The following is a 65495-nucleotide window of genomic DNA, read 5'->3' on the forward strand; positions in this document are numbered from 1 at the left end:
GCTTCCTCTGCACATCCACAGTTCCTACAAACTGTATCAAACCTAACTTTGAAATTGCTGGCTTGCCCAACAAAGGTGATATTAAGTTATCTATAAAATATACAGTCTCTCGTATATGTCTGGTTCCCTTAGATGATTTCACTATTGCTTGGCCTGCTACTTTTAACTCATGATCGCAAGCGCCTTGTAATTTTTCTTGTGAGTGTTGGGCTTTGTCGACACTCTTCATTAATCTAGACGAAATTGCAGTGACTGCTGCTTCGGTGTCTACTTTGAATGTTATAGTGTGCGAATTGACTTCCAAGTTAACCATCCACGCTTTTGATGTTTCAGTGATCGATTCAGTCACACCGTCTAGTCAATCTGACTCTGAGGAACCTAGAAACAAACCTTAAAGGTATTCTTCACAGGCCACCTCATCAGTTCTTGATCTATTTCCTGGCTTACGTGTTTTGCTTTTGGCCCAATGCCCCCGTTCTTTGCACATATAACAAGTTGAGTTTCTCGCTGGTCATCTATCTTTGGGATGGAATGGCTTATTACAGAAACCACATTTCTGACCATCCCTCATCGCGCTAGGTCCTTGCCTTCTCATGCTTCTAAAGCTGTCTTGTTTTTGTTCGTCATTTAACCTATAGTAGGTATTTCTTGCTCGCTGCTGTCTCAGCACATTTAAATTTTCACTACCAGTATCATGATTAGCTAATTTTGATGCCTGAGCATGACGACTGACATATTGCTTCGCTTTTGCTATGCATCTGGCTAGATCTAGGTCCTCAACATTTATGAGATATTCTCTTAACTTGTCATCACTGATTCCCACCACTATCCTGTCACGAATCAATTCGTCATGCATATTTCCATAGTCACAACTATCAGCTTGTGATTGTAACTGAGTAGTGAATTGATGTATTGACTGTGACCCTTGTCTCATACTATTAAATTTTACCAGTTCGAATATCACATTCCTGACCGGCTCGAAATGTCTATCAAACATTGCTATAACATTTTCAAAAGTCTTAGTTTGACCAGCCTCTGTATTATGAAAGGTGAACTGATCAAAAATTGGAACACTATCTGATTCCATCAGTAATAATAGATTTGCGATGTGTTCATCTTCTCCCATATCGGAATATTTCACAATTGAGAACTGAGACTTGAAGGTTTTCAACGTAGAGCCAAGCTTTCACTCTTAAAGTCTAGTCTCTGTACAAAGCGGTCATCTTTACCATTCGCCATTTCTTTTAATTATTATTACTTAGAGTTCCTACAAACTCCCTATAACTATCACGAATTCTTGCAAATTCACTATGACAATACAGTTCAAACTTTCTTCTGACACCATGTAGTATACTCTCAACGTAGATCTATACCTGTGTGTTAATAAGCTTAGAAATCTCCCGAAGAACCTTTTGATCAACTGGCATCCAGTATAAGAATGAACTCTAATCTTCCATAGCTATTCCGATATCCTTTGCAGGTCAAGGTCACCGAAACGTCAAGGCCATTCTTTTACAGAGTCGTTTAAAGGTTGACTTGCAAAAAAATTCCCATTGCAGTTATTTGGTATCAAAAGATTCACCGTGTCTTACTCTGTTGTGTTGTAAGGGCCAAAAATGTGGAAATGTGATTACAAGCTCTTAAAAGCTCAAAAACGAAAAGCCGCCGTAGATTGGAATCTTTTTGATTCGATGACGTAACCACAAAATTTGGTTATCGTCTTGTCACGTATGTTCTCACGTGAATTGAAAGGCCAATAAAAAGCTCAATATAAAACTTATCGTAGTACTAGTTTATGACAAACACTTCAGGTTTTACCGAATACCTCGTATCAAATATAGATGCTCGCAACTTTACAGTTCTGTTTCGGCCTGGTCTAATCTGCAAGTCGTAATCTGATCATGTGACCCAATAGTTCGCAAATAATTTCTGCAGCACTTTTCGATTATCACAAGTGACCAACAGGCTCGTCAAGATTATCAGACAATGATATGTACTCCTTCAAGCTAAGGCTAAAAAATTAAACAAGTTTTTATGGTAAGTTATAAGATATCACTGCCAAAAGTGACAGCATTACGATGACGATAAAACAGACACGTAGGAACAATAGACATAGTTTTATTGAATGCGTGAAATATATTTGTAAAAATATTTCGACAAATAAGGTTGCAAGAAAGTGTAAACAGAAACCATCTCTCACAACTACATCACATTTGAGCCGTTTTGGAAAGGGAATCCAAACTGCGACAGTCTCGTGTGGCTGCGATTTTCTGTTCGTTTTTGAGCTTTTAAGAGCTTGTAATCACCTTTTCACATATTTTGCACCTACAACACAACAGAGTAAGACATGGTGAATTTTTTGTTATCAAATAACGGTAATGTGAATTTTGTTGCAAGTCAACCTTTAAGTATAATAATGATACAAAACACATATAAACATATTTAAATATGTTACCAAGTCTTTGAAAAGTTTCTGCAATATCCTAAAACTAACCCATCTGATCGGATTATACATAAATAGACAGATTCATTTGGCCTAAAATCGAGATAAAAACTTGATAAGCTTTTTTAATCAAAATTAAGACCGGCCAATGAAACGCCAATAAGGCCGTGCGACAAAGAGTAGAACTATTAAGTCGTGCTCATTTCACGAGAAAAAACGTGCACATTCCACCAGTCTATGCCATTGTCCAATTGCCGAAGGTTTCTGTAATTAACTTAGAAGTATTGAAAAGTAATCGTTTCTTTTTTGCCGATTCCACTGAACTCTGACATTTTGGACACTTATAATGAGTACTTTGGTATTCCAACTGATGTCCAAAGGACAGAAAAGTAAAGGAAATGACGATGGTATTTTTTTAACGATTCTAACGATATTTAATTATAAGAATAACTATTCGGTTTTATAGGATTACTGTAAGATTTAATTATAAGAAAATTCACTCAAATTTACAAGATCAAAGTATATAGTAACCGATGGTGTGCAATATGTTGCTGTTATTATTATTCTAAAGATTTTGTTGAAGATACTGGGGCTGTGCCCAATATTGAGGTACTGCCAAGCCAAGTTTTTAATATCTGCAAAATTAAGTAATAGGCCTACATTTTCTTATAGATATACATCTATTTCTATGGCGACCAGCTAAAATATGTTTAGATTTTTAAATGCAGCAGAATTTTTTAGATATAGATACAGAAATTTTGATAAATATCACAACTTCTTGATATTGGTTGCTATGACCAATAATATACAGCCCCCCTCACAGCCTGTGTATACTACACAGCAGCTTGCCATTTTACTTCTAATATTGCATTTCTCCTATTGCAGGGGAGAGATATAAACATATAATGTTTTCCTTTCATTATTGCTATTTGTTGTATATAATAACACCCACACCCAGTACATTGCAGCTACCATTGCAGTTCTCCTATTGCACTGCAGTGCCATTTGACTGCTAATATTGCATTTCTCAACCGGCAGTACCCTTTCTTTTTTCCATTATCACTTTGGTCGTCAGCTGTAGGACAGGGAAATTTCTAGTCTATAATAAAATGAACAATTATCTATGCAACACAAAAGATCTGAATCGGATTATTTTTCAATAAGAATCATTATATCGGACCAGTATTTCAATCAGCTGGTAAATTTAGAATTAGGGCATCTTTAGGCTGTATCATTGAAAGGTACAGCTCTTTTGGTGTTAGCAGGGAAAAAGAATTACCTCCAGCTTTTTTCTGTTAGGTGCAACAGGTTGTATCGCGAGAAAGTGTTGGGTTGTGAAATCCTGTACTGTATTAAACTGAGTTATTTGCTGATCGCTAGTCAATTTATTGCAGATTTAGTACATTATTTGAATATTATATTGTTGTCTGCTGCTGTGCATGTAGTTTAGTTAGATGCAATAAAGTGATAAACTAAAACTGGCCTCTTTTTCTCCTTCTTTCTCTTCTCCTTCGTCGCCTCCTTCTCCTCTTCCTTCTTTTTCTTCTTCTTCTCCTCCTTCCTCTCCTCTTTCTTCTTTTCCTGTTCTCCTCCTCTCCTTCTCTTCCTGTTCTCCTCCTCTCCTTCTCTTCCCTTTCCTCCTCCTTCTCTTTTTTCTTCTTCTTCCTGATATGTTCCATTGATTTCAGTACAATATTGTAATAGTATGTGTATGTGAGTCATTGGCAAACAATTTGGCCGCGCTACTGTCAAGGAAGAAAATTTACTATTTAATAATTTAAATTTATACTATTTAATATCTGAAGTTTTTTTTGTTATAATAATTATTATAATAATTATTTGATACTTGAATAATAATATAAAATGTATTGTTTTTGTGTTTCCTTTGAGTGAAATACTACAATGGTTCTATGTGCAATAGTTAGCTTCTGGACCTTGAGTTCAATTTCTTCCAAGACAGATTTGGACCGCAGACAAAGTGGCACTTCTGTCCCACAAAATCAGACAGTTGCTATAAGGCAAAATTCAGCCAATAAATCAATCAATGGAGATGGGCACTACTATAACTTTCCTTGAAATTGTTTTGACAGTATCGCACTGTCGCCAATCATGAGTCCAAATATGCTCACTGTCCAATGCTCACAGCAAGTAGTGTTAGGATTGTGAGGTCTGCAACTGTCTGAAGGTAATTATCTTATAATCGACAATAACAGGCCAGTGGTTTGTTTTCAAGTGTCTATGAACTCTACTTTCTTCCAAAGGTCAAACTAACAATTATTCTGTCAAGACTCACTAGCTCAAGCAAAAATAACAATATGCTTGTATACTTAGCCCTATTTGTTATGGTCTTACTATGTTCAATGATTATGTATCTATTAGGCGTGCAGCGGTAGCTCTGTCTGTTGGCAGGGTGCTGAATAAACTCTCTTCTCAGGGCTTTATGGCTTCCTGGTTTGCCACCTCTTTGGGTGAATCGTATCTGCAGTGTATTCCCTCGGCATGAGGTTTGCTGCTGGCTCCTTGGCTATCTTGGGCTTCTGTTAGTCTTCTCCTGTTTTGACTCCTTTCTTGTGCTGCTTCTCTGCTGTCTGGCTTGCTGCGAGTTCCTCCCTTTTTTTGCCGTCTGGCTTGCTGCCAGCTTTTCGCTTCTGGCTGTGCTATATTCGTGTTATCTTACACTGCATTGTATAATACTAGGAGTTGTGTACCTCCGGTTTTTGTATTAAAGGACGTCATGAAAATACAGACAGTTGCGCTCATTACAACGGCAATGGCTACTTCTTTATTATCAGTGTTCACGTGCAGAATAAATAATCTCCTACCATCTAACTAGTAACAACTACACATGGTGGCAGCGGTGTTTGTATCATGTCTGATGAAGAGGGGGAAGCCGGTGATGCTGATGAACAAACGGTGGAGCCATTAAGAGTGCATTATTCTGCACCCAAGCTGTACCCACCTGACAAATTTGACTTTGCCGAACCTGCCGGTTGGACGAGATGGTATAGTAGATGGAGGGGGTATAGAGAAGCGAGCGGTTTGGATACTAGACCTCAGTGTGAACAGATTAACACTCTTATTTATACGTTAGGGGAGCAAGCAGAGGATGTAGTGCTTAGCCGTGGAATAGAAGAAACTGACTACGATTCTGTGATCAATGCACTCATAGAATACTTCGTAGTTAGGAGAAATCTCATTGTTGAGAGAGCTAAGTTCAACAAACTGACACAAGGTAGTAATTCTATAGATGTGTTTATTCACAATCTATATCGCCAAGTCGAGTTTTGTAACTATAGAGATCTACGAGAAGAGCTAATACGTGACAGATTAGTAGTGGGCGTTACTGAAGACAAGTTGAGTGAAAAACTACTAGCCGATGCAGATCTGATGCTAGATGACGCAGTGATGATAGCTAGACGCTTTGAATCAGCTAAACAAGCACAGTCAGTAGTCAGTGGATCAGCTGTAGATGTACATGCCAACAGATTCAGTTCATGACAGCCACAACATAGCCGAAAGAATGACACATCTAGCTCAAACCGAAACTTACTTAAAAGGACACAAATCATCAAATACTGGTAATGTTAGACACAGGCCAACAACCCAAGGACGGGCCAATAGCTTTGACAACACTTCTGCAAAAAATAGGGTTGCCTCATCTATCTCTAAAGATCGATGTCAACACTGTGGAAAAGCCCCACATTCCAGAGACTCCTGCCCAGCATTGAGATCTACTTGTACTGCATGTGGCAAGAGAGGCCATTGGAAGCAAATGTGCTTCTCTGGAAAATCTGTGACTAAAGTCGAGCTGTTTACTGGAGAAATCAAGAACAACGATGGAAATGTCAGTAAACCATGGATGGCCAAACTAGCCATTGACATACAGGGACATACCAATACAGCAACATTTAAACTAGATTCTGGTGCTGCAGCAACTGTGTGTGGACCAAATGCTATATCCACTCCATTGCAGCCCAATACTAAGAGACTAAGAGGTCCTGGTAACTTAGAAATACCTTGTATTGGTCAAATTGATGCAATTCTTACACATGGTAATAAATCTATATCAGAAACAATTTACGTTGTGCATAATCAAGATGTGAACCTATTGAGCAAATTTGCATGTCAAAGTCTTGGTTTGCTTGCCTGTAATGTTGATAATGTTGATGATTTTGCAAATGGTGTTGATAATTTTGTTGATAAAAGACTTTTTCAGAGTCTAGGAGCTGTATAGACTGAATGTGAAATCAGACTGACTGACGATGCCAAGCCGTACAGTATATTCGTGCCACGAGCCGTACCCTTTCCATTACTTGACAAAACTAAGTTAGAGCGTATGGAATCTTTAGGCGTTATTGTAGAAGCAAAACAGCCTACGGAATGATGTGCACCGATGGTCGTTGTACCTAAACAGGACAGTGTTCGTATCTGTACAGACTTTACACAGCTCAATAAGTACTTACGACGTGAAGTTTTTCCCAAGGCAACCGTCGAGGCCAGTCTGTTGTAACTTAATGGTGGTCACATATTTTCAAAACTAGATGCCAACTGCGAGTTTTGGCAAATACCATCGTCTGCCAAATCCCAACATCTCACCACTTTTTTGACACCATTTGGACGTTTCTACTACCGTAAATTGCCATTTGGACTAAAATCAGCTCAGGAGATATTCTGCATAGAAATGACAAAAATATTACAAGGTATCGCAGGTGTCGTAGTACATATGGATGATGTATTAGTGATGGGTAATGATGAGAGAGAGCATAACTCTCGTTTATCGCAAGTGCTACGTCACATGAATGACGCTGGTCTAACGTTAAATCATGCCCAGTGTGCTCTAAAAAAAACGTCAGTAGAGTATTTAGGGTATCGCATTGACGCTAGTGGTATTCACGCAGGTGAAAGAATATCTGCATTGCTTGATTTTCCGACACCAACGTGTGTACATGATGTTAGGAGCTTCCTAGGCATAGTCAACCAATATGGCAAGTTTAGTTCTGCTGTAGCCCATATCAGCCAACCGCTCCGAGAGCTCTTGTGCAAAAAGAGTTGTTGGATATAGAATGGTTGACAGCAAAAAGCGTTTGATCGTCTCAAAGAGGAATTTAAATCTAAACCAATTCTTGCCCCGTATGACCCAAATAAAGAGACATATTTGTCAACGGATGTGTCCGACTACGGGTTAGGAGCTGTCTTGAGTCAGAAACAGTCAGATGGCACCCGTCGACTAGTAGCTGCTGCAAGCCGATCTCTGTCCAAAACTGAACGTAAATATGCCGTAATAGAGAAGGAGGCATTGGGAGTTACTTGGGCCGCAGAGAGGTTTGCTCGATATATCATTGGTATACGTGACCTTACTATAGAGGCCGACCACAAACCTTTAGTGGTACTGCCTGGAGATCAGGAAAACAGTAAACTGCCAGCTTGAATACAACGATTCAGGCTAAGACTAATACGTTTCAAATACCAGATAAAGCATATTCCTGGTAAGGAGAATGTTTCTGCTGATGCAGTGTCAAGATACCCATGCGCCATTCCCACAGAGAATGATACTCTATTTGTAGAAGAAGTAGACATGTATTCTCGTCAAGCTATGCTCATGCCAAGCACAGATATGCATGTTGAAAAGCTTAGGCTGTCTCAAGAAGCGGACGAAGTGATGTGCCAGGTCAAGAAGTATGTAAACTCTGGGTGGCCACACTATTTGTTCAGTATCAATTCCATAATCAAACCATACTTTGAAAGCAGAAGGTATATTACGCTGTGCAATGATTTGTTGACTTATCAAAACCGCATAATTATTCCACAAACAGAACGTCTGGAAACTTTAGCCAACCTGCATGAAGGGCATTTAGGATTAAATAAGTGTACCGAGAGTGCACGTCAATGCGTCTGGTGGCCAAACATGGCACGAGAGATAGAGGAAATGATTAAAAACTGTGGGGTATGTAAAGAGACCGCTCCTGTCACTAAAGAACCTTTACTACCTACAGCCACTCCTAGCCGTCCATGGCAGATAGTAGGCACCGACTTATTTTATCACAGTAGAAAGCCTTATCTACTCGTGACTGACTGCTACTCTCGATACCCAGAGGTAGCCCTACTACCCAATGAAAGCAGCAAAAGTGTAATCAACCAGATGAAAAGCATTTTTGCCAGGCACGGATTACCCGAAATGGTTCTGTCTGATAATGGACCACAATACTCTTCACAAGATTTTAGAGACTTTGCAAAAACCTACAAGTTTCAAAGTGTGACTTCATCGCCTATGTATCCCAGAGCCAACGGTGCTGCAGAACGAATGGTTAAGACTATAAAGTCCATACTTCAGAAATCTGGAGATTTGTACCTAGGACTTCTAGCTTATCGTACATCGCCGATACATGGAGGAAGATCGCCCGCTGAGTTGCTAATGAACCGTAGTCTTCGTACACAGGTTGCTCAAATTCACTATCACACAACCAGCCAGGTAGATCACAAAGCATTCCAGTCTGTCAATGAGGAATACAAGGTGAAAATGAAAAAGCGACATGACCGATCACAACAGGTTAAAGAGTTGCCTACCCTACGAAAAGGTAGCCCCGTATTTGTACGTGATTTACAACGATATGGACAAGTGAAGGAGGTGTTACCTAACCGCACGTACATAGTATCTGCAGGTAGCGAGATTCGCCGAAACCGAACAGCACTTATTGACTCTCCGCCCAATACAGACAATTCAATACCTGACAATCCGGATTCACACAGTTCTCTGTCAAGTTGTGCCCAAAGTATGGATAGCACGCCTACGACTTCGAGACCCCGTCGTACAATCAGACCGCCACGTCGACTGATTGAAAAATCCTAGGCATCGCCAGTCAGTCAGATTATAGATTTTATATGTTATTCATTCTGTAGCTAGTTGCTTACAGTACTCAGTGCATTCCCTTTGCTAGTCATGTTAGTTATATCACTTTGTTACTCATGTTTGGTTTTACTCATTTCAAAGGCATTTTTGTTTTACTCATTGCTTCAAACATACTTAGGAAAGGAGATGTGCTATATTCGTGTTATGTTACACTGCATTGTATAATACTAGGAGTCGTGTACCTCCGGTTTTTGTGTTAAAGGACATCATGAAAATACAGACAGTTGCGCTCGTTACAACGGCAATGGCTACTTCTTTATTATCAGTGTTCACATGCAGAATAAATAATCTCCTACCATCTAACTAGTAACAACTACACACTGGCTCCCTCTGCTTTCTTGTCGATTTTGCCCCTCTTTTATACTTGTCCTTGAAACATTGCTAAAGGTTATTGGCTGGTTGTGTTTTGCTTGTGGTTCTTGCATCATTTCTTGCATCATTTCTGTTTCAGATTTGCTGCGGTGAGCTAAAATTGATCATGGAATCCCATGACGACAAGCGAAAAATATTCCAAGTCCGGCAACAAATTGTACCAAACTGGCCATAACTCAAAAACTAATAGTAGTAGCATTGTGAAATTAATTTTGCAGTAATCCTCATCCTAAGACGCTACTAGCTAGCTAATTTATATGAAGCAAAAAAAATATTATCAATTTATGTCATTCTTGTCACATCCATTTTGGAAATCTTTTTGCATAAAATACAATATCTTGGTTAATGAAAAATTATGCTGTATTTTTCTACTGCTACGCAATACAACATTTTCTAGACTAAAATGCTGTTATAAGCTATATCTAAGTGTACTAAATAAAGTGTTGTAAATAATTGTCTCGTATATGGCTGGTTGCTGATCTGGTGTATGCTGACTGCTACTTCGCTCTAACAGCTCCAACAGCTCTAACAAGTCGTAAATCTAGCTGGCTCCCGTAATATCGGTGATATACCTTTCCTTGTGCTTGACACCCTGTATAGTTGTTTGCTTCACTGAATAGCCATTAGTAATTGTTTTAGCCAGTTAGTATCTTTCATATTAAAAGGTGTTAGTCAATAGCAATCATAATTTAGTTGCAATTTTGCGCTGTTTTTCATTCATAAGCTTTTCATTATATTGATCAGACAACTTGTAATCCAACTGATGTTCCATATAATCACATTGCATCAGCTGTTATGGTTGGACAACTCCCATGCTTGATATTTCTAGCGGCATGACAATTGCCCTAGATTTTCATGTTTGCTTGTTGATGTATTGCAGTGCTTGCTGCAATGTTTTCCAGCAGTTGTGGTATTCCGTTATCCCACAATTTATTATTTCTTTTGACTTATTGGTCGTCTATTGTTTCAAACCCTGACACTACTTCTCAGCCATTAAATATTGTGTAATGCTATGTCTTACAACCTTTTTAGGTTCCACAATATTTCTTGATTGCTATTTCATAAGTCTTTGACTATTATTTTTATACAAGCTGCGTGTAGTTGTTTGTTAGGTTATCATATTACGTCTCAATGATTGCTGGCATTCGACACACTATGTGTGTTTCAGAGAAGTCCAGAAGTTGTCATTGATAGACGATGCAGCCTGCTAGTATAGTCTCACTCTGCTATCATATAAAAAACGCTCGTAATACAGATAAGATAGCCAACAGCCATAACAGAAGAAGACAACTCCGAACATGTACGGTAACAGGATATACAAGTAGACGCGAGCAAGCTCTGGCGGATTCATTCGAAGCCGTCCTTCGATGACGATTAGTTTATGGGCAGCTCACCACATGCTCTCGCTAACACTCGTTCACCGATTTAGTTATTCCGATATCTTTTTAAGTAGGCCGCGACATCTCATGAAATATTTAGTAGTAAAAACTATAATCTGAGACCATAATGGCTTACGGTCATGATGAGAAGCCAAATTCTACATTACGTTTTATTTGGAACAGCGATGAGCTAAAATTTTTAGGCCGATCTATAGATAGTTGGGGTAAATATTATTTTTCCTTCCTCTGGATTGTCAACACTGCAGCATAACCAGTTTTTGCGCCAGAATTTTTTCAACAATCGAGTAGCTCAATGAAAAATACACTAATTTCAAATAAGTGGTCGTAACACTTAGGATAGTCAATGCAATATTGGCTAGGGCAGTAATTTTACTACACACATCTTTGCTGAAGTCAAAAAATTGCTAAATTACAAATGGCTGATCATAGATGCGTTAGCCTAAAAAGGTAAAAGTTCTCTGTAGATTTGCTGATTAGTATACCCTAAATAGACTTATTATAAGGTTTACATGTTTATTGACTATCCACCGTCATGCCCCTAAGACCGTCTACGTGATGTGGACATCTTATGTATGTAAATTAGGAATATGTTTCATATTAGTTAATAAAGTTTTTCAATAGCTGTTAGCAAATTTGAATATTGAGCAAATACGTTCTATAGTAAACCCAGCGTGTGTGTGAAGCATCTGACGACTTTTTATTTCCTGCCTAACATGGTAATTAAGCCTAAAATGCTTGTCAACAGACATCCAAAACTGACAATCTTCACAAATGCCTAGATCATAGATAGTTGAGTCTCTAAAATTTAGTTGCTCAAAGTGTGCATTTGTGTATTCAGCTTTGCTGTTCACTCTATTAACAATAATATATCTGAAATACATCAAAATGGGATTCTTTTTTGGGATTTAAATCACGTTCAATGAAAATTAATTAAAAACAGCTATCTCTTAATGCTACTCGGCTTATTGTATTTGTGGATGTTACTGTTTCATGAATCCGATGAGTCATGCATTTATATTCAATATATTCAATTTTTTGCAGCTCTCATTACTGTCTACTTAATCGGACTTTATCTCTTCCTCGCTGCCTTTGTTGTGGCTTGTATCGCTGTGTTCTATGAGACTCTTGACAACACTGTGCCCAAATGGTATGGTGAGGATTCCTTGACCATGAATAATCCAGGTTAGTCGAATTATTTCACATGTACACTTATAGTAAGTTTCATCTGGTAAACTAGGACGATCCTGACTTTATTCTTTATTAAGCCCCTTGAATATTAGTTGTGAAGAAATATCTCTTGCTCAAGGTATATTTATTTTAGTGAAACCCTTCAAACTGACCGTTTCATTTTGGTTTCGACTAATCCTACTTGAGTTGTTTCCCAAATGGTGTGATAAGATTTGTTTCTATATTTACGTAATGCCGCGCGTATAATCCATGAATATGGAAAATATGGCCAAATGTGGACAAAACCTAAAGTAGTGGAATCTGTCACCATAAATATTTTGTTATATCACCAAACTTCTGATTTGAGAAAGCAGCTTTGAGAGTTAAAATGGACTTTACGTTAGATTTGTTTAATTTTTCCTTTGTCATAGAATTTGTGACTCAGCATACTTATGAAATACTCAGATCAAGTGAAAGTGTGATTACGATGTCTATAGTTGCAAAGAGATTGACACAATAGGGACGAGTGACGCTGAAAATTGCATGCAATAGTCGGTATCAACTATTGCAATGATAACAACTAGTGATGTCATTTTGCAAGTATTTTTCTTTTAAGCGGTTTAAACGAGATGGAGTTTTATTGATTTTAATTTAGAAACATCTTGGTGGTCAGATCACCACAAGCATCAAAAACAACCACAAATGATAGAAAAATACTGATATTTTTTTTATAAATTTCACTAAGATTTTGTGTGAGTTCATCTTCAATGATGACATGTCTTCAGGCAAATTATTATTTCCGGTTAATATAATGCTTTTTTGTTAATCAGGATATTGCAAAAGTACTTTAAGGTTGTGATGCAGTGGTCTATAATGCCTGCCCGTCAAACAACAGGTCGGGTTTCCTTTCCCTAAAAACCTCCAGTGGTGAGAAGAACAATCTTGGATTAGTCTCTGCAGCTACGCAGGTCAACAGTCGTGAAGTTTACTTCGCCAATGAGCTCAGCCTTGTCAAGCTAAGATCACAGAGCCAATTTTTGTGCAGCAGTCCTTTTGAAAACACGCTCAGCGTCTGCTTGCAATAAGCTAACCAGACATCTCACTCAATCTGTCAGAAGTTGCTCATACACAGTTTCACCTATAAATTCAATAGTGTATTTTATAGTTTATGCAGTTCACGAAGGAATATTGCTGTAGAATAATGCCTGTTGTAGTGTGATAAATAATTTTTGTACTTTCTCATCGCCACATGAAACATATAGTTGACTTTTCACCAAACCACCACCTCCAGTGACTTGTTAACTTCAAGACAGCGGTCAGAACACTCACTTTAAAACATAAAATACGTATCCTTAGAATAAAACAAGTTTCATTTTAAAGATGAACTTCCAAAAAATTTTACGTTTTTCCAGAAAATATTAGTATTTATTTTTTTGGAATTGTTTTTTGTGTTTGAGGTGACCTGATGCCAGGACGTTTTATAATTACAATCGACAAAACTTGATTGTTGTTCAAAGGTTCAGATCAAGCGACAGTGCGATCATGACATCTATAGCAGCAAAGAGACCGACATAATAGAGACGCATAACGCTGCAACTTATTATAGTAAAAAAATTTTATTGAGGCATGACTCGTTGATGGTTGTCACTGATTCTTACACAGGGCTCGGCATCAGACCACTTCCTCAGTTTGACACGACCCTCATTAGATTCCAGCAAGGCAAGCCGAGCAGTTACAAACCTTATACTGATCATCTGGAGTCCTACCTCATGCGTAAGTAACCGTAGGAGTTGTTTGACCTACGATGTAAAATTGTATCAACTGTTTGTCTTCACATATGAAGTTTTTGCAACAAATACCATCTCGAAGTTTCATTCCAGTTTTGTAAATATGCGTGTGTACATTTCCCTTTCGCATAGTGGAATTCTGTGCTGCCCGAATACTGTTAAACTACTAATATTACATATTTTAGTTTTAACAAACTAAACTATCAGAAGGATAGTGTGAGCCGTAATAGTGATGGAAAAAAGGAAATTATTTCTTAGAATTAAAACATACGAAAATATGAGTATAAATTTTTAATTCCGTTTTCTCAAAATCTAAGTCATTTAGTAGTATAAATTAGATGATTATTAGTATTTTTTTTGATAATTTAATTATTTAGAAAAATGCTTGCCGGCCTTGCCAACTCATGCTTATGTTTGGTGATTTGAATTAAACGAAGATTTCAAGCCAATGGAAAACAATAGCCGATAGATTCATACATACTTGATAATGAATATGAGCCAGAAACATAGAGTCTCTCGCTATTGTTAGAACTACGGAATCATTTAGTCTGTAATTTTGATTGGTTGATAGAGTACGAAGCATCTCGGGACATCTCAGGGCATGTACAAAAGTTTGATTAACTTATCAGTCAGTTTTTTAAGGATGAACTTGCACGAAATTTCAGTAGATTTTATCAAAAATTATCAGTATTTTTCTATCATTTGCTGATGTTTTTGATGTTTGAGGTGATCTGATTGCCAGGATGTTTCAAGATTAAATTCGACAAAACTTGACCGCGGTTAAAACTCTCACAAGAAAAAGACTTGTCCAGACTTCTTTAAAAATGATGGCAGCAGTCGTGCATATTGTTTATAAACTTGTGATAAACATACGATCTCATAGTTATAAAGTACTTATATGTTTACACAGCATTTAGAGGCAAAAGTCAGACAATTTCTAACCAACCTAACCTATTTTTAAATTATCTGAAACATCTGCGGAAATATATGGGGAGCTATATTGGCTCAAGTTTTATTTTCGTAATCAAGAGCGAATACAAAATCAAATTTATGCACTAGAGACCTGTAACGCTGCAACCGGAACGCAATGGCCGCTGTCTAACGAGAGGGCCAAACTGGAAACACGGCGGCTGTTGTCATTTTAGGAGACCTAGTTTGCTTCTGAACGTTGCCACCGCAATCAAGTTTTCTCATTTTTAAGCTTGACACTCCTGGCAGTCAGATCACTTTGAACTTGAACAACAATCGTAAATGATATAAAAGTATCGATACTTTCTGATAAAATCTACCAGAAGGTTTGTGTAAGTTGATCTTTAAACACTTGTCAACAAGTGAGTTGACAGTTTAATTATCCAAGTTATTTTTCGAAATTATTTACGAAAATTTTACCATATATCATAAGCCATTAATTTTGCTGAAGAAAAAACAATATGATTTGTTTGCTTTGAGCATGTATTAATAGTCATGTAATATTTGTGTACGAGGATGATGTGATGCTATGAGAATTATCAATGGTAATTATGGTGCCATTACGATTATGGTCATCCGCTTTGTCATATTCAATGAAATATGGCAAGATTGGATCAAATATGGCAATTGCCATTGAATATGGCAATTGGTCGATCTGTCTTGCCATTAATTGCTTGCACGCGTGTACAGCTCTCCGTCACGACGCAAAGTCATTAGAATGGGTAGTTTTTATTAGTAAGCTTACTCAAATTTTCCATTGGCAATGTGCTAGGCTAATAACAAGTGGCAGGCAACTCTCATTACTTCTCATTGTATATAAGCTGATTTTAAATACCCGGACAACGCTGGGTAGCGCATCTAGTATATATGTATTTCAAAAATACTAGATTATTCCAGATGTCTCCTTACTTTTGAACCATGAATGTGCATTTTAGCAATGTTTGTTACACAAGATGTCTACAGTAGTTGTTTTAGCTCGACAGGTTTTGATTCTTCAAGCGTTCTATTTCAGAGTATGAGAACAACTTATACCAAGGTCGAAAACTAGTCGAGTGCTCAGTGAGCCCTCTGGCTGTGAGGCCTCTAGAGAGCACATGTCGGGTTGATATTGATGAGATGATAGGCAAATCAGAATGCACTAAAGAGAAGGACTTTGGCTATGAAGATGGCCAACCATGTGTTTTGCTAAAGATGAACAGGGTAAGGATATGGTTCACGTGTTTTTGGCAAGACCTAAGTTGAATCCAGATTCTTTTTGCATACTCCACCAGAGCAGTGGTTGTTAACCTGGGTTCGATCAAACCCTTGGGTCTGGTGAGTCAGTTCCTGGGCTTTGGATGTCTCTCAAAGGCAACAACAAAATCACATTGATTTTTAAGGTCATGTCTTCTTTATAAAAAAGATACAGATTTTTTTAGTGAGTTAATTAAATTCTTATTAAATTCCCTACACTTAAGGGGATGCAACGTGGCAAACCAATACAATGCATTGTGTAAGCCTTCAACTCCAATTTACAGCCGTAGGTGAAATCGGTTGTATGTGTGGGTGTGTGTGTGCGCGTGTGTTTAAGTGTATCTGTGTCTATGCATGTGTTTATATATTTGCTTGTGCAGATGTGTTTAGGTATTTTTGTGGACAGACATCTCCAAGAACATTTTTCGCGATTTAGTAGTTGCGTTATATTTCACCAAAGTTGAACGATGGTCTTCACAAACGCTTTGGTCTCTGCAGGTATTTGGTTTCAGCCCGCAGCCATATGCATCCATTGATGAACTGGTGCAGGACAATAAACTGAAGACACAACCACGATTCTTAGCATTCACTCCAAACCTGACAATTGCTATCGGGTGTGAGGGAGAAAACCCAGCTGATCGTGAAAATATCTTGGACGGCGGAATTGTCTTCTATCCGAATGAACAGGACAATGGCTATGCAGGACTCCCAAAGGTAAGGATGAGTTGATCTAGTAAACTGCAGTCGATCTAGTATAATGTTCCCAGTTGTTGTTGCAGCTACTAAATTGAATATGTTTGACTTTCAGTAGACTTCTATGGATTAATGTACAAATAGGGATTTGCTGTCTGAATATGTCAATTAGGTGGAGCCATCTTTTGTGACTAATTTATATGCTAAGGTAATATGTAAGATGTGATATAAATGCTGTTTGATTGTCCAGCACTAACCGAGGTCATGTGTTGGTGTATATGTAGAATGTAGGCTGTTGATGTTTGGAGTAGTTGAAGCAGAGAGCCAGGGCTATGCGCTATCATTCATATAGACTGTTGAAATAGGAAGCAATGACCTCTAAATGTGTTTGAAAAAAGATAACACCGTGTTTTATCTTTTGAGCAGTTTCTCTAGTCTTCCAATTCTACCCTCTTGTTTTATGCGTTCCTTGTGTGTACTGCTAATGACTAAATAGACAACCTTGACCTCTGAGTCTAGATCTGGTGTGGCAATGAGAGTGTAAGGACCTCATTGCTAAAAACAAGGGTGGGTAAATCCACATTCACCCTAGCCAGCTTCTTCACCGGTCATTTAGATCTTTGTCACAGGTACACAGGAGGAAGGCCAAGTTTGTGGATGCAGAGGTGCATCTACCTCCCAAGTTAAATCTCAACCGAGCTTCTGTTTGCACTCCAACAATAACAAGCAAATATCCTACTCCATTGTTAGGAGTAGTTGTTATGTTATGTCTGTTCTCTTGTCACTTTTTGCATTCAACATATTTATCTTAGATTGTCACCTTTCATGTGCATCTCATGCTGTCTATCATGTTTTCTAATATCAATTGTTGCCAAGGTCGTAAACGGTGTGCAGATAAAGACCAAATGTAATTTTAGTTCTGTCGAGTTTTAGTAGTGCACTGCATAGAGTATGTGATGTTTGAACAAAATGTTAGATATCATTCCATGGAATGCATAATAATTTTGTCTTTTGTAGATAAACTATCCATTTCTAAACCAGGAAGGGTTTCTTTCTCCATTTATCATGATGAAGTTTAAGAATTTCAACCGACGAGTTGTTATACAGGTAATATCTGTAAACGACCATTATTATTATTATTTTAAATTACCATTATTAATTTATTATTATAAATGGCAATTATTCTGATATTACGTGTTTCCTTCAGAAGCAAATATCTGCTTATATGGTATTTCCTATTTTCATTTTGGTGTAGTTGTTATACACAATTGTACTAGTGTTATAATATTTCTTTACTTTCAAACTTCTGCTATTCTAATATTATATTCACCCGTCAACAGCAAAGAGCTCATGTACTGACTCAATATTTACCCTTCAACACCAAAGAGCTCATGTATTGACTCAATATTCACCCTTCAACAGCAAAGAGCTCATGTATTGACTCAATAATCACCCTTCAACAGCAAAAAGCTTATGTATTGACCCAATATTTACCTTTCAACACCAAAGAGCTAACGTACAGACTCAATATTTACCTTTCAACAGCAAAGAGCTCATGTACTGACTCAATATTTACCCTTCAACACCAAAGAGCTCATGTATTGCATCAATATTCACCCTTCAACAGCAAAGAGCTCATGTACTGACTCAATATTCACCCTTCAACAGCAAGGAGCTCATGTACTGACTCAATATTCACCTTTCAACACCAAAGAGCTCATGTACTGACTCAATATTCACCCTTCAACACTAAAGAGCTCATGTACTGACTCAATATTTACCCTTTAACAGCAAAGAGCTCATGTACTGACTCAATATTCATTCTTCAACACCAAAGAGCTCATGTATTGGCTCAATATTTACCATTCAACAGCAAAGTGCTTATGTACAGACTTAATATTCACCCTTCAATAGCAAAGAGCCCTGATAGCCAAGTGTTTATAAACTAGGGCTGTATCATCCCTTCCACATCTAAAAGTTTCTATGCTGAAACTGTATTTTCCCCCAAACATGCAAATTGCTTCTCTGGTTTTTTCTAGAGATGCCCCGATTCTAATTTCACCAGCCGATTCAGATACCGATTCGATATACCGATTCTTATTGAAAAATAATCCGATTCAGATACCGATTCAGATTCTTTTGTGTTGCATAGATTATTGGTAATTGTATTATGCAAATATAATGCAAAATAATATAAATATTAATGTATTTATTTGTTTGTATTTATGAAAAAAGATATACATGTATATATATTCACATACTGACATACCGTGCATCTAATAACAAAACAGTCCATGTTTCTTGAAATATGTCATTAATAATGGTAATTACTGTTAGTGGTAAAGCTCTCTCTGTGATAATGAAGTCTCTCTTCTACTGCTGAACAAAATGCTGCGCCTGTACAAGTCTAGAGCAAATAAATGCGTCTTTTAATTACCGTTAGTGATTCAATTATCTCAGTGAGACGTCTTTTTCTTCTATCACTATCGATGTAGCCAGTCGTACTGAAGAAGGACTCGCTTGCCACAGACTATGGAGAACAGGCTAAACACCGATAAGCCACTGAGGTTATTTTATGCGATACAAACGATACATCATATCGTCATGATCAAGAGAGAGATAACTTTATGCATCGATTGCTCAAATTATTTTCGCAATGCTAGTAAATAGAAAAATTACACCGCATTCTTGTTTCTCATTATGGTTCTATTGTTTGTGATTGGCTGCAATAAATCATATCGCTGTAATTGGGAAATACCGCACTTTGTGATTACATCCTGACTAAAGCCAAAAATATTGCTCAGCTGTGTGGATGTTTATTAGGCTATAGACATGAAATAGATTGTGTGACAGGTCCGGAATTCATTAGGTAAAAGCAAGGAACTCGCAGCTGATGATTTTTTATTAAAGTAGCAGGCTAAAATACAGGTTTCTGCTAAATAGCTGATATGTAAAAAGTATCTGAAGTTTCCGATTTTTTAAGAAAAGATCGGCCGATACCGATTCAGATACTTAACATCCATATTGGCACCGATTCCGATATCAAAATCGGGGCAATTCTAGTTTTTTCCTTCAACAGCAAAGAGTTCCTGAACTGATTTTATTTAGCCCCAGCTGTAGAGAGAATTATGCCCATAATACGCGCCCACTTTCTCTCTTCATTCACAAAGAACTGTTGTGTTAGTATTGTATCTACATCATTGAACTCATACAGTAAATCTAAGCTGCCTCCAGCCACAAAGTACCACCGCTTTAATCATAGCTAGAGATTCTATTTTTGGCAAATCTCAGTTCTATCTTTATATCTATGCAGTAGGGCCTGTACGTGGGTAGCTCAGTTATTCCTAAGTCATACGTTGAAACCACTGTATGTATATTGGAGCAAATTATTTTTAACAATGCATTGTTTTTAGTTTAATTTGTTCCACTGCTCAAAATCTATGCAGAAGTTAAGCTAAGGCTTATGCGAAATATGTAAAAAGAAAAATAAAAAAATTGAAATAAACTGAATTGGTGCCACGAGCTGTATTTAAATTAAGATTCCTAGACTCAACAGTGTGTAGGTGAAGAGCTAGAAGTGGCTGGTCACGGAGTCACATCACACATCTACTCTCATTTACACTGATGAATTTTAAATATGTTTAGATTTTTTCTCACTATTTGTGAAGCCGTAAGGTGACCAAGTGGTGTAGCATGTGATTTTTAATCTTACACTCCCGGTTTGATTCCTATGTGGTGCAATTCGTTTTCCTAAAGCTCTCTGTATAGATTCGGACCGATAAACAGGCAGACACGCTCTTATTATGGTAAAGATGTGTTTTGCCTAAGTTCCATGTGTACATAAGGTGGAACTTATATATGTATAAGTTTGTACAAGGTCACATTCACTCATGAAACTGCAATGTTTCAAGAAACTTTGAATAGCCGCATAAGGAGATGTTTGACTGTGTCAATTGATGTTAATTTTAATAAAATCAGAAATGACAAGTTTTACATACATCAAGTTGCTGAGTGCTAAACATATTTTTTAGATTGTCTGCACAATGTATGCCAGAAACATCGTTAATAGTGGCAAAGCGCAAAAGCATGGAATTGTGAAGTTTGAGCTACTCAAGGACTAGGAAAGACTGAGAGGTCGCATGTTTCTTATTGTGAATGTATACATCTATGGTTTGCTTCATGAGTAATTACCATTTGCTTCATCAATATATCTCTAAAAATTTTATTGATATATCTGTAGATCGTGCGTTTATACATCTATGATTACATTGACAAATAACATTCCTGATTTTACTTTTACTAGTTCTTGTCATATAACTGCCGAGTGCTCTTGGCCTTTGGATATGCCTTGATACAAGTCTCTTATAACATTCCACAGTTTACGTTTGTTCAGCAACAGATTCTTATGTGCAAATCTTCATTTGTAAAGATGCTTTTATGGGTCATATTTCTCTCATGTAAAAGATTAAGGGCACTTTTATTTAGAGTGTTTAGAAGTATTAAGTTTTAACTATTGCAGAGCCATTTATATACTTATAGTTGATAATCGAAAGAGAATGTGATGAAACTGCAAACATTTTTTATGCCGTCTTTTATACATTATAATAAAATATTTTAACTTGTGCACAATAATTGACATTGATCTTGGATTTCTCAATTATCTAACCTAGGAATCTAGAAATTGAGTATATAGAACAATATCAACTATATCCATTGCTGAAAATTCCAAATCTTGATATAAAAAATTGTTTCACTGAAGTTTTCCATATTAAAAACCACATAATTATATTACAACAAAGTACATAGAACGACCTCTCCATCCTTTAGATATGCGTATCTCTTAATTCCCAAACCGAGCCATTTAGAGTTGTACGTCTATGAGAAATATGAAGACGCAGCAACATTGTTTTATCGGAGTTGTCTAGTCATGGACATATTAACCAGTCAATCCTACAACATCGTTTTCAATCGTTGCGCGAGACGACAGAAAACCCCCCATTCGACTAGACCAAACCGTTTAGTTGGACTTTGGACAAACCCTGAGTTTGTTACCAAGATTTTTCATTGCGTCTTCCTGTTGAGAATCGTTTACTTTCATTCGTACCGTATACTTTGGTTCAATTATAAACCAAAAGACGTCAAACATGTATCGGTTTGCAAGGAATACTCTAAGCCACTCTAGTCAAGCGCAGAAGACCTTAGTTTTTCGAGGAAAATATCCACGGTAAATAACATTCATTTGTAGCGTAAACATGTTCATGTAGCTAGTCACGTACGATACACTACCCAATCCTAAATTGTTGCACAATGAGACCATATGTTTTTGTACATATGTGGAAGCAAAATGACGCATCTCATTGTACCTGAAGGTTGAAATGGGTCCCACTATTATTAAAAGAAACATTAAGGCCCAACAACCAGTTTCCCCATGCTTCGTTCTTAGATAAATTTCAACATGAAATTAAAATGACCAATATTGTTTGGAGAAACTTTTAGTTTGACATACTTTTGCCTTGTTTTACTTGTTCATTCGACTTGAAGAGAATGCAAAAATGATATATATACCGTATATAATATACGGTATATATATAATATATCATTACAACCTCTTATTCAGATACTCTGCGGTTCTGTCCACGACTAGACTGCAGAAAAGAGATTATGCTGCTGAGACAAGCGAGGTAAATATGACGTGCTATTGTTCCACATACTAACTTTTTTTAGTGAACTTTTAGGTAATAAATCTCAACTGGCGATATATATAAAAAGGTTTATTGGTAATTTTAACAAACAGTTGAATATGAAATCTGGCCCCTACAATGACTATTTTTAATTAACCCAATTTATTCTGTGTGAAGTTGAGTTTAATGGATTTGTCGCATTCGTACAATCTTATTCTAGTTTTGGTGACATATTTGCAACTTGACTAACTCGTTCTTTGGCAAATATGGGTATCGTCATCCTTTTTAATGTTAAAGAACTTGTGCAGAGTATATCCTTATTTTTGCTTTTCACCTTTTTAAAATAAATACTTGTGTTTAGATTATTACATATATATTAAAGAAGATAGTATTTCAAAATCACACATTGCTGAAAGTCCTCCCTAATCTATGAACCTGCATTTGAATGATTTAAGGGGTCTTGAATCAATCAGAGTGTTGGTGCTATGACTGAAGTAGTTTTTTACTAGTGCAGTTGTTTGTTGCAGTCCTTCTGTATGAATATGTTCCGAGGTCAAGCTGTTACTAGGCAAGTCTTCCCCTATCCAGCCACCGATGGTAAGTATTAATTTGGTTGTTTATAGCATGCATGCTAACTGCAATGCCAGCTGGTGATCTTATTTTAATACAATTGCTGTGGTTGCAGTCCTTGATGAGGACCGGAAAGAAACCTTGGATGCCCTTGTTGATCCAGTGAGCAAATTCTTCGAGGTAAGCTCTGACATACTCATGCCGGGTCACTTTTATCTGGTGTATACACTCTCAGTTAGTAAACGGAGAGTCAGGTTTGTATACTTCATTTAAGGCTAGCGCTCAAAGTTTCGCGTAACTCATGTCAAATTTGTGTACTCTGTGTCAGATTAGTCTACATCTATATCAGGTTTGTACATATTGTGTTAGGTATGCTGTACACCTCACAAATAGTCAGTATACCTTACAGCAGGTTAGTGTACCTCACAGCAGGTTAGTATACCTCATGGCAGGTTATTATACCTCATAGCAGGTTAGTTTACCTCATGGCAGGTTAGTGTACCTCATGACAGGTTAGTATACCTCATAGCAGGTTAGTATACCTCATGGCAGGTTAGTGTACCTCATTGCAGGTTAATTTATCTCATGGCAGGTTAGTGTACCTCGTAGCAGATGATTATACGTCATCGCAGGTTAGTATACCTCATGGCAGGTTAATATACCTCATGGCAGGTTAGTGTACCTCATAGCCGGTTAGTATACCTCATGGCAGGTTAGTTTACCTCATGGCAGGTTAGTATACCTCATAGCAGGTTAGTATACCTCACAGCAGGTTAGTATAGTCATGGCAGGTTAGTATACCTCATGGCAGGTTAGTATACCTCATAGCAGGTTAGTATACCTCATAGCAGGTTAGTGTACCTCATAGCCGGTTAGTATACCTCATGGCAGGTTAATATACCTAATGGCAGGTTAGTGTACCTCATAGCAGGTTAGTATACGTCATGGTAGGTTAGTATGCCTCATCGCAGGTTAGTATGCAGGTTGTTTCAGGCTATTACAGTGATCGCGCACTGTCTGTCCAATTGGTTGCTGTAACACTACAAAAACTTTGATAAGATCATGTGAATATAATACAGGAAGTGAATGATCCAGCCAAGAATGACGAGCTGGAGAGGATTGAAGATCACACCTTGCAGGGACTCAAAGAACTCGGCGCATTCGGTCTACAGGTGCCAGTTGACCACGGTGGAATTGGGCTTTCTAACACTCAGTATGCGCGTCTCGTTGAAATCGTCGGCAGTCATGATCTGGGTAACTGATCAGCCATATTGGCATTCTATATTTGTTAGATGTGAACCAGTGCTATGTATTTGTGAGTTCGAAGTGGTATGATTGGTTTGAACAATCGAACCAAACAACCAACCTCAGCTTTTGGTAGTTCCTCAAATTTTGTTCTAGTCTGTCTTGATTTTTAGCAAGGTTTGTAGCTATGAAAAACAACGCAAACATCCTTTTGCCATCATAGCATTGGTATGGGTCATGGGAATCAGTGATCAGTATTGCTATGTTACTCGAACTGCAGGATTTCAGTTTTCTTAAGATCTGGTTGCTGGTGGATCACAGGTCACTACAGTTTTTCATAGAATACACCACAGTATTTCTGGTTCTATTGGTAAGGGAATTTAATTTTTAAAATAATCAGGGTAAGTTAAAGGAGATGAGTAGCAGCATTACAGCATTATCATGCTGGGAATAATATACCTTTCTAGCACAGCCTTCTCTTCACTCACTTAATAGCTAGGTGTCTGCTTGTTTTTAAACACAATGAAATTTGAATAATATTTCAAATATATTCTCTGATATGAAAATGAATTAAGTTTGAAATGAACTGTTTATTGTAGATTTTGAGTCTTAGAAGTTTCGTGAAAGAAAATAACCAACTTTGAATGCGTGATTATGAACTAGTTGCTTTAAGTAACTAAACACTACTGCAGATTGTTTGCGGCTCATATACTTTGTATATCTATGAGTGTGGCCGGTTCACTTAAGTTTCAGGTTTAGATTATGTAATGTCACATGCCTCTGCCTTTCATAAGACAATTCTGTTGAATGATAGGCGAAGGAGTAGTCAAGGAGTTAAGCTGTTGCTATGTTACAGCACTTGTAGCATGTTTTAAGATGACCTTGACCGAACTAAATAGAATAGCTCTGATACAACATTGACTATCACTCACACTAAATTTTAATAATTATTTTGTTTTGTTCTTGGTTTTAAAATCATTTATAAATAATTGGACAACAGTAAAATTATGGTTAAGTATCAGTCCTTAGACTGTGAACTTGAGGATTGACATTTTATCATTCTCAATTTCTTAGTCTTAACAGTGCCTTTTCATAAACTAGGGCTAGTTGGATATTCCTGATACATGTGTTTCCTGCACATGTATCAGGAATATTCCACTAGCCCGGACATGTTCAAAGTTCGGCCCGCAGGCCAAATGCGGCCCATGGTCAATTTTCATCCGGCCCGCAGCCTCTGGCATAAAATCAGTAACGTCTGGCCCGCCTGTAGAATTAACCCTTTGAACCCTAACGCCGATTTTCTAGCATTGCTTAGGGTGTGTCAAAATCCCTAATGGCCGGAATTCTGGCATTCACATGGCTTTGTTTCCAAAAGCAGTTTCCAAGTAACAGCGTAAGCCAATCAGATTAATTCTTGCACAGGATGCTTGACCAGAAATGCCTCAACCATTTGTAACAGTTCTCAAATATCTTTACTTCCTTCGATTTAATAACAAATTTTATTAGAACGGTATCGCGAAAAAACTGATACGACTCGTTTGTTAATAGGTCATAAATGATTGTGATGCAAATAAAGAGTTTTATGATACTAACTATAATTTTCCAATATATTTTTGGAATCATGAAATGATGATGAACATGCGCTCACTGGATTTGATGCTACTGTAAATGCTTTTACGAGTTTTTTTAAATCGTACAAATTTTTATAGTTTTGGCCCGAATAATGGTGACACACTGTTTTTTTCTTCTGTTTGATGACATTTGCTGTGGGCTGCTCGACCTTTTTACTAATGTTCTCACCAAATATCATTGTATTATAAGCATGTTTAGTTATATTTAATCAAAGTTTAAAAACTTAAGATCGTTGGACAGATTGCTTCGGTTACTGACACGCACTGACAAAAAATGACCAAGGTTCAAAGGGTTAAGAAATTAGGTAGAGGCGCTGTTACCTGCGTGTTAAACATTTGAAAATCTAATCAACATTTATAGTTACTGCCATTTTTTAAATGAGCTCTCCACTTGTTGATATGCCTATTATTTGTTAATTTGTCTGTAATTTTGTTTAAAAATTCTATAAATATTAAATTGCCATGGTGAGTTATTTTTTTGTTTCAAGTATAATTTTTACCAAAGAGTACAATTACTTCTGTGCAACTGTTAAAAAAGTTAGTGTTAAAAAAGTGAAGTTGAGTGATTATTAATTTTCAATTATATTGTCAATGCAGTTTTGATATGCTTGTTTCAAACGAACCAAAACACATGCTTAAGATAGCTGAAATTAAAATAAAAAAGTAAATGTGAAACACAGATTGGCTCGGTTAAATTTATTTTATTTAATTGCAGTTATATGTAAAAAAATGTCCGCCAAGGTTGGCCCCCAAATTTTTAAACACACCAAATCTGGTTCCTTTTGCAAAAAGTTTTGACACCTCTGCTGACTAGCCTATTATTTGTCAGCAAGGAAAATAGTTTACCATTGACTAGTACCCTGCCCCGTGTGAGATCCTTATTTGTAATAATTATCTGCAGTTATATTGGATGTGGCAATGCGATTGATTGGTGCGGCTGATGAAGTGCCGGTCTGCCTTGTCGAAGGTTGTGAGTTCGAATCCCGTATGAAACATTATTTTTTTCAACACCAATCATGGCTACAGACGAACGGACATGACTCTTATAGTAAACAGTTTCAACTCTCACGAATATTTCCTTTGCAACTTAACATGGAATGGGTACACAGGCTAGCGAACCTCTTCATCAAACACTAATTAGTATAATCAAGCACGGCCAAAACACTTGAATTTCCTGTAAGACGAGTAAATGACATACCGTAGATATTCTTATGATAACCGTCTGGTCATCACAGGTTAATACATTTTAGCTTTTTTCCTGTTTTAAATAAAGCGGAGCCATTACCTCAATCATGTCTTACAACGACTGGAAATTTCTGATGTTAGTCGGGATTACCAACTAAGTTCTCCAGACCTGGCTTTGAATAAACTGCCTCATAGGCTAAAGAGTAAAAAAATAGGCCTACATACAACTTTTCCTTTTCACATGGGATGAGCCAGATGGCTAGAGAGCACCAAAACTTCTTTTTTCTTTTGTGGCATGACACTGAGCATTTCATATAGCTGTGTTTTAATGCTCAATGTTTGCTCTCCTTGTAGGTGTTGGTATAGCCCTAGGGGCTCACCAGTCCATAGGCTTCAAGGGTATAACACTGTTTGGAAATGAGGAGCAAAAGGCTAAGTACCTTCCAAAGCTTGCTTCTGGGGAGGTGTTTGCTGCTTACTCTCTCACAGAACCTTCCAGTGGATCTGATGCTAATGTAGGTGCTACTAAGGCTACTCTGTGTGATTAAAGTGGCATATCGATAATAGAGATTTTTTTTTTCAATTTCGGAGCTATGCTACTCTGTAATATATAAGATAGCCATATTTATTATAGCTCCATAGTAGATCCCTCAACTTGAAATGAGAGAGTTTTGATCAGAGCTATATGTTACTATCACTAGCAGAGCAACCTGTTACTATCACTAGAAGAGCTACATGTTACTATCACTAGCAGAGCTACATGCTACTATCACTAGCAGAGCTACATGTTACTATCACTAGCAGAGCTACATGTTACTATCACTAGCAGAGCTACATGTTACTATCACTAGCAGAGCTACATGTTACTATCACTAGCAGAGCTACATGTTACTATCACTAGCAGAGCTACATGTTACTATCACTAGCAGAGCTACATGCTACTATCACTAGCAGAGCTACATATTACTATCGCTAGCAGAGTTACATGTTACTATCACTAGCAGAGCTACATGTTACTATCACTAGCAGAGCTACATGTTACTATCACTAGAAGAGCTACATGTTACTATCACTAGCAGAGCTACATGTTACTATCTTGGATTAATAATTTATTCATTAGTTTATTAAAAAGAGGTACGACAAGAGTAATATTGTTTTCATAATTGGAACTGTTGAGACCAACGTTAAGTTTGCCCTCTTTGGTCAGCCCTCTACGTTGCTATCCGCTCATCTTTCTCTCTCGCTCATACCACATGCCACATTGTATAAAAGTGTGCATAGCAAATACTTGAAAAAATGATATGTTTTCGTATTTCCGTGCAGATAAAAGTAGGTATTTGCGTATTCACTTTACACTAAACAAGTTTGATTAATTTAATAAAGTTCGCTAACTAACAAGTCATTACAGTTATGGGCAGGTTTTGTTAATAATGATGGACAGCTTCACACGACAGATTTGCGTTTCTTAGGTACAGGAAAATCAGGTGCAATAAAAAGTCTACTAATGGTAGGATTTGATTTTGTGACGAATATTAGGATAGTTTAAACAGAGCTCTACAAAGTCTCTTAGAAGACAGAATATGGGATCATATTCAGTTAGCCTGGAGGGTTGTCAGCTTTATAATCCTAATGATTATATAACAATTGTCCTTGGCCTGTGCCAGTGCTCCTGCGCATGTCAATGAATTTATTAATAGTCTGTTGTGAAATTATTCCTGGTGAATATGAAGTTGTCTGTCCATGTCGTTTTTGCAAATTGTGTAGTCTTTGCCGTTGTCAAACCCCTTTCAAGTTTTATATTGTAAACAATATAAATATTATTAGCATTGCAAAACCATGTAATACAGTCATACCTCAACATACAAGCTTAATGCGTTATAAGACTGAGTTCGTATGTCAATTTTGTCGTACCTCAAAGCAATATTTGTTATATAAAATAACTAACTACGAATTAATCCATTACTATCCTCTGAAAACATCGCCTAAAAACAGGATATTATAATGGAAACGTGTGTTTTATTATTCTAATTCACCAACTACGCTCAAAAAGTAAAAAAATATCTATCTAGTGTTTATGATCTGCAATAAAATGTAACAATGTTATGTATAGTACTGTATTGAGTTCTTACCTTCGAGGCAGATGGTAGTGGCTTACAGCGGTGTGAGAGAGACTTCACGGCAACACGTTTGGTACGCTACACTTTTCTAATACTTTGTAACATAACAGAAACCTTAAATTTAACCTAAATGAATTTAGTTTACTAAACAGACACTTGAAAATAAGTTTTAATTTTACACTAATCTTAATTCTAATTTGGTTTTCGTTTTTATTTTTTTGTCATTTTGCAGCTTGAGCTTTCTTACCTCACTTTGACTATTACTTTAGCCAGCTTTTTAATAATTTTTTGAATCAGTCTGGCTATAAAGACTACGCAATGCTGTTCTCCAAAGCACCCTCTTGCATACTTGGTTACTTAGCGGGTGCATTGAAAACAGTCTTGTATCTCAAATCGTCTTGTATCTCAATCTCAAATGTCTCAAAGACCGTATCTCCAATTTGTTTCGTATCTCAAGGCAAAAACTTGCTCAAAATTGTCGCATTTCTAATTTCTTATATGTTGGGGCACTTGAATGTCGAGGTATGACTAGAGGTATAGTTAGATATATTATATATGTTAATAATATATATATACATGTATATATTATTAGCATTGCAGAGTTATGTAATATTGTATCGTTATAGTGTTAGAGAAAACTGTAGGATAGTATTTGATGGCTGCTTTAGTAACCATAGAAGTTTTAGCTGCCATGCAGCAGGTCAGCAGCACGTCAAATGCACAAGTTTTCAGAGACCTTCACATTGTTTAGCGATATTCCATACTCTGTTGAGTTTCCTAACTAATCCGTAGTTACTCTTCTGTTCACAGTCTATAAGGACCAAGGCGGAGTTGTCTGCAGATGGCAAACATTACATAATGAATGGAAGCAAGATATGGATATCTAACGGAGGGATTGCTGACATATTTACGGTGTTTGCTAAAGTGAGTGCGTTTCAGTGTTGGGCTTGCTCTCCCTTGAGTGAGTCCAAAGTCAGTCTTAGATCAGTGGTACAGAAGTCTAGTGTCAATAAGTATTGTCTAGCTGTTTTGACAATGTTATGATTCGAATAAATTTTTATGCTTTTTGTATTTAACAACACTTTCACCCCTTCTGAGCTATGTTGTTCAGTGATGGTGTGGGCCAAACCTGAAATAAGGCAGCTTTTGAACAGTTATTTTTTTCTAAATTTAAAAAAGTCTTGTCTTAGCAGAACTTCCTTCAATTACAGGAAATCCTTCGTTTTTTCGTGACGTCATTCTATTGTTGTCTGCCATCTTTATGGACAACTTTTATTGTTAAAAACACGAAGCTTTTGCAATTAATTATTGCAAACAATGCTTTTGTTTGCAAACAATGCTTTTGTTTGCAAATTTTTTATTTTAGTATCAAAACAACACTGAAAAATACTATTAATCAAGAGAATGATGATCATTTTCTACAAAGATGGAGGCTTTTTCGTGGACGAGCGCATGTGCAAACAGGGTGATGACGTCAAAAAAAAACGAAGGATACCAGAGAATATAGCCAATCTCAAGAGAGTTAGAGTAATAGTAGATAGTAGCTGGTAGTAGATTCTTTTAGCCTAATTGTGGAAGTTGTCTATCCTCGTGTTTAAGAGTGTTGCCTCGTATGTTCAGTTTATAAGAATCTGTATGTTGTCATTAGTACCGTGTCTGTCCGTCCAATGCCACGATTGAAGGTTAGTTAAAATACTTGCATTAATAAAGGGTTTGAACCCATGACAATGGCTGTCACTAGTCAGTACGCTACTACCTGTGTCAATCATTCCCTTTCCATGTGTTGGAATTACTGCGCACGTACTTATATTTTGATGGCCGCTCCCAGCGCACCGAGCTGATACGGTACTAGCAATAATAATATCACTAGTTGTTTGCCAAACTCGTTCTTTAAAATTTACATAAGCTTGCTGCAAGACCACACTTTGAGGCCATCTCAACTTAATCAGCTATTGGGTATCCTAAATGTAATTATTTGATTACTTGTCTACCAATTCTTTTGTTGGGAGTCTTTGGCTATGTCAAGGTCGTTGGTTACAGACTCCAGTGAAAGATGAAAGAACGGGAGATATCAAAGAGAAAGTAACAGCATTTATTGTGGAGAGATCATTTGGGGGTGTGTCTAGGTAAGTTATAGTATTCTTTGCACGGGTCTAGTAAAACGCGTGATATCTCAACATATATCTCAACATAACTCAATATCTCAACAAACCAGGGATTTTCTTTCCAAGTTTAAATTATTTTCAAGCTAATACATGTGTGAGTTTTTTAAGCATGTTAGAATATGACTCCTGATAATTTTAGCTAGTTTTAATAAATTTTGGACCAATTATGACGCTCACGCATTTTTCTAGTATGAGAAAAATCTCAACAAACTAGAAAAATGCATGAAAGTCAAAATTGCTCAAAAATGTATTAAAACTAGCTAAAAGCACCTTGAAATCTATTAGAAATTATCAGGAGTCATATTCACACTTGCTTAAAAAAACTTCGACCTGTATTAGCTTAAAAATAATTTAGGCCAGGAAAGAAAATCACTAGTTTGTTGAGATATTACTTGAAATGCATATGATAAGCCATTGGAAGTAATTTTATGAGGATCTGGCAACTCATCACGCATCACGCGTTTTACTAAACCCGTTCTTTGCATCCTCATTCATTTAATGAATGGTATCTTTCAACTTACAGTTAGTGTGATAAAAACTTTATCACCGCATTAAACCATTCCTGTTTGAGGTCGTAACATAACAATTTGAGCTAGAAGTGTATGAGATTTATTAAATGGTTTCATGGTCAAGGCTGGTTCACACTATATCACCGTATCTTGGCGTTGATGCCACAATACTTTGGTGATCGTCGATGATAATAATGTTCACACTATCACAAACCCATCCGCGTTTGCAGCAGCGAATACTCCGTGATTTAGTGTTCTCTTTTTATTTTTTCGTGAAGAAATCTTTTGGTTTTGGCTGGCTCAAATCGAATTCTAGTCTCGCAGCAATTATCATTAACGGAAATACAGTAAATCACGCTATTCGCGACCACAACTTACTATCGCCGAAATGGTGCAGATTGTACAGGCTGTCGTTGATGTTCGGCGAAATATCGGGAAAGTGGGACAGTTGCGAACTTTCTCATTTTATCAACGTTGCTTCGTCGATGCTATTGGTGCACGTAGTCAATGATGCACTTACAATCTGATGCATTAATTAAAAGTTTCTCATAAGAGGACATCTTAAAGCTGTGCTCTGCACTCTTGCACAACAGCCTTAAGTCAGGTAATAAAATAACTAAGTTAAATTGTTTTAGGTCAAAGAAAGCTGAAGATATCAATTGTTATATTTTCCTAATATGGAAACATTTCTAAGAACTTATTAAAAACTATGCAATAATACATAGTGACAAATTTGTAAATGTTTAAATAGAGTGACGCAAAGGATCGTCTGCTTCCTCTCGGTAACCAGTAACTAATGAATCGGTTGGCCATTGTCTCGATCAGTAATCAGCATTATGTAGGATATAAGGTTGGCTAAGGTGAGTTATGAGATAATCAGACATAATCAACTGTCGAGCTTCTAGAACCGTCTTCAAGCTCTGACACTCACCGAAGAGATGTACGCGTCTAATGAGCTTTTACATCTGATAAAGATATCTCAATAAGCAAATTATACAAAATATAATACAAGTATGAATATACAGGTATACAAAAATAGATTACAAATCATTTTTCAAAAGGCAACTGTTAAAAGTAGTTTTGCTTGATTTTTTTGTTCCTGAGTCGTATCAGAGAGTTTAGAATCTAGACAGAATTTCTATTGATGGATCGTGAGGTTACTAGAAAACCCAGTAGTTGTTCGTGATTGTGAACTGCATTTAAGCGCCTAATATGGTTAGTCGTTGCCTACTTGTCACAGCGGTCCACCAGAGAAGAAGATGGGCATTAAGTGCAGCAACACGGCTGAAGTGTATTTTGAGGACACAAAGGTCCCGGTTGAGAATGTGCTGGGAGGTGTTGGCGAGGGCTTCAAGGTCGCCATGATGATTCTAAACAATGGCAGGTTTGGAATGGCTGCCGCTCTCTCTGGTACCATGAAAGCCTGCATTGCCAAAGCGGTGAGTGTGATACATGTAATCTTTTGTCGTGAAAAACTGTCAAAGCTTAATTTATTTACCGTTGAAGAGGGGAGAAGCTGGTTGAGTTGCTTTTCGCTGATCAAGACAGACTCTTTAGTTCTTGTTCGTTATTTGTAGTAACTGACCATTGATCTTACTAGACATCAAGTATTTAGGGACAGAGTTGAAGGAGATTTGTGTGCCGATGAATTGTAACTAAAAATAGACAAAGCTATTAGTAATTTATAATGTTTATAAGTCATTATTAGTAAAATTAAAAATACCGCTCTCAGAAGTCAGACTAAAAACTAATAGAATGTCTTTTTTTAATTTGTAATTTGTCTGATTAATCCAAATTTTTGTTTAAATATTACTGAGAAAGGTATTCCAAGTTCTATTGGCTAAAGCCGGGTTCCCATATACGTCGCAAAGCACCGGCGACACACCGCAGGCTATTAGCGATGAAATGGGAACGTGTGCGCCGAGGATCGCCGGTAGTTGCCGGCGGCATCGCAATAGTTTAGCGCTGTTCAAATTTCGCAAACGGCCGCAGGCAAAACCTTCCCGAAATGCACTGTACGGGTAAAGGTCACCATTATAAGAACGGCATGGCGAGTGAACATTTTATTTGATTACGCAATTATGTTTACGATATTATTAACGATGTGGCTTTTATGTGAACATTAAACTGCGCCGAGCACCACAAGTGTTTTGCTGCGCGATATTACCGCCAGTGCTTTGCGACATATATGGGAACCAGGCTTTAGTTGTGTAGCTGGTTGGGTACTTTGTATTTACCAGTAACAACGGGGACACTAATGACTGGTTTTCGCTATATCGCCATATTTCGGTATTGATCCGACAATATTTTGTTGCTCAGCGAAGTATTGGGAAAGTTTGATAGTTGCAAACTTTGCTGACGTCTCTGTATCGCTTCGTCAATGCTATCAGTTTACAGGGCACATAGTCTTTAGCATTTACAAAGTTTCGCATAAGTTTCTCGATAGCCACACGGAAAGAACATTCCATGTTCAACCACTAATATTTATAACTTACAGCCCCTTACCTCATATACTCACACGCACTATTAGTCGAACTGCTTCACTTCTTATTCAATGATAACCTCTACTACCTTAGAAACCTTTACTAGACGTTCTTATGAAGGACATGAATATGAATGTCCTATGTCTATGAAGTATGAACATAGACATAGGCAGATCTGAATATGAGTCTCCTAATCTTTCTTGCTATTTCTCCTTGTTTTACCATTAAAGCTAGCTTTAACTTATCACATTGCGATGTTAGAAAGAGAAGTTCTCACAAGGAGAAATTCTCTTTCTAACATGGCAATGTGAGGAGAAGCTCTCACAAAAAGAAATTCTCTTTCTAACATCGCAATGTGATAAGGAGAAGCTCTCACAAAAAGAAATTCTCTTTCTAACAATCGCAATGTGATAAGGAGAAGCTCTCACAAGGAGAAATTCTCTTTCTCGCATTGCAATGTGAGGAGGAAAAGTTGTCACAAGGAGAAATTCTCTTTCTAACATCGCAATGTGAGAAGGAGAATTTCTCACAAGGAGAAATTCTCTTTCTAACATCGCAATGTGAGAAGAATTTCTCCTTGTGAGAAATTCTCACAAGGAGAAGTTCTTCTCCTTAATCAGAGCAAACCCAACTGGTTTCGCTCTGAATAAAGAGTATTCGTAGTGAAGTAGTAGAGAGGAAGGTTGAGCCTTGTATCAACTTCATTTAGTAACCACATTGAATAAGCTACACGTCACATCACCTATCGGTTGATTTCCGTCTTGCGTGATGGCTTTAACGCAGAGCTCTTCAGCATATTTCTGGTTTTAGAAATAAACTTTCTTGAAAGTAATTTTGTTTAACGATATTCTGTTGAATGCAAACCAAAAACTTATGTAGTGGGCCAGTATGTGCCGATTTTTAAAGGTTTTGAAGTATTAAATGTAATCATTAATATATCAGATGATGTATCAGATGAAGTCTGCCACGCGCGTCGTTATGGAAGTGATGATTTAATTCTAGCAGGGCTTGTCAAGGGAACACATGAATTCTTTCTTTATGCTTGATTGATAAGTACTTAGTTATGTAGCTCCTAAGAAATTAGATGATTGATGTGAGGCTCGAATAGAAAAATCAAGAGCGCCATGCCCTTTACAGGTGGACCACGCGGCAAACCGGAAACAATTTGCCAAACACATCCATGAGTATGGATCTATACAAGAGAAAATAGCTGAGATGGTTTTGCGACAGTATGCAACGGAGAGCATGGGCTACATGGTCGCTGCTAACATGGACAAAGGTGCAAAAGAGTTCCAGATAGAGGCTGCCATCAGGTAGGCCTTCCGATATTGTGTGAATCCATTGCATGGAAATCGAGTTATTATATCTGGCACTAAGTTTTAATTATTTCTTATTATATGTATCTTAGCTTGCTTTGGTTGTGTTACGCAGCAAAGTGTATGGATCTGAGGCTGCTTGGTTCTGCTGTGACCAGACAATACAGATCCTAGGAGGAATGGGTTACATGAAGGAGGCTGGACTCGAGCGGGTGATGAGAGATCTGAGAATTTTCCGAATATTTGAGGGGACCAATGATATTCTCCGTCTTTTTGTCGCGCTCACTGGCATACAGGTACCAAAGCATTTGTGTCGTTTGGCGCATAAGTTTAATTGGCACTTTGGCTGATGCTTTGTGCTATAGTATGGAATAGCATGGAAACTGTAGGTGGCCATAACTCCATAGAGTGCTGCTTGGGCTGTACTTCACTACTAATCACCGTATGTGAGCATCGAGCAATGGTCATGGTATCGAAGAGTAAACATTACTTTTCAAAAGGAAGCGAGGTTGTGTTGTATTTTAATTTAAATATGTCAGAGTGCGTCTTTTCACAAATAGTTTGTTTACGCTGTTTGTGTTTCTTATCACACTATGGTTTCTGTTGCCAGCAGATATTCTGCCCTTCGCTTTTGAACAAGAAGGCTATTTATGTCTTTTTGCTCTTCGCTAAAATTCAAGCGAATGGTGTGCATTGCTATGGCAACGGTAGATTCCTCCAGGGTATGGTAAAAAGTAACTGACCAGGAATATGGGTGGTTCTAAGCGTTTTGGTGACATAATGTTTTATCTATTGTGAAAGAAATGTTGATAAACGCGATCTGAGCTTTTACCACAATTGTGAATCACTATGTAAAACACAGCTGGCATCCTAGAATGAAATTCCTTTCCTAATGTTTGTATTTATGCTTTTCGGTTTAATTCTCGTGTCAATGTCCACCACTTTCGACACCCTCAGATTGTGAGTTTGGGCTTCTTTTGGTCAGTATTTGTAAGCTGATGAGGGAAGTTAGGAATCACAACTACATGTGGGTACAGTTCGCTGTAGGAGTTATACTACCCTTCTCAGAGGTTTGTTTCTCCTGCTACCGTGTAGGGCTATTGGAAAAGAGCCAAGATGCGATGAATAACCTATGATGATTCACATATTAGAAATATCTATTTGTGGATGGAAGTACGTGAAGAATGAAGTCGTGTGGCTTATTTACAGCCATAAATTATTTATGTTGTCTCATTTCTATAATCAGTACTCAATGATTTATATGTTTGTTTGCTATCAAGTTATAAATAAGCTCAAATTCTTTGTAATCTGACATCTGACTGTTCGTCAAGTCCGTTTTCTGACATCGGTTCCTTTTGCCAGGGAGGCAGGAAGAACTTGTCACAATTTTGCAAGGCAATTGACTCATTTTTTTGACACGCTTATGTGACAGATCGTAAGATATGGAGACAGTTTTGTTTTATTGAGTTCCATATCTGTCATGATTTATGTCGGCCATCTTGCAGTGAAATAATTTGGTGGTTTGTTTCACTCATTGACAAATTGAGATGGCCTTAAGCTAAGTAATTATATTTGTGCCTTCATTGTAACTAGTATTTGCTCACTTGCGAGTGCCATGAGAGATTGTCAGGTGTGCCAATAAACACTCTCTTTGTAGTGACAATCTTTCTTTTTTTATTGTTTTCACTTGGTTTAGGGTTCATGATGACAGTAATTTTACATTGAGTTAGGGGGAGCAGACACCTTTAAAGTCAATTTAAATCAATGTTTTTCACTCTTCTAAATCAGAAGGTATATGCTGCAAAGATAAATTAGTAAGTATTGTATATATCTAAAATAAAGTGAGAAAAGAAAATTTGTTATAGTAAGAGCAATGTCTGTTTGTCCGATGCTAGAAATAGAAGTTAGGTTAAAAGGTAGCTTGTAACGAGACTCCAAATCATCACTTTCAGCTTTGTAGACGGACACTCTAACTGCATCATGCAGCTACTTATTCTCTGTACTTTATCAGCACACATGACAATCTCTCACAGCACACTAGACTACCAGGGTACTAGTATATATTATAGAGATACCTCTATATGCTATACAGCTACTTATTCTCTGTACTTTATCAGCACACATAACAATCTCTCACAGCACACTAGACTACCAGGGTACTAGTATATATAATAAATATACCTCTATATGTTATACAGCTACTTACTCTCTGTACTTTATCAGCACACATGACAATCTCTCACAGTACACTAGACTACCAGGGTACTAGTATATATTATAGAGATACCTCTATATGCTATACAGCTACTTATTCTCTGCACTTTATCAGCACACATAACAATCTCTCACAGCACACTAGACTACCAGGGTACTAGTATATATAATAAATATACCTCTATATGTTATACAGCTACTTACTCTCTGTACTTTATCAGCACACATGACAATCTCTCACAGTACACTAGACTACCAGGGTACTAGTATATATTATAGAGATACCTCTATATGCTATACAGCTACTTATTCTCTGTACTTTATCAGCACACATAACAATCTCTCACAGCACACTAGACTACCAGGGTACTAGTATATATAATAAATATACCTCTATATGTTATACAGCTACTTACTCTCTGTACTTTATCAGCACACATGACAATCTCTCACAGCACACTAGACTACCAGGGTACTAGTATATATAATAGAGATACCTCTATATGTTATACAGCTACTTACTCTCTGTACTTTATCAGCACACATGACAATCTCTCACAGCACACTAGACTACCAGAGTACTAGTGTATATAATAGAGATACCTTTATATGTTATACAGCTACTTATTCTCTGTACTTTATCAGTACACATGACAATCTCTCACAGCACACTAGACTGAGAGTACTAGCATATATAATAGAGATACCTCTATATGTTATACAGCTATTTATGCTCTATGCTTTATCAGCAAACATGACAGTCTCTCACAGCACACTAGACTACCAGGGTACTAGTATATATAATAGAGATACCTCTATATGTTATACAGCTACTTATTCTCTGTAATTTATCAGCACACATGACAATCTCTCACAGTACACTAGACTACCAGGGTACTAGTATATATAATAGAGATACCTCTATATGTTATACAGCTACTCATTCTCTGTACTTTATCAGCACACATGACAATCTTTCACAGCACACTAGACTATCAGGGTAATAGTATATATAATAGAGATACCTCTATATGTTATTTTTCCTTCCAAAACTGATGGGAGAGAAAATGCTGTTTTTAAGGCTGACTAACGGACTTTAGCTACCTATTTAAATTGAATTTGAAAACTTGTATGACTTGCTGTGGAATTTCTTACGTAATATTTCACGTAAACAGACAGACATGCTCTTACTATAGTAAAAAAAAATTTGTTTTATTCGATTATAGACATGTACATTTTTTTATTGCAGCATAGACCTTGCTGTCTAGAAAAAAGGGAAAAACTCGATTTAAATTGACACTGAAAGTGAGCATTCCCCTTAACCTAACGTCAAATTACTGTGGTCATGAACTCTAACCTGATAAGACAAAAGAGAAAAGTTGTCAATGCAAACCAATAATAAGAATTTTAAAGTCAAGTTTAGTTTTTTCTATTTGATGATACAATGAAGTGAGTTTGGGATGATCTTAGAATGGATTAGGCAATTCACATGTATTTTTCTGTTCGTATAATGTAGAACCTCGATAATGTAAATGTTCCCGGAACGGATTATTTGCGTTGTAGGAGTATCTATTGTAGTTTAGCTAACATGACTTAGTGCTATACAGATAATAGAATTTGTACGAAAATGTTGGACAATCTCAAAGACAGAAACATCTGGAATATAAGTTCAATGCAATCAAATATATAGGTTCGTCTTTAACTGTATCCTGTAACTCAGAAATGAATTATACATATAGTTTGTGAACTCATCAATTTGCTACATAGAATCATACTTCTGTCAGCCATTTAAATGTCTTTAGATGTGGTTCCACTTCCTGTTGGCAGCGTCATCAATTATCAAAGTATTTGAACTTATTGACCTTTGAAGTGGTTAAAATTTTGTTGATTTGAGTTTGTTTTGTTTCTGCAAAGTGATGCCGTTACTGGCTTCATGTCTTTGGAAAATGATTTAATTGCATTGATAAAATGCTCTGACAGCTTGGGTAGTTGTGTGGTTAATGCTTTTGACCCGAAGCGGGCAAATGCTATGAGCGTTATTTAGTTTTGTTGTGGAAAGAATATCAATTTGATGAATAATACGCACTCGCTTTTCAGTGATATAGTTGTCTGGATTTTATATTTTCAATGTAATGCAGAACAGTTACTTTTTGTTTCTTCAAAAAAATTGTACACTGCCATTCTTTCCATCTCCTCCGCTTCCTGTAAAGATTGTTCTGTTGGATATAGAAAAAGGTTGCCATGACTCTCAAATGATTGCTCCAACTTTGATCTCTGTCAGCTTGCTGTTTCCATTGATGACTGGGTAGTTTCCTAGGTGTCATTCTGGAGGAAGTCGATCTTGTCACATTAGTGACATGACGTATTTCATCAAATGAGCGACTAGACCTTGATTGCCTCAGAAAGGAATTTTAATTAAATTATTGTTTTTCCTGAGATAAGAACTTGCATTCTTGTCACATCTATTTTCGTAAAAGTTTCTCAGCTGCAAACGAACGAAAGATTTCAGCTTTGTTATGATTCTAACGCTTCTGACTGTCATATAGGGACAAGGATTTATTTGGAGTGTGAAATAATAGGGATTGGATGATGCATGATCTGTCTCTGCCTTGAGAAATTAATTAAAGTTGTCTGCAGACGTTGTAGTGCAATAGGACTTACTACCTAAAAATAACTGGCATATCTCGCTAAACATTACTCAATTCTAATGCTTTGAGCTGAAAGTTTTAAGTGAAACAGCTGACCATGCTTTAGTATATATTAGCAGTGAGCCTAGCAAGGCCCAGGCTTTCTTTCATTTTGATCATATAGACTGCTGAGCGTGTGTAAATTTTCAACGCTAATTGCTCTACAGCTTTTAGAACAACAATTCATGAACTTTTAGGGCAGTTGGCCTTAACTCTTTGGCTACCATAAGCCGATGTATCGGCTTATTAATAGGGTTTCATTTTTCTTTTCATTACGAAGCCCACACATTAGTTAGACCATTCAAATTTGGTCTCCAATCAAACAACATTGTTACCAATCAGATGCAATCAATAGAACATTTTTTGGTTCAACAATTCCATTTCTAATTATTTTTCAAAATGGGAAAATCAGGTCGTTATGGTCATGGCAATAAGAAACACCGCTTTCGTTCAACACGAAGAAAGCGTCAGAGATTTAGCGAGAGTAGGGTTCACTAAACAGTTTTATACTTATCTCGTAGGCAATTTTGTTCTGAATAAGATGCATTTTACAGTAAAGCGATATATGTTTTGATTCTCAAGATATTGCTTAAATGCTAGCGGTGTATCAGTTTTTCAAAAATCTGTTTGAATTAATTCTGGCAGAATAATCATTCGGTCACAAAGAGTTAAGCCATGCGTAGGCTCATCCTTGAGTTTATAATCGGATAGATTCTGGCGAGTTTACACGGACAAGGAAAGTCGTAAGTTTTAAGAAAGTCTTACAACCTTGTCTTGAGACCTTTTGTATGACAAGGAAAATCGTAATATCACATATGAGCCAGGTGTTGCTTGAAGCAGAAATGCTTGTTCACATAAATAACGTGTTGAACTCTGGAATTCCGCTGTAAAAGCTCTTACCTCGAGTGAAACTTTTTCTAACATCACGGAACATTGTCTTTATTACAATAAAGATATTTCTGCTATATTGGAATAGAACAGGTCAAATAATTGCAGTCTGGTAACCTGAATGTCATGTGTTCAATAGTTCTACTTTGCAATCTTCTATGAAGCACTATAAATTCAGTTTGATTTTATCGGTGAAGATTAAAAGACAGTCAGAGGTTTCTAAGTATACTAGCTGCATTACCCGCCTACAGGAACAGATTCACGTGTAGCATAAGGTTTATTGAGAGTTATATTTCATACTGTAAAACAACTCCAAATATGCAGTCTACTGAAATTGTTGTCCTGATCAGGGTATGCATGCACATATACATGTCAATGTTGGGGAGAACAACGGAAATCCGCAATGTGTCTTACAGCTAGACGCGTGTAAAATCTAGCAAATATTCTAGATTCATGTGTCATGATCCGTTCATACCCGTCTATATTTGTGGTTGACGATCGCGAACTTCTTTCCCGCTGAGCCTCCACCTCGGCTGACCAGTCTTTACCCGCCGAGCAGTTGACAATCGCCCTCAAGCACTCACCTCACAATCAATCGCTTCGCACTCGCAATCAATCGCTTCACACTCGCAATCAATTGGCTCGCAATCAATCGGCCCGCACCCGCCTCGCAATCAATCGTCTTGCACTCTCCTCGCAATCAATCGCCTCGCAATCAATCGCCTCGCACATGCCTTGCAATCACCTCCCTCTCGCAATCAATCACCTCCCACTTACCTCGCAATCAATCGTTTCGCACTCAATCGCCTCGCACTCGCCTCGCAATCAATCGCCTCGCAATCAATCGCCTCGCCTTGCAATCAATCACCTTGCACTCGCAACCAATCACCTAGCACTCGCAATCAATCGCCTAGCACTCGCAATCAATCGCCTAGAACTCAATCGCTTTGCAATCAATCGCCTCACACTCGCCATCTCATTCATCCGAAAAGCCACGCCTGGAGACTCTCGCTGTACTCGGGGCGAAAAAGGTCTCCCGCGCATCCCCGAGTGACGCCACAGCCCCAAGCCTAGCTGTGTTGCCCGGGTAGTAAAAAAAGTCTTTGCACAGAAAATTGATTTGTATTTAACATGTAACAACATTTGCCATTCTAACTTTCAAACTACATATCATGAAAGAAGTGTTTTGTGTAGTTGAAATAAATTAAGAGAGAAAATAAAACAACTGTAAAGGTTTTCAAACTTTTTTAAACAACTACAACTTTTAAACTTCATATCATGAGGAAAAGGTTTTGTGCAGGACAACTGATTTAAAAAAAAATAAAACAACTAAAGGTTTTCAAACCAATGTAAATTTAAAATATCATAACTTTCAGCGACCTATATCTTTTGATAACGTATATTGGAACCTCAGTTCTCGAACATAATCAGTTCCAGAAGTTCGAGATCCTAAACAATTTTTCCCATTAAAATAAAATAATGTAAATTTTAATCCGCTTCAAGGCGAGAAAACAATTTCGGTAAAATATTTTTTCGACATTTTACACCATAAGCTGTACTTGTACCCGGGTAATAAAAAAGTCTTTGCACAGAAAATCTATTTGTATTTAATATATATAACAACATAAATGTTGTTATAATGTTAAAATGGCAAGTTTGCCATTTTAACATTCAAACTACATAGGTAACATGAGAAAACATGATAGGTAACCTATCATGAGAAAAGTGTTTTGTCTAGTTGAGATAATTTGAGAGAAAATAAAAACAACTGCAAAGTTTACCAAACTTTGTCAAACAACTGTAACTTTCAAACTTAATATCATGAGGTAAAGGTTTTCTGCCAGTCTAATAAATTAAAAAAAATAAAACAATTATAAAAGGGATTAAATGTAAATTTTAAATAATTAGCAAGTAATAGCTAAATTAAGTCTGTTTTGTAACAATTACAATAAAAGATGATACGGTAATGATACAGCTAATACAAACCGAGAAAACAAAATAAAATTCATGAATATGTTGAATTAATAGTAGCAATTCTTGCATAAAAGTGTGTGGGTATAAAAAGGTTACTGTCCCACCAGAAACTATCCATCAATTCTTTGAATACGACGATACTAAATAATATGACAGAATATCATAGTATTTTGTAGTTGAAATTTTCTTAGAACAATGTCTGCCAAAAATGGTTGAATAAAAGAATAATATTAATAATGTAGATTGGAAACTAATCAAGTAATAATAACAGTGATGGGAAAATGAATAATGTTTGAACTTCAAACACGATACTCAATTATTGTTTAAAAGAATGCAAGTTGAAATAATAACAACGATAAAACAAACTTTAAAAAACTTATATTATTAACTTCAAAAGTCATAAGAAGTTTATAAATGTAATAAGAGAATTTAAATTTATATATCTATATATATATTTCTCAAAGTATGTAAATGTATGTAAATATAAGAGAGTGGAGAATAACTGATACTTGCAATCTTACACGATAAATCTTACAGTAATCTTACAAATGTTTGTTGTAAAATGTGAAATTAATTACGAAAAACTAATTGGTTAGGTTTAAAAGGAAAGATGTGTAAGCTAATACATCTAGCTGTACAACCCAGCGTTGCCCGGGTAATAAAAAAACTGAACAGAAAATTAATTTGTATTTAACATATAACAACATTTGCCATTCTACCTAAAACAACTGTAAAGGTTTTCAAACTTACTTTGTCAAACAACTTTTAAACTTCATATCATGAGAAAAATGTTTCGTGCAGGTCAAATAACTTTTTAAAAATAAAACGATTATAAAAGGGTTTAGATGTACCAGTGAAATAATTAGCAAGTAATAGCTAAATTGAGTCTGTTTTGCTACGATTACATTATGAGATGATTCGGTAATGATACAATTAATACGAACTGAGAAGACAAAATAACATTCGTGAATATGTCGAATTATTAATAACAATTCTTGCATAGAAGTGTGTGTATAAAAAAGTTACTGTTCCACCAACAGCTATCCATCAAAACTCTGAATACGACGATATGTTATGTAAAAATAAAATATTGTAGTGTCTTTGTCCGATCGAAGGTGAGAGAATCTAGATGCTATTCCTACTCGAGATAATACAATTGTCCGCGTGAAAAGTAGTGAGCTTAACAGCGATTTAGCAATTGAACCTTTAGAAAAGCCAGAAAAGAGGTTCACAAAAACGGCATCGTGTTTCATACAGTTAATAAAATTTAATCACCAAATTCTAATATCGAGAACTCTCCCCGCTGTAGGCTGTAGCTGTGTGGTGAAGGCTGTACGCTGTGTGGTGAAGGCTGTATGCTGTGTGGAGATGGCTGTACGCTGTGTGGTGAAGGCTGTATGCTGTGTGGTGAAGGCTGTGTGGTGAAGGCTGTATGTTGTGTGGTGAAGGCTGTACGCTGTGTGGTGAAGGCTGTATGCTGTGTGGTGAAGGCTGTATGCTGTGTGGTGAAGGCCGTATGCTGTGTGGCAAACAGCATACAGTGTGGTGTGGCTGTACGCTTTGTGGTGAAGGCTGTACGCTATGTGGTGTAGGCTGTATGCTTTGTGGTGAAGGCTGTACGCTTTGTGATGAAGGCTCTATGCTTTGTGGGGAAGGCTGTACGCTTTGTGATGAAGGCTCTATGCTTTGTGGGGAAGGCTGTATGTTGTGTGGTGAATGCTGTATGTTGTGTGGTGAAGGCTGTATGCTTTGTGGTGAAGGCTGTATGTTGTGTGGTGAAGGCTGTATGCTGTGTGGTGAAGGGTGTACGCTTTGTGGTGAAGGCTGTACGCTGTGTGGTGAAGGCTGTATGCTGTGTGGTGAAGGCTGTATGCTGTGTGGTGAAGACTGTATGCTGTGTGGTGAAGGCTGTATGCTGTGTGGTGAAGGCTGTATGCTGTGTGGTGAAGGCTGTATGCTTTGCGATGAAGGCTAAGCGCTGTTTTTGAGAGTATTCATGATCTAGTGGTGTAGAACACCTGACCTGCAAACAACAGGTTGGGGCTGAACTCCCAAAATAGGCTACTAGTTGTGACAGGAATGACATTCAAACTTATATTGCTCTATAGAGCATAGATGTTGCACAGTTGCATAGATGCAACTGGGCATGTCTCTAGTCATTGAGGTTTCTTTGTCACTGGAATCAGACATCTCCAGCCAAGATCACAGAGAAATTGTTTCTACAACAATGCACAGGCTCGTAAAAACATGCACAGCCTCTGCTTGCTGTAAGCTAAGCATATGCATACTCGATCCGCAACGGATTGCTCACACATGCTGTTTGCGATGTGCCACGTGTTGTATAATGTATGCTTTATAATGTATGCTGTGTATGATTTGCTATATGTCAAATGCTAAATGATGCATGCTTGATTATGTATGCTGTATTCTATATGCTATGCTATGCGCTACACACTATGTTTTACCGTTGGCTATGTCACTCAAAATAGTATAAGCCAATTTTTGTACTGAGTTTTCCTATCTGATCTGTAAAACTTATAAAAATGAGTGTAAAATGGGCTCCAGTGTGTGCTTGATGACATACCTTGAACTTAATAGGTCAGTCCTGAAGCTAGGCTTGTTTACCATTTGACAAGTCTATCACCAATTAGAGAAACAGATCTTCCTTAATATTTCTTCGACAAGTCTAGCTTTTCCAGAAACTGTGGTTTGTTCAGAAAGCTTCTGCGTTCTATCGGTTGATTGGTGTTTGCGTCATCACCTCCCACACGTGTTTATTTCGCCCTCATACATTGCTTGTCAGCAAAACAGTCTGCTATTCATATAATGGCAGCAGTTCACAAGGTCAATCTATATCCTTTGGTTCACCGCTCAGGCCCAAGTTGTGCAATGTTCTAAAAATCTGTTTCAACTGAAAAAACAGTGTCTAGGTGTTTGGCACAGAATTGAAATGTTTACTCTGTCTGTTCTGATAGATTTGATTCCTTGCACAGACTTCGAAGTATGTACACTTTTAGTGCAGGTTCCATAGCTTGATGCTTTGGCTGAGAAAGTTTGGCCAGGGTCATCTTACCTATTTGTTAGGTTCCCTAGCTGAGTATGCGCATCAAATTTTTTAACTATTTCTCTGAATTAATTTTTACCAATAATCTAATTCTCGAGTGTGAAAGCTATTTGCTATCATTTTAGACACGAGAACCATTGACACAAATGCAAGCTTATCCGTTTTTAGTTACTTTCTAAATTTCACTAGTAGTACATTCACTACAAACACAGATAGCCAGACATCAGAGGTCTGCAAATGTTTTGAGCAAACACCAATAGCTGGATCGAATGCTGGTGCTTTTAAGAGTTTGGGCCGAACGCGTAGGTCCTCCACAAGTGTCAAAAAGCATCTTGTGTAGCTAAGAACAACAAGCTTTTCTTGTTGAAATGCAAGATTATTCTCTTGCTGTGCCTATGCTAAATGTTTATGTTACGTCGATGATAGGCTTCAAGATCTTTCATGGCTTGTGTCCTGATTTTACGTGAGACTTACAGGTTTTCCACTCATTAACTTATGTGATGTGACACTGCATGCAACTTCTAATGATTATTATGCAAATATCATTGCTAGCTGCTTTAACAATCTTCTACCTAATACCCGTTCTCTTAGAAGAGAAAGGTATTTTAAACACTATGGCAGACCATTTATTTGATTTTATTGGCTGACTGTTGCACTTTTTTATGAATTTTGTATGGCATAATTTAGCAAACAATTTAGTTTACAATAGAATTATTCCTAATAAGGCAATAAAAATATGTTGGCATTGGTCAGTAAGCAGATGAACAGCTTGTAGCTGTATACCATTACTAGCTCTGTGAACGATTCTTCCTTCTCTCGACTCAGGGCATATTTTGGTTTCGGAAAAATTTCACTATCGTCATTGAACAGTTCCGTTTGTTCAAACTTGCGTTCTTCCTGTCAGGGCTTTTACTGCGTATCAGCATTCTCTACTGGCCTCGATTCTGTGTGACGGTTTTAGCTGTGTTGATGATTTCTTCAGGCAGGCACATGGTGTGGACATACAGACAGAGGTTTTCTCTCATATTTAATAAACTTATTGCATCTTCCTGATCATTGCTGGTTATACATAACGCAACACCATAGCTCAGGTCTTTCATATGTTTTTGTAGTATTGCGGAGGTCATTTGAAGGACGCCTTGGCTGCTCTGCGGAATCCAATGTCTAATCCCGGCCTCCTTGTCGGCAAGGCTGTAGAAAAGGCGAGAAGGTCAATGGGAGTTGTCTCCCCGATAGCTGTGACGGGTGCGCATAGCCAGTTATCAGCTGAGGCAGACAAACTCGGAGGAAGCATTGCCATGTTTGGAGGCAGTGTGGAAGATTTGCTCGCCAAGTACCAGAAGAAGATTGTAGGTAAGAAATCTAAGGGTGTAGGTATAGCAATGATAAATAAGCATGGAGTTGTGTTCTCTTATTAAAATGGTTGGCTCATCTACTATCTTATCTACTATCTCATCTACTATCTACACAATGCTAGGTTAAGCATAATCTATAAATGAGTTTGCCGGTCAGATATATTCCGCCCACAGTTTGTGTGTTAGACATGTTAAACTCACAATTTCAAAGTTTCATTAAGAGAGACATGAACGGAGATTTTGTCTGTTTTTATAAAGCAACATCTTGATTTACTTTCTTTGACATTCTATTTTATAACCATCATATATAGTTTACCGGACTTCATTCTAGACTCTAACATCAAATGCTAGTTTATCATCGTCTATTCAGAGTCCTTAGTATTTACACCTACGACCTTTGTTGGGGCTGCTGATCATCAGCTAGTATTTTTGTTTAATAAAACTTAAAAATGCTCTAAAAATGTAGTTTTTTTGAGATAAAAACTTAGTCACTCTAAAGTAATATAATGCTATTTAAAATAATAGTTTTTGCTAATAAAAAACTAATAGGAGTTTTATTTACATTACAAATGCCATACTAATAATTGACTTGAATTGAATAAATTTTAAGGAGAAAATAAGGCCATGTGTTTTATGCCTGCAAATTGTTTGTTGCACTGAAGTTAGTACCTGCCTCTTATTTTGCCTCCAGTACGTTTCAGCCGTTAGTATGACATGCATTGTGAATTATTAAAAATAAATTCAGTGAATATGTACTTTTAACATAAAGCAAGGTTGTCTGTCGTATAATTGTTTTTAACACAGAAACATGGCTACTATTACACATATTTCCAGCAGAGTTGTCTCAATTTGACAGCCATTTCTATATCCAATCATAGAATCCATTTACCTTTGTCTAATGTTCCTAACTTTGGAGTTATTAACCTATCAATTATATACATGTACTTATTTACTAATCATAGAATTACTACCAGTCATAAAGTTACTATCCATAGAGATGAAAACCATCAAACAACTCATTTACTGTCATGGAAAGAAGCACTACAGTTATTAAACATAAACTCGTACAAAGTCTTAGAAGATTTTATCAGAAAGTATTGATATTTTTCTATTATTTATGATCGCTTTTGATATTTGAGGTGATTTAATTGTCAGGATGTTTCAAGATTAAAATTGGCAAAACTTGATTGAGGTTAAAATGCACAGAAGAAAAATACAAGCGAAATTATGTCACTATTTGCTAGATTTGATATCGGTTATTGCATTCAAGTTGCAGCATTACGCTTCTCTATTCTGTCAGCCTCTTTACAACTATAAACAATATAATTGTTTGACATTTTATTATTGACACTGTTGACATTATAATCACACTTTTGCTTGATCTGTGTGTTTTAATCACGATCAATTTTTGGCAATTTTAATCTTGAAACATCCTGGCAGTCCGATCATCTCAAACATTAAAAAAAATTGCAAATGATCGAGAAACACCGCTACTTTCTGATAAAATCTTCTGAAATTTCATACAAGTTTATCATTTACTGTGACGTCAGCATTTTCTGCCATCATTTTATGCAGCTGTCTGTTTCTATGTTCCTAGCTTGTTCTTATATGCCTTAGAAAACTTTCACTCTCTCCCCGCTTAGTAAACCCAAAGTATGTCAATACCATAGATTATTTTATGAATCATAGTAGTTTTCCGCGGAATGGAGACTCGGCAATAGACATACCAGGGTTTGTGAATGACATCATTCTGACAAAGGCTTGTGTTCTGCAGCCGGCTCTGCTAACATAATTACTTTGAAGGCCTTCTAAAACTGAGTTTGCTGTCTCACAGACAACAGAAAGGCGATCCAATTAGTTATTCAATCTCTTTTGTGTTTCATCTCGTTTTTCTTGTTCTTCGAAGTATTACAACAACTGCGACAATTGTAAAATTGTTTTAGGTCTCTAGTTAATAATAGCCACGATTTCTTTATGAGACGACTGTCCCAGCTTCCGTGTCCCGCAAATGCTGCAACTATTGACGCCGTGTCGCAAATATATTTGCTGCCAATCTAAGTTATATAGGGTTTAACTAGTACATCTTCTCATGTCAACTGATGCCTTCTGGTGGAGGATTGGCCAGCTAGACAATAACTATTGTTATATGAATTGCTTGAGATCAGACCAGATTGCTAAGGGAAATATCATATTAGAAGACGATATTTCCAGCGTACATTTGGAGCACACCGTCTATTTGGCTTACCACTGCTGGGCTACATCAAGGGATAAATACAACTGGTGTGGCCTCCTTCTACTCGTTAAATACCAAGTTTCCATTCAGGCTTATCTTCTGTCATTTTCAGTTTTAAGTAAAAACAGATAGATTAGAGTGTTTCTACAACAAAACTGCATATCAAACAACAGGAAACCAAGATTTCTGCGAATGCACAAGTGCAACGCCATTGGTTGCTAAAGCCATTTCCATAGCACGAAGATGTTGCTATAAAAAGACATGATTGCTCATAGCAATAGTGGCTAACCGTTGTGATAGGAAGTCATTCACGTTATCCAGTTTAAATTTAATAGTGTAATAGTGGCTCAAGTATAGATGGATATATAAGGATACTGCTATATATAAGGATATTATTGTATTAGCTGACAGTATTATATGAGAACCCGCACTGCAAGCAATCACAATAATAATCTGACATATGGTGAATATATCAGAATATTGCATTATAATATGAATATCTTTATTATATTGAAAACTTGTCAAAGAGCGTAAAAAGGGAAGATCAAGCAATTGTCTGGTTCTGCGTACATCTCGACTTGTAAACTGCGGGACGCGTTACAACATTAGCAAAGACCTATTTATTGGTTTGAGTGGTAAATAATGTGTTTCTGTTTAATTCTGGATGGGATATTAGCAAGAAGAAGAGTGGCAGACGCTACATATAGCTTAAGGCTGATGATATGGATGTTCCTCAATGTAGCATTTATCTTGTTTGAGCGTGCCTTACCTCATCATACCTTCAAAAGGAGATGTGACACAACCTTCATGACCCGACAGGTGTGGCAAGTGCTCTTAAGGCAGTTATAAAAATTATTATAGGCTGTTACACCAGACCGTCACTCCTTAGTGAATAGTTGTGGTTCGGTTTTCTGGGTGTTAACCGATTTTCTTGGCAAAAGGAATTTTTCTTGATATATCTTTAGCATAGACCAGTTGCCGGCTGTTCTATTGTAAAAAATTGATTTAACCGAATTTTATATATTTTTTCTCATGAAAATGTATCAGGTGCTTTTCAAAGAGGTCTAATGGCAGCAAGGTTTACTCACTTTGCTGACGTGGTCACCGAACAGACTATGTTCTTAGGTCATCACACTTGTATCAAAGCTTTATACCAAACGCTAGTGTATCGTTACTAAAGGCTGGTTCACACTATATCCCCATATCTTGGTATTGATGCCATGATACTTCGGTGATCATCGATGATAACAATGCTTACACTATCACAAACCCATCCATGTTAGCATCAGCAAATAATCCTTGACGTCATGTTTTCTTCTTTTTTTTGCAAAAAATCCTTTTGTTTTTGCGTGCTTCAATCAAATACTAGTCCTACAGCAACTATCATTTTTTTATAAATGGAAGTAAATGAGTCACACTACCGATGACCGCAAATTACTGTCGCTGAAATGAATCACATACAATCTGTTGTTGATGCTCATCGAAATATCGGGAAAGTTTGACAGCTGCAATCTTTCCCAACGTATCGGCGTTGCTTCGTCGATACTATCGGCCCCTGGTTCATATAATCGATGATGAGCGCCGAAAGCAAAACGTTGACATACGGCGATATGGTGTGGACCAGCTCTAGCCTGGTTAGCACTAGACTAAACCTTTTTAATCAAGGGAAAGGCCATGAAAAGTTTGACCAATCCAAACATTCCTAGTGGCCCTGTTTGAATGGCACGGAGTTGTCAACCCAATGTTTACACCCAAATCTCCTGTCAGTATCACATTTGAACCAAGGGTTCAATGCGAACCAGGCTTCTTAAGCGGTGATTTGCTTTGCCTAGGTAAAAAACTTTTCGTTGCGGGGCCGGCATTGTGGCTGCACTCTTCCTCCTTCATATCTTTAGGTCCTCAATTACCTAATTTAACAGAGGGTTATTTAAAGTTAAGGAAACAACCCGATTACCATTAAGAGCAATAAGAGCAATGCTTGCGGGTGGGGTGTTATCCACCCTTACCATGTAGGCATAGTTTGTTAAGGGATGGAGTCTATTAAGTTCTGCTAACTGTCACTATGCGTATAACCGCTGCAATATTGTGGAAGTCTCCAAAGTGTATGACTACTCACTTTCTTTTCTCACCGCTGTCTATATATTATAAATACAATATTGTTACATTTTAGAACTATAAAGTCTTAAAAATGCTGAGTATGAAGTGTTGCAAAGGCAGCATTAAGATTAGTGGTCAGCACTATTTCTACGTACACAAAGGGCAGGCAAAGGGTGCAAATTTAAATTTGCTCTCAACTTGAACAAAATTATTGTGATATATAGTTTTTTCAAATTTTGAGGCACATCTTTAAAAATTCAAATCACACTGAATAGGTTATGGATACAGCTGAACCTTTCTTTTACTTCTTAAAATATATAATATCTAGGTCGTTGCGGTAGTGTAATGCGTTAGCCAGTTTTTAATAACTTAATAACGCGGTCAGGGGGTGCTAGTAAAACTAGTATACGTCGAGGATGCCGATGAATTTATCTGGTAACCATGACTAACTGTCATTTAGTTGGCAGAGAAAATAATTTCTCCTTACAAGCCGTGTCAATTATAAATATTCCTAGCTTGATTATAATCTGTGATAATCCATCGCTATGGTATTTAATAACAAAGGGATAAGTACTCGTGGTCAATTGCCACATATGATCCAATCCTTAGGGTTTGTTGCAATGATGTGTTCTTTGCTATTCATATTCATCTTGCTAAAAACATATGTTGAACAACTGAACACTGAGATGGTATCTACATACTGTACATAGGCCAGGGAGCTTCCTTTAGCTGTGTCTGTATGCCTCATTTATTTGTATGTGTAAGTACATATACCTTGTATATATAGTATGTATACTGCATATTTAATATAGAACTACTAATTATTATACATATACGGTATATAGCTACTTTTGTATCACATGGTAGGTGTTTGAAAAAGGAAATCAGCTAGAATTTATAGCTAGGTATATATACATATGTACATATATATATGCCAAGAGTAAAGCCTAATGTTTAAACATTAGGCTTTTCTCCTGGTAGCTGATATGTGCAACTGCATTAACCTAGTATGGTTTTAGCACTTGATAAGTTGGGTTTGCTCAGATTTGAAGCTGTGCTTTTGATTAAATATAAACCATACGAAACTATATTGTAGTGCAATTAGTTGTAGTCACTCCATAACATGTTATGTTTTTGCACCTTTTCAAGTGGAGCACTTTATACATGAAGTCGCCACAATCAGATTAACTATATATATGTGGGATTTGTGTCCCTTGTCTGAGCTCTGAGCTGCACTGATGAGGCTTCAATAGTCGAAACAGTACTGTCTGTAGCATGAGTAAATATATATATATATATATATATATATATATATATATACGTATATACATATATATGCATGCAAACTCGGATAACTCAAACTTTACAGTACCGAATGAAAGTGTTTGAGTTATCAGAGCGTTCAAGTTATCAGAGCACTGTCACAAGCCCTTGTATTTATTAGTAGATACATGTACATATACAGACTATATATAAATCAAATGCATAGATGGCTTGTTGCAAATTAAAAGGCTTCTACTATAAAGTTTAAAAAATGTCATCAGAAAGTATAGAGACTTTTCTATCGCTTGAGATTGGTTTGTCGTTTTAGGCGATGTGATTGCCAGGACGTTTTCAGATCAAAATTGGCAAAACTTGATCGCTGTTGAAATGGTCAGAAGAAAAGACATTTTTTTCTTTTGAGCGTGTTAACCAAGATCAAGTTTGCCGATTTTTCTTTAAGTATATTTGAAGGTTAGCTCACTTTTCCTTGCTTTCGGAGGGCCATCGCTAAGCGAATGTTTGGTGAATTTGATTTTTTGCAAACCTTTAGAAAAGTCGTTAACAAAAATACTTTGTCGATGATGGTAATAACGATGTCTGAAGAACTACTAAAAGTTGATGTCTACATCTATGGCTTGGAATAAAGTGATATTCTAAAGCGATAACAACCGTCGCAGTAGCCATTGGGCAAAAAACTGTTCGAGTTAACCAAGTTGAGGTCGAGTTATCTACAGCAATTTATCATTGTCTGGGAACGGATCAAACAAATTCGTTCGAGTTAACCATGTGTTCGAGCTATCCGAGGGCAAGTTATCCGAGTTTGACTGTATGTATATATATATATAACATGTAGTATATATTATATATATACACATAAGTAATATATATATGTAATATATACATGTAATATATACGTGTACTATATACATATAATATATACTTGTAATATATACATGTAATTTATACATGTAATTTATACATGTAATATATCCGTGTAATATATACGTGTAGTATATATGTATATTTGATATAGGCCTATATATAATGATATATATAATTGATATATATACATGTATATACACATATGTTGAGCGTATCACATCGATACAATGCACATCACTAATTGTTATACTCTAACCAATTTATGAGCAGTCAGTATGAGCAGCACAATACACTGTCTCTAAAACATTAAAGAACATTTGACTCTAGTCTAAAGACTATAGTCAAATGTCCTTTAATGCTAGTGTTAATATGTTACATTAACATTCTTTAATGTAGTCATACATGTATGTCATATTACCATGATTTGCTCACCCCGTTTCAGTTATACGTGATATTGCAGTGACACGTTCACCAAGTTGTAGCCATATGTGATGTTACAATGATATGCTCACCAGGTTGTAGTCATATGTGATGTTACAATGATATGCTCACCAGGTTGTAGTCATATGTGATGTTACAATGATATGCTCACCGAGTTGTAGCCATATGTAATATTACAATGATATGCTCACCAAATTGTATCCATATGTGATATTACAACGATTTGCACACCAAGTTGTTTTGTTACAGATGAGCAGTTTCTGTTGTGGAGGGTCGCTGAGGCAGCCATGGATATTTACTCGATGACAGCTGTCATCGCTAGAGCCTCCGCTTCCCTCTCTTCCGGTCTCCCCTCCTCAGAGCATGAGAAGATTATTTGTGAAACTTACATTGAACAAGTGAGTTCTGCATTGGTTCTTTTACAGCCTCCCTCTGTTCGTTCACACTTAGATGGCCTTGAAAAGTCAGTATCTATACGTAACAGTCATAGGTTGGGTATTCCTTATTTAACCTGCTCAATCAGTATTAAATCAGAATGAACCAAGGTTTTCACATACGATCTTTTTTTATCATAGTGTGCAAACGATGGTCGGATAGGATACGATTTACGGAAGTAGACTGTCGTTACCATATTTTTTTCTCGATGCTCAATTATGCGGGAAGGTTTTTCTGTCGCATGGCAAGTTTTGCATACTTTCGATATACATTCATTTCTTCACATACGAGTGCCCCAACGTATGAAAAATTTGAGATACGAGTAAAATATTTAGCAAGTTTTTACCTTAAAAAACGAGACAATTCTGAGATACTAACATACAATATGTTTCTCAATGCAGCCGTTATAGTATGTGACCGAGTATAAAAACAGCATTACTCGGTTTTTTTTATCAGGTCAGTTTGGGAACTTAAATTTTTTTATAAAGGCTAGCTAAAAGTTATACTGAAAGTGAGGCAGAAAGAACCAATCCGTAAGAAAATAATAAAAAATTCAAGCGAAGACAAAGTTAGAATTAAGTGTAAGATTAAAAATTTTCAAGTAGAATTTTCACGTGGTTGTTTAGTAAGTAAAATGGATTCACATAAGTTAAATTCAAAGTATATATTACCTAGCGAACCGAATGTGTTGCTGTCCAGTCGCTCTCATACCGCTATTAGCCGCTACATCTGTCTTGAAGGTGAGAACTCTATACAGTAGGCCTACGGGGCATAACATTGTTACATTTTATTGCAGATCATAAACACTATATAGGTATTTGTTACTTTGTAAGCGTAGCTGGTGAATTACAGCAATGAGAAGCGCGCTTTTCCTTAGTAATATCCGGTTTTAGGTGCTTTTATCAAAGGGTAGGAACGGATTAATTTGTATTTAGTTATTTTACATTATTAATATTGCTTTGAGATGCGATATGATTGGCATGCAAGCTCAGTCTGGGAACGCATTAAGCTCGTATGTCAAGGTATAACTGTAACTGCATAGAGGCGATTTTGACCCAAGATTGTAAAATGTTGAGTTGACGTAAATGCTGAATGCTTCATTTACATTCAGGATATTAAACTTCCAGATACTTGAATTGTTGGCAATCATTGTACAAATTACACTCGTAGTATACATCACAATTAGCCGCTATACTTGACTCCCTTCTAGGTGTTGTGTTAGTGTTTGGAGTAAACGGAATTACCCGTGTTTTTAAAATTGTTTCAATATTATGAGCTAAATAAATTGCAGCTCGGCTTTAAAGTCTCATGCTGCCATGTTGTCCTGAGTAGCTGCCATGTTGTCCTGAGTAGCTGTCATGTTGTCCTGAGTAGCTGCCATGTTGTCCTGAGTAGCTGTCATGTTGTCCTGAGTAGCTGCCATGTTGTCCTGAGTAGCTGTCATGTTGTTCTGAGTAGCTGCCATGTCCTGAGTAGCTGCCATGTTGTCCTGAGTAGCTGCCATATTGTCCTGAGCAGCTGCCATATTGCCCTGAGTAGCTGTCATGTGGTCCTGAGTAGCTGCCATGTCCTGAGTAGCTGCCATGTTGTCCTGAGTAGCTGCCATGTTGTCCTGAGTAGCTGCCATATTGTCCTGAGTAGATGCCATATTGCCTTGAGTAGCTGCCATGTGGTCCTGAGTAGCTGCCATATTGCCCTGAGTAGCTGCCATGTGGTCCTGAGTAGCTGCCATGTGGTCCTGAGTAGCTGCCATATTGTCCTGAGTAGCTGCCATATTGTCCTGAATAGCTGCCATATTGTCCTGAGTAGCTGCCATATTGTCCTGAGTAGCTGCCATATTGTTCTGAGTAGCTGCCACTACTCTCTTCTCCTTTTCTGGTTGTAAATGAATCGATAAAAGCTAATTTACTTCTTAATTAGCAATACAAATCATCGCAGATATTTGAAAATCATTTGACTATTAATCAATCATTTTTAATGATATTTTGGTCATTATCTGCCGAGGAGACCCAGCTGCACGGAATCTATTGGAACAGTTTTATGTGAAGTTTACATCAATTCTTAAATACAAATTTTAACAAATTCTTTCAGGCTTCAGCCAGTCTGCTTCTCTCCAAGTAATGTCTGTGTTTTATATTCATGTACAATATTGAGAATGCCACAGAAACTAAAGCTGCAGTGAATATATTATTGCTTCGTCACTACGAAATCTTTAAAATGTCATCGAATTATTACGTGCTAGTACCCTGGCAGTCCTGTGTGCAGTGAGAGATCGTCAAGTGTGCAGTGATGGATCGTCAGGTGTGCAGTGGGAGATCGTCAGGTGTGCAGTGAGAGATCGTCAAGTGTGCAGTGAGGGGTCGTCAGGTTGCAGTGAGAGATCGTCAGGTATGCAGGGAGAGATCGTCAGGTGTGCAGTGAGAAATCGTCAGGTGTGCAGTAAGAGATCTTCAGGTGTGCAGTGAGAGATCGTCAGGTGTGCAGTGAGAAGTCGTCAGGTGTGCTGTGAGAGACCGTCAGGTATGCTGATAAAACGCCGAGTATAAATACTTTGTGTGTGCACATTTATTTGGCGATTTCTGAACATGGTCATATGACGCAGTTGTTTGAGTATTGGTTTATCATGCCAAAACTTGTGAGTTCCAATTCCATTGGGTGCAGTATTTTTGCAAGCTGTGACCGCAGCTTTAAACAGAAGCAGCTTTTATTATAGTTAAGATTAGAGAAGAATGAATAGATGTTAAGATGAGTAGTTAAGACGATTTAAAAGAATATATGGGTGAGATACATAAATGATTTAGTGTCCCCAGTAGCAGAGAACAGCAAGGTTTTTGGCTCCAAAACATAATTATGGTTTAGATCTACGGGACGACTACCTAGGGAAAGAATCCTTTAGGTCAGTGGCGGATCCTGCTCCAGAGTCAATGCTGATAACATTAGGTCACGGATTCTTTAGGTTGTTACACTCAGTTTGGGCACATGTCGCTCGCAGCTGTCCTCTGTAGCCACCTTTTGAACAATCCCCACCCCTCTCTCAACTCGTGAAGTCGAATTCTACATCCTTAGGATGTGACGGTTTCCCTCTCCCATAACCCATTTACTCATCAATCTTAAGAGGTATTTCCCCGCCTACTGATTCAGTGGCACATGATTCAGTGATTCTGAATCTCTCCATTAGCTAGTCTTGGCAACTCCAACCTCCACCCACTCTCATCCTCGACTGTAAAATAATTTCAAGCTTTCACTAAATAACCAATTTTCTGTGCTCAAATTAGCATAGTGAGTTTTAATTCACTATGATTTTTACATAAATTCTATTTCGGACTTTCTGTGGCCTACCTAAAGCATATAAGTGAGGTAACACAAATGTTTCTGTAAATGTTCTTTTCACATAAACATTTTCACATAAAGATTAGTTTCATAGTTGAGTGGTTATTCCCTCCCCCTATCTACAGTTGAAAGGATTTCTCAAGGTCATATTAAATAGGGGTTTCGTTTTATATTAGTGTTTATGTTGTCCTGCTGGCAGTAATAATACCGAAATTCTGTGTTATTCTAGTCCCAATGCCATCAGTTCCTAAACCAGATTGTCATTTTTTACTTTGCTTGACATCTCACAAAAGTTTCGGTGTCGCTTTCACTGATTTTTTCATGATCTGCAGTCCATACTTATTCAAATGAACCTGATAATTTCAGCACTGGTGCGATCCATAGTTGTCTTTGATATTTTGGCTCAGTTATGCTTTTGATGCCTTCTATGAAAGGTTTCAATTATTGAACATTTCTTTTTTTAACAAGCTGCTGTCTATATAATGACCCAGTAAGAACTTGGTGGTTTCAGCACTGATGCAATCTATAATTTATCTGCAATATTTTGGCTGAGTTATAATTTTAATGCCTTCTACGAAAGCTCTGAATGAACAAAAATATCAACTTTTTATTGTTTCTTATTTTTGACACTGACAGGTTTAAGTATGTTTTTGTATGTTTCAAGTATTTTTCAAGTAAAGTATGCGTTGTCTGTTGCAGGCAAGTCAGCGAGTCAAGTCTAATCTATCCGAGCTGACCTCTACGCCTCACCAAGCGATATTTAAGAACATGTCAGCCATCTCTAAACAAACAGTAGCCAATGGCGGCGTGGTAGCCCACCATCCTCTCGGTGGATTATAATTTGGTGCTCATTTTTGCTTCAATTCCATTTGACTCCCAAATACTGAGTTTGCTACTGCGTATTGAGAGACAAACTTACTATTTCTTATTTAAACTGTATCCATGGAAACTTACTTCTTGTCATTTCTTACAGTTGCCAGTCATTTTCTCTTAGGCTATAGTTTAAGGAATTACATGCTGTTTGGAATATCGGTTTATAGTGAGATACATGTATTTTTAACATGGCATTTGAGCTGTTCTCCAAAGGTCGTTTGACAATCTCTCACAATTCCATTCCGACATAGCCGACTCATGTTTTTAATAGCCGCAGGAGGCTTTGTGGGCTCCAAATTACTTTTTATATACATAAATCCAAGCTGAATAATGCACAAGCTGTCTTGTATATGGTTGGCTACTACTACTCTCTATTGTGGGTGTTCACTTTAGATTTATCAGTTTCTTATTTATAGCGTAGTTCTTGCATTGTAAGCATGCGTGTTAATGTGGAGACAGAACTTAAGGGTGACTGCACAAGATGCCCGATATAGGTCCTTGCTACAGTAGACATCTCTACCACGTAAAAGGTTTAAGTTATCGGCGCATGTACTGTACTTAGTACATGCATTGATGATCCGCAATATGTCTCTGCTCTGGTCGTTTTTACATCTCCCGAGTCTCTTTATCATTTTTAACTTGCTGATAAGCCCACCATTACAGCTCTCATCAAAAGGAGAAAAAATGGTCAAGATTTAATATTTCTTGTCGATGAAGCTACTACAATTGAAAAAGTAGTGATTTTCCAAAGGTCTTACAGAAGAAACATTGTGTAACTAGCACCGCTTTTCAAACATCAAAACTCTAAAACATTCGCCGATGTCATCAGCCAGTTCTCTACCTTTCCATGACAGAAGCTTCAGGTAGACGGGTTCATGTTTACTCTTGGTACGGGAGTAAGAGGGCTTCCACAGAGGGTCGTCCCTTTAACAAGCTGATATTGTCACCAAGCAATTGTCACCAAGCAAACTTCCTTTTTTCCAGCTTTTGCATATAGGTATGCTATGGCTGTTCACTAGTCTTCATGTTTAGCCAATGGATAGCTAGATTGATGGTTGGATGGTTGGATAGATAGATGGATAGCCAGATTGATAGCTAGATGGATAGATATATGAATAGACAAGTATATAGATAAATAGATGGATAGATAGATGGGTGGATAGATGAATAGATATATGGATTGATAGATGAGTAGATAGATGGATAGGTATAGATAGATGGATAGATGAATTGATAGATGGACAGAGAGATGAATAGATAGATGGATAGTTAGATAAATAGATAGATAGATGAATAGACAGATGGATAGATAGATCGATAGATAAATTGATGGATGAATAGACAGATGGATAGATGGATGAATAGACATTTGGATGGATAGATAAATTGATAAATGAATAGTTATATGGATAGATAGATATGTGGGTATATACTATATAGGTAGATATATAAATGTATAGATAGATAGATGGATATGTACTTTATTATCACCAGTCAAGGCTGCTCAGAGCAAATTAAACTATCAAATACAAAATAAAGAAAAGGAAAATATAATTATGAGTATTAGAAGGATTGTATTGTTGCTATATAATATTATTTTATCATATAGCATTGGTAGTAACTTGTTTCTGGTGTACTCTGACATCTGTTAAGGCTCAAATGTAATACTTGTTGAATATGCAGAAAATACTCGGAAAATAATCTGTCATCTTAGACATGAGGTCACCTGCGGTCATGTTGGCATCTTATTTGGAACACCCTGACTGTATACTGCTGTCAGATCAGTGATGCGCTACTCAACAAAACCCACCATTAACTTATTTTGCAATGTCTCCCATTGCAGTTATATTTAGTTACTCAAGTCTCTTATGAACACACGAAGGTGTTGAATTTAGTTTCAGCACTGGCTCAATCTAGAAGTTTACTTCTGCATACCGGTAATTAAGTTTTCCATTTGTATGAGATATTTTCTGGGTTGGTTGTCCAGGAACTTAAAGATGTGGTTGCGTCAAAATTGAGTTGATTTTAAAAGAAAGTATTTTTTGTCTATCAGTTGATATGTTGTGTATTGTGTTAGGCAATCTCATTTTCAAAATATTTTAAGATTAAAATCGAAAAAATTGATCGCGGTAAAAATGCTCAGGCCAACAAAAACATGCCAAGACTTGCCCAAAATGACGTAACACGTGATACAACCTGTCTCTATCTCTCGTATTTACATCGGCTATTGCAATAAAAGTCTAGTTCTACCCGGCTCTATTGGCATATATTTTATCTTGTATTTGCTCATGTTGGCTAGAATAAAATTTTAACTCCAGCTACAGATACATTATTATCAATGTCTTAAAAGCCTCAAATAAGGGAAATTAAAAACTGGTCATATTAGCTTCCTCTAAATGCTGTGTAAACATCTTTGTACCGACTACCAATTCTACGGTAATTATGTCAATCAAACTAAGTAGAATGAGGTCTTTATATCGGCACAGTTTCGTCGCTACCACACCGGAAACTAGTTACTAAGTAAAATAAGCAAGCTACGTCTTTGAAAAGAATATGTGGCGAAACCAACTGCGTTCCTAAAAGTCATGTATATTGTATAGTCAACGTTATCGAGTCATTATTGGTATCAATTTGTAGAAAATAAATTCATTGGTCACATTTGATTAGTTGATTCAAGTACTAAACAAATGGTCGAGCTATGCAAAAGTGCCTATCCATGCAGGTCTGATTGCACTTCATAAATCCATCTATCAGAAAAGATTTCAGCACAGGTGTCAACGAGACTATGATGTATTCAATGTTCTGCAAATCATGTTTTGCATTATCTTCAACAATATTCTTTTATTATATAATTTTTACAAGAAAAAATTTTCATTACGGCATAGCTTTTATTAAAAATATCCATCCAAGCTGTGGCCACTCACATAGTTTCAGCTCACACAATAGGACAAATTCATCTACTGCAGCAGACTCAAACAAAACATCATGGTTTATGCAGCACACATTCAAGTCTTTCTTGCCTATTTATGGCAGTTTCTACACTGACAAAACCGCTTAGCTGGTGGGATCACATAAACATCCTGTAATAAATAAAACAAACGCAATAAATATATGTCATTCATAGATATGTCATTCTAACGCTTATCTACTGAAAGCTTTTAAATTGGGAGTTAGATAGATTGCGAGTGTAATTTTAAAAATAAATAAATGTTTAACAAAAGCATAAGTACGCCAAGCCAAAGTTTCGAAGCTTTGGTTCGGGAAGTTAAAGATGTGCATTGATCAATCGATTTTCCTCACTTTCTACACTTCTACAAGTAAGAAGTGAACATCTAAAGTCTAATCACAAATCTAACTTACTAGCTAAAACTGCCAAAGAAAATTTGAAACAAATATAGCTAAGTGAAATGATACAAAATTATAAAACGATGATTGGTGATATCAAAAAGTTATAATTCTATTAATTAGTAGATGTATAATTCATGAATACTAAAATTATTACCTTTACTATATTCATCAATTTAAGCCATGGCATTGTTAGATGATATGGATTAGAAAGAAGCCGTCAATAACTCACTGTGCATCCGTATCTCGCACGCACGCACAGAAAATTGCATTATAGCCTCAAACAGAGAAGGATAAGCTGAATGTAGACACAACAGTATATCTATAGAAAACTCAAAGTAAAAGATAAATTTAGCTCCATTCTCCTATCTTCCTCTGTAGCATAATGCTGCTGACGCCTGTCAGCTCTAACTATAAGCGGTCTGTCCCAAACTTTAACCACCTGATGCTCAGAAAACTCAGAGTCACCTTCGAAGTCATCGGAAGCGTTTTTACAATTCTGTTGTTCATCGATAAAACGTGTCGATAGAGTAATTCATTAAAGTAACGATGTTAATTGATTTAGTAAATATCGACATCGGTGCGATTTAATTATAGAATAAAATCCCTAACTTTGGGATCACAGACAACGCGTGTTATGAGTGATAACATTTATTATGACCTATATAAAAATTTCGGGCTGATGATTGGCTAATAAAGCGATCTTATATTTATCGCTCGTGGACTCTTTTCAGATGTATCACTCGTCACGTCACGAATGAAGCACCCGCTGGAATCTGAGCTTTTTACATGATGGCCTCATTGAAACGCATATATCTCTGGACAGGGTTAGTCTACAAAGACAAAAATGACATCAGATTGTAGCTGATGTTTAGGCCTTTTATTGGTCTTAATTTCATTAAATTGACCTTTTTGACGCAGCCACATCTTTAACTCCTTTAAATTGTTTATTTAACTTGCATTTAACTAGTCCAAACGCATCCCCAGTTACAAGCATGATTCGTATGCTTTTAGCACTATATAGTCTACTATAGGACTAACGATTTACACTGAAGTTGTTTTGTTGGTTATTTACTAATTGCTACAGCAGAACAGATTTGACTTAAGAGCACATGCGGTCATGGCTGATAGTTTTGCCTTTTGACCTTACATTATCAGTTTTTGAATCTCTCAATGGCATTGCTGTTGATCGAGGAGACAGATATTGGCAGAAAACACCGCAAAAGCTAAATTTTTTTTTCAAAAATCTCTTTTCTTTTATGTGATGTTATACAACGCTTTTATGATTGATTGTTTATGAGTTTGCAAACTCACTTTACTTTTGACACCGACAGTGACCTCTTCGCAGCATTGTAATTCTGTTTGCTTAAATATAGAACTTTTAAATACCAAAAACTTTTAAAAATAATTTAATGGGTTTCTGAGACAGAGGTGAAGTTTGATCAAATATCAAGCCGAGAGTTAATACAAATTTTAGAATAACTTTGTAGTTCAACTATTATGTTGACGTTTATGTTATTCATTGTAAAAACAATGGTTTGTTGTAAACAAAACATAAACAATAGTCAGTAACGACAGTGTCTACACTGTTTACAGCAATCTTGTTATTTGGAAAAATCTGATCTGATTTTACACCCTCAACCTACTCATAAGTGAGTTGTACCTACGGTACGATTCCATGGTACAACAACCTAGAGTACAACAACTTCGAGTACCTGGTACTACAACAACCTGTTGTTGTTGTATCAGGTACTCCAGGTACAACAACAACCTGCTGTTGTACCATAGGTATTATTGTTGTACCTATGACTCAACTACAAATCATGATTTAACTCATGATTTCTAGTTAAAAAGCAGTACTGGCTGTGCACATGAATTTGCTATAAAAGATGTATCTTTTCAAAGATTTTGTTTACATGTTTTTACTTGATGTGGATCGTGAAACTAGTTACTTTCGGGAATTTTTTTCCATTTTGCAAAAATCCTGAGGTTTCTTCCATCAGCTGGATTTTCCACATACAGGTTTTCAATATTGAATAAATAGGGTGAAATTCAATTTCATGCGTTTGTTGAGCTGTCAAAACCTGGCATATGCTGCTTCTGCGCATCATGCCAGTCAGCCTAGCCAGTCGGAGTCAGCTATCGTGGTAAGGTGTGTCTAGCTACAATTATTATACATACATGTCAGTGTGTGTCTACAAAGAGGCAAGGGAGTTGGTAATGATTATAAAATGTTACTCACCGATTAAACAGAAAATCATGAACAGTCATCCAAGTTCCGTAGCTCAGAGCCCGACAGGGATAACACTTTTTAGTTAGGCTTAAGTCATATGTAGGTCCAAAAATTTTTAAATTGTTTTGAATCTAGGCACTAGAAAACATGTGGGTTGTTTGTGGTCAAGGGTGAACCGGCTGAGATTCACTCTTTTCTCACACTATAAAAATCGGAAGGATGGTCATCAACCGCTGCAGAAATAGTTACTATGAAGGTCGAACCACAAAGGCCTGCGTGCATGCTGATTTCTTACACGTGTAGAAGGT

At 36.9% G+C, this 65495-nt stretch overlaps 2 protein-coding genes across 2 annotated transcripts; both read left to right on the forward strand.

Annotated features, from left to right (window-relative positions):
• Positions 1 to 11126: 11126 nt before the first annotated feature.
• Positions 11127 to 21597, forward strand: LOC137405561 (sodium/potassium-transporting ATPase subunit beta-2-like). The gene is made up of 7 exons (XM_068091855.1): positions 11127 to 11325; positions 12164 to 12304; positions 13952 to 14062; positions 16058 to 16245; positions 16777 to 16992; positions 17989 to 18078; positions 21003 to 21597. The coding sequence occupies exons 1-7, from the start codon at positions 11229 to 11231 to the stop codon at positions 21090 to 21092; spliced, it is 933 nt and encodes a 310-aa protein (XP_067947956.1). The 5' UTR covers positions 11127 to 11228; the 3' UTR covers positions 21093 to 21597.
• Positions 21598 to 22032: 435 nt separating this feature from the next.
• On the forward strand, positions 22033 to 59947 carry LOC137405560 (very long-chain specific acyl-CoA dehydrogenase, mitochondrial-like). The gene is made up of 14 exons (XM_068091854.1): positions 22033 to 22195; positions 22589 to 22652; positions 23180 to 23249; positions 23338 to 23402; positions 24302 to 24476; positions 27638 to 27798; positions 30211 to 30324; positions 31441 to 31526; positions 33315 to 33513; positions 35695 to 35870; positions 35989 to 36169; positions 47813 to 48053; positions 55221 to 55369; positions 59436 to 59947. Exons 1-14 carry the CDS (start codon positions 22116 to 22118, stop codon positions 59574 to 59576), a joined length of 1902 nt encoding a protein of 633 aa, XP_067947955.1. The 5' UTR covers positions 22033 to 22115; the 3' UTR covers positions 59577 to 59947.
• Positions 59948 to 65495: the final 5548 nt, after the last annotated feature.

Source organism: Watersipora subatra, chromosome 10, assembly GCF_963576615.1.
Source record: "Watersipora subatra chromosome 10, tzWatSuba1.1, whole genome shotgun sequence".
In the NCBI taxonomy this organism is placed as follows: Eukaryota; Metazoa; Bryozoa; class Gymnolaemata; order Cheilostomatida; family Watersiporidae; genus Watersipora; species Watersipora subatra.

Coding starts and splice junctions, on each gene's coding strand:
- LOC137405561 (XM_068091855.1), top strand. CDS start 11,229: ATGGCTTACGGTCATGATGAGAAGCCAAATTCTACATTACGTTTTATT. Junction 12,305..13,951: donor CTTGACCATGAATAATCCAG/GTTAGTCGAATT, acceptor ATTCTTACACAG/GGCTCGGCATCAGACCACTT. Junction 16,246..16,776: donor TTTTGCTAAAGATGAACAGG/GTAAGGATATGG, acceptor TGGTCTCTGCAG/GTATTTGGTTTCAGCCCGCA.
- LOC137405560 (XM_068091854.1), top strand. CDS start 22,116: ATGTATCGGTTTGCAAGGAATACTCTAAGCCACTCTAGTCAAGCGCAG. Junction 33,514..35,694: donor AAGCCTGCATTGCCAAAGCG/GTGAGTGTGATA, acceptor TGCCCTTTACAG/GTGGACCACGCGGCAAACCG. Junction 55,370..59,435: donor GTGAAACTTACATTGAACAA/GTGAGTTCTGCA, acceptor TGTCTGTTGCAG/GCAAGTCAGCGAGTCAAGTC.